The sequence below is a fragment of the Neoarius graeffei genome, chromosome 1 (assembly GCF_027579695.1).
Source record: "Neoarius graeffei isolate fNeoGra1 chromosome 1, fNeoGra1.pri, whole genome shotgun sequence".
Taxonomy (NCBI): Eukaryota; Metazoa; Chordata; class Actinopteri; order Siluriformes; family Ariidae; genus Neoarius; species Neoarius graeffei.
Genome location: NC_083569.1, coordinates 21,295,705 through 21,367,793, shown reverse-complemented (window position 1 = coordinate 21,367,793; position 72,089 = coordinate 21,295,705). Strand labels below are relative to the sequence as shown.

General features: G+C 42.0%; 1 long non-coding RNA gene and 3 other non-coding genes across 4 annotated transcripts; 3 read left to right on the top strand and 1 right to left on the bottom strand.

Moving 5' to 3' along the window:
- Positions 1-29,203: 29,203 nt before the first annotated feature.
- On the top strand, positions 29,204-29,276 carry trnat-cgu (transfer RNA threonine (anticodon CGU)). Its single transcript has one exon. It is a non-coding gene; the product is annotated as a tRNA-Thr (tRNA).
- Positions 29,277-34,444: 5,168 nt separating this feature from the next.
- Positions 34,445-34,517, bottom strand: trnaf-gaa (transfer RNA phenylalanine (anticodon GAA)). The gene has a single exon. It is a non-coding gene; the product is annotated as a tRNA-Phe (tRNA).
- A 3,203-nt stretch (positions 34,518-37,720) lies between these two features.
- Positions 37,721-37,909, top strand: LOC132898068 (U2 spliceosomal RNA). The gene has a single exon (XR_009656444.1). It is a non-coding gene; the product is annotated as a U2 spliceosomal RNA (small nuclear RNA).
- Positions 37,910-39,019: 1,110 nt separating this feature from the next.
- Positions 39,020-39,548, top strand: LOC132886909 (uncharacterized). Its single transcript, XR_009654747.1, has 3 exons — positions 39,020-39,175; positions 39,304-39,373; positions 39,472-39,548. It is a non-coding gene; the product is annotated as an uncharacterized LOC132886909 (long non-coding RNA).
- Positions 39,549-72,089: the final 32,541 nt, after the last annotated feature.

The window sequence follows — 72,089 nt, the reverse complement described above, 5'->3', positions numbered from 1 at the left end:
TGGAGGAAACTGAAGCACCCAGAGGAAACCCACACAGACATGGAGAGAACATGCAAACTCCACACAGAAAGGCCACATCGGCTGTGAGGTTTGAACCCAGAACCTTCTGGCTTGAGGTGACAGTGCTAACCCCTGCAGGTTAATATGATTCTTAAAGACACCCAGCCATTGTGAATGGTGGAAGATGTGGGCTTTAGGGAGCTCATGCACATATTGGAACCCACTTGTGTTCTCCCTACTAGGAAGGTGTGTATTTAGTAAAGTAGTTAATTAATTAGTAAAAAGTAGTGCTGTCAAGCAATTAAAATATTTAATCGCGATTAATGTCATAGTTAACTCGCGATTAATCGCAATTTAATCGCACATTTGTCACATGAAAAACCATTGTAATTCTCTTATCAGCATAAAAAAGTGAATGGGCTTGCTTTGTACCAATGTTTTTTTTTTTATTGCAGAGCATAACACGTCTTGTCACAGCCACTGACATCCATAACTTCCATATTATATGAGAAAACCAAGGGATGAAAAATAAAGTGCATATCACTGTGAAAATAAAAAAGTTTTATTTTACTCAGTTTCTTTTGAAGAGAAGTATTTGCCATAAAAGAAGAAAAAAACAGATAAAAATAAAAAATATGTAGGCACAAAAGCAGCCCCTTAAAAAGGCTGATACAAAATGAAGTGTCCTTTGAGTGGAGCAGTACAGCCCTACTGCTGCAATTTTTCAACAAAGGCTTACCAACCCAGCCTCTTGAATCTTGAACATCATGTAACAGGTATATAACAGGTGAGCCAACTAATGGCCTACTTTTTGTCTTTCAGCCAGTTACTCAAACAGACAAGCCTGTTGACATTTTCTGACAACAGGGAAGCTCGTTTTTTCTGAACAACATATCCAGACAGTGAAAACAATCATTCACATGGTACTGAAGTGGCAGGCGTTACTAAGTACTTGCGTGCAAGGGAGGCCATCTCACTGTGTGACGCTTCACGTGTGGACCACCATTCCTGGGGAGAGTCCTCAATGCCAATCATAGGTTCTGACTTGTAGCGCTCAATGCACCGGTCCACATGGTCCTCCTCTTCATCCGAGGAAGATTCTTGTGTTAACATGAGAGCTGGCTTCTTCTTCTCTGGCTCGGGTGTGGTTTTGTTATCCCGTTCTGCTTGACTCCCCTTCCCCAGCTCCTGGAGCAAGGCGCGGATGGAATCCCACATGAGATTGCTGTTGGCATGGTGACTTTGGTTGAGTTTAAGGCCAGTGCCCCTCTCAGAGGTTCAACATTCCAGTTGACACGCTTAATCATTTCAAGGGTACTATTCCATCTTGTTGCCACCTCCTGCGTGAGCGCTTCTTTTTTCTGCTTGTGTGCAATTTGTTGCTGCTCGAGCTCCAGGGCATTCGCTGTGCTGTGCTTGAAGTGTCCCACAAGTTTTCGGCATTTTGCCAATGCACTATCGAATGGGCTGTTATGCAGAGAAACCGTGATTGCACGGTGCACACTGTGTACGACGCACAGCATGTGTTCAAAGGGGAGCTCTCTGGCCGCTGCCATCATATTGCGTGCACTATCTGTGGTCAGTGAGACAACTTTTTTTTCGATGTTCCACTCTCTGGCTACTTTCATAAAGTGCTCAGCAACAGTATCAGCGAAATGCCTCTCTTCTGTCTTCATAACAGTCAAAGCATGGGACTGAAGTTCCCACTGTGGAGTGAAATAATGTGCTGTGACCCCGAGGTAGTTCTCATTACTGAGTGACGTCCAATAATCTCCTGTTAGCGCGACTATGTCTGTCTGCCCCAACACCTGTTGTAACTGGGACTTCTTCGTTTCATACAAAGTTTCTATGCGGCTCATGATAGTAGCTCTGGAAGGAGTTTCGTATGTCCAGTCGTTGGATGCGATGCGAATTATCTCGGTCAGACCCTCATCATCCACAATGTTAACGGGCCTGCATGCAGTAGCCACCCATTTAGCTATGGCTGCAGTTAGCTTGTTTTTAGTTGCAGCATCCATGTGCCTGTGTCGAAACCCATCCATTGTTGCCTGGTTGTGGCGCGGAGGAGGCGTCGAATTTGAATCACCGGTGTGTTTGGCCATCAAATGGTATTTCAAACTGGATGTGCTCCGATGGTAACTACAGTGGTGCTTGAAAGTTTGTGAACCCTTTAGAATTTTCTATTTTTCTGCATAAATATGACCTAAAACATCATCGGATTTTCACGCAAGTCCTAAAAATAGATAAAGAGAACCCAGTCAAACAAATGAGACAAAAATATTATACTTGGTCATTTATTTATTGAGGAAAATGATCCAATATTACATATCTGTGAGTGGCAAAAGTATGTGAACCTCTAGGATTAGCAGTTAATTTGAAGGTGATATTAGAGTCAGGTGTTTTCAGTCAATGGGATGACAATCAGGTGTGATTGGGCACCCTGTTTTATTTCAAGAACAGGGATCTATCAAAGTCTGATCTTCACAACACATGTTTGTGGAAGTGTATCATGGGATGAACAAAGGAGATTTCTGAGGACCTCAGAAAAAGTGTTGTTGATGCTCATCAGGCTGGAAAAGGTTACACAACCATCTCTAAAGAGTTTGGACTCCACCAATCCACAGTCAGACAGATTGTGTACAAATGGAGGAAATTCAAGACCATTGTTACCCTCCCCAGGAGTGGTCGACCAACAAAGATCACTCCAAGAGCAAGGCGTGTAATAGTCGGCGAGGTCACAAAGGACCCCAGGGTAACTTCTAAGCAACTAAAGGTCTCTCTTACATTGGCTAATATTAATGTTCATGAGTCCACCATCAGGAGAACACTGAACAACAATGGTGTGCATGGCAGGGTTGCAAGGAGAAAGCCACTGCTCTCCAAAAAGAACATTGCTGCTCATCTGAAGTTTGCTAAAAATCACGTGGACAAGCCAGAAGGCTATTGGAATGTTTTGTGGATGGATGAGACCAAAATAGAACTTTTTGGTTTAAATGAGAAGCGTTATGTTTGGAGAAAGGAAAACACTGCATTCCAGCATAAGAACCTTATCCCATCCATGAAACATGGTGGTGGTAGTATCATGGTTTGGGCCTGTTTTGCTGCATCTGGGCCAGGACGGCTTGCCCTCATTGATGGAACAATGGATTCTGAATTATACCAGCGAATTCTAAAGGAAAATGTCAGGACATCTGTCCATGAACTGAATCTGAAGAGAAGGTGGGTCATGCAGCAAGACAACGACCCTAAGCACGCAAGTCATTCTTCCAAAGAATGGTTAAAGAAGAATAAAGTTAATGTTTTGGAATGGCCAAGTCAAAATCCTGACCTTAATCCAATGGAAATGTTGTGGAAGGACCTGAAGCGAGCAGTTCATGTGAGGAAACCCACCAACATCCCAGAGTTGAAGCTGTTCTGTACGGAGGAATGGGCTAAAATTCCTCCAAGCTGGTGTGCAGGACTGATCAACAGTTACCAGAAACATTTAGTTGCAGTTATTGGTGCACAAGGGGGTCACACCAGATACTGAAAGCAAAGGTTCACATACTTTTGCCACTCACAAATATGTAATATTGGATCATTTTCCTCAAGAAATAAATGACCAAGTATAATATTTTTGTCTCATTTGTTTAACTGGGTTCTCTTTATCTACTTTTAGGACTTGTGTGAAAATCTGATGATGTTTTAGGTCATATTTATGCAGAAATATAGAAAATTCTAAAGGGTTCACAAACTTTCAAGCACCACTGTAAGTTCACATCGACAGTAAGTGCAAATTACTTTATTTTTATCTACCGAGCTGTCTTTTAATGTTTTAAATTGAAACTTTCCATCTAGAAGTGTTCGTCCTGCTTCCATTTCAACTTGTCTGCTCAGTTGGGTTCTTCTTTGTTGGCTGTTTGCAACTGTATCGCTCAGTACCACCACCCTGTGCGGGGCGTGGCATTACAGTCTAGCTGCTATCGTTTTTCTAAGCAAAGTCTCTGTTCCAAGTTCCTGGCAGTTTCAAAAGCTTATGAAAAACCTACATCATGTCACAGAGCGTTAATCTCGCAATAAAAAAATTATTGCCATTAAAATTGAGTCAAGTTAACGCGATAACGCGACATTTTTGACAGCACTAGTAAAAAGTAATTAATATAAACATTTAACAATATTTTTCGACATCATTCAGCATTAAAGGCCATGGTAGGTGGTAATGATGCAGCAAAGCAGCTGGGTTATAACCTAGTACAATGTATCGTATAAGGGAAAATCTGTCTACAATGGAGTCACCTAGTGTGATGACAATGGCCACCATGCTTGAGCCAAGGTTTAAAACCACTGGGTTCCTCAGACAAAATAAGATGCATGAAGCAGTAAAGTGACTGAAAGTAGAGTGTGCCAATATAATTATAATTGCTGAATCTGCCAGATCTAGTGAGCCCTTAGTCCAGCTGCCAGCCTCCTCTGAAACAGTTGGGGATGCAAACAGCTGTAGTAAGAATGGAATGATTCTGTTCATTTGTTTTGTCATACAAAAGATATCTAATAAAATAACTACTAAAGATATTTTTAAAATTAATGTTGTAATGTGAAGTATTTTAACCACTTTTCAAGTGTTTTATATATATTCCTTACATGACTTGCAGCATTGGGTGGCATGGTGGTGTAGTGGTTAGCGCTGTCGCCCCACAGCAAGGAGGTCCAGGTTCGAGCCCCGTGGCCGGCGAGGGCCTTTCTGTGTGGAGTTAGCATGTTCTCCCCGTGTCTGCGTGGGTCCCCTCTGGGTGCTCCGGTTTCCCCCACAGTCCAAAGACATGCAGGTTAGGTTAACTGGTGACTCTAAATTGACCGTAGGTGTGAGTGTGACTGGTTGTCTGTGTCTATGTGTCAGCCCTGTGATGACCTGGTGACTTGTCCAGGGTGTACCCCGCCTTTCGCCCGTAGTCAGCTGGGATAGGCTCCAGCTTGCTTGCGACCCTGTAGAACAGGATAAAGCGGCTAGAGATGATGAGATGAGACTTTTGGCATCTGCTGGACACCACAGTGAATCAGAGCAGAAGAAGCTCAAATTCCACTGCTGATGCCACAATAGAAGTGGAACGTTACTTGGGAGAAGCCAACCTTCCAAAAATTGAGGATCCACTTGTATATTGGAGTAAACAAAAACATGTGTATCCCCACCTCTACCAGCTGGCACTTTGGTTATGTTCACTAGCATCCTCAGTACCATGTGAGAAAGTGTTCTACAAGGCTGGGGAGGGAATTTCTAAGAAAAGGAATCACCTAAATCCAAACACAGTGAAAAAAAATCTGTTCCAAAACAAAAATCAATAAAGGTTCCTCTAAAAGTTACTACGTGCACTGCACGGCTGCAGTAGCACTCACAGTCCCATCACACAAGCACTGAACACAAACACAAATGTTACCCCTCTTTATGTTTATGTACACCTTTTTATAGTGCAGACACAATTATACTGACCATAAATCCATAGAACGAGACAAAGAGTGTGTGCGTGTGTGTGTGAGAGAGAGAGAATTTAAAAAAAAGTGTTGACACCAAATAACATTCAGGCACATAAAAAAATATTACATCACAGTTATTTTCAAATGGAACACTGAGCAAATTCCTGTCCATGCAAATAATAATGTAAAGTGGCAGAACATTGATGTGATGAAATTAAAGCATGCTGCACATTTCTGTTCGCAGTAGGCAGCGAGTGAAGTCTGCTGAATGAGACTCAGAGTAATGAACCTTTTAGTGAATCACAACTCGAAGTGGGGCTTCATCTGCCACGCCCTCTTATTCTCAATACACACTTCAGAGCCTCATTTGGCCATCACTATTGGACAAGATTGAACAAAATATCGTGATTTGTTAGTGGCGAGCAAGCAATTAATTATTTGTTGATGCCAAAAGCAGAGGCAAATAATTGTTTGCAAGACACTAATAATTCACGATATTTTGTGAAAACTGAGTTCAATAATCATTTTATCATTCATTTTTTTGAAATACTGATTATAAAGTTTGTGTGACAATTCAAACGATAACAAGTAAATTGACGCACGTTAACAAAAGTGTGATGTACCTGCGCATGAGCAGACCATTATTTGTAGGCAGTTATTTGCAGTTCGCTCAGCCAATCAAAATAGCATAAAATGATTTGAATGATAATTAACAATTATTCGAACAATTATTCAACTTTGTCTGAGTTATTATTCACCGATATTCACTGAGCTTCAGGCGGATAATTGTTTTAGGATAAATACACAGGTGATTATTTTTTTAAAAAACTCATCTAAAAAATCATTTATTTCAAACTTCAAAAGCAGCAGGCAAATGTAATGCACACAGACGTGTGTCACTTATCTATGCCGACTCACATAAAATACTTTATTTTGAAATAGATAAATAAATCACAATTCCACCTTACTTTTGAATAGTTTTAGACCAAGTTTCATTGCATCTTTAGTGTTTTAAGAACAGCAATTTTTTTCATAATCTGTAATTCTTCCTCACTTACGGTGACAAAGTGATTGGCCGCCATTTTGCCGAGTCTCTTGAGGTGATTATCGAGAAATAATCCAAGTTTTGTGACCAATCAGTGCACAATTTCTGATAATCACCTCCATATTTATACTAAAACAAAATACCCAACACACAATACATTTCTGGAGGTGCTGACTCAGTAAATATGAAATAAAAATGTCGAGAGCATATTCTAAAAAAGCATGGCTTACTGTTTTGTTCAACCATTTTTTAATGACATTGTTGTTAATTTGGGACACATTTTCACCGATTTAAGTTTTTACTTTCTCCTCAGTGACACATTTAAAAAGTCATTTATTTGTTGCATTTTTATTAATGACATAAGCAAATCAAATTTCAAGAACAGGATTTAAAAAAAAAACTCCAATTTTACCATCAACATATTCTAATATTGTATAAACATTTTAGAAATTTTATATTATATATTTTCCAAATTATTTTTTTCTAAAATAATGTATGAACAGATAAAATTAAGAACAAGAAAAAAACATGAATACAAAATAAAATTTTATGAACCTGAATTTATTGAGGAATCAGCTTTACAAACAGATAAACAAATGGTGCAACTGTGACAAGGAAAGTAAAACATTCATTTTCTGGTCATAATTCACTCAAGTCAAAATACACTCCCCCAGAATAAAATCCGCTTCTGGGCAATCGCTCACTTGAAAATAAACAAACAACCAATGGAAACTCAGGCATGGTTCCGGAAAGCAACGAGCAGGCCAAGAAGAGCAGTTTGGGGGGCTTGCGGTAGTTAGTTGGACAAACCCTAACATGTTGGAGGGGAATTAGCTCAAGTGGTAGCGTGCTTGCTTTGCATATAAGAGGTAGTGGTATCAATACTCACTTTCTCCAAGACAGCAACTACCACCTTGCTTGCATTTTAGAGAGAAAAACTTTCTTGTCATCTTGCAAACCATCTGAATCATCTGCACTTTCAGCCAAATCAAGATCAAATTTCTTTCGCCACATTCAAAACAGCAGTTAGTTGAGTTGGTCATTGTTGCAAACAGTGCCAAGGTTGTGGGTTTAATCCAGATAGTGGCTGTTTTCACAGATGTGCTGTTTTGAATGTGGCAAAAGAAATTTGATCTTGACTTGGCTGAAAGTGCAGATGATTCGCAACATGACAAGAAAGTTTTTTCTCTCTTAAACACAAGCAAGGTAGCAGTTTTGGAGAATGTGGGCCTCAATCCCACTACCTCTTACAAGCACTCTACCACTTGAGCTAAATCCCCTGCTGTGTTTCAGGGTTTGTCCAACTAACTACCGCAAGCCCCCCAAACTGCCCTTCCTGACCTGCTCATTGCTCTCTGGAACCATGCCTGAGTTTCCATTGGTTGTTTGTTTATTTTCAAGTGGGCGACTGCCCAGAAGTGGATTTTATTCTGGGGGAGTGTATTCTGACTCCCATTTGCATGAATACCAGGTGGTAAGCTTCAAGGGTTTTGCCACTAAAACAACCCAATCTCCTCACATGGAGTCCCTGGCATGCTTCTCACACTTTTGGGGCATGCCTCAGGAAGCATTTGTTGCTTCATTGTTCAATGAGAGCAGTTGGGTGGAAGGTGGTGAAAAGTGTCTTTTCAGGACAGCAGCTTGCTTTTCACCAACAGGTTTAAGAATGCAAGCAGGTAAGCACCATATTTTCAGTTTGTAAAAGCTGTCTCAGCTGACTTTGCACACGAGCGAGAGTTAGAATTTCATAGTGGATGGTGGGAATATGACAAGCCTGTTGAAAAATGTGAGTCGGAGATACTGAGGTCAGTCAGCAATTCAAGAAATAAAGCCAAGCAAACTGAAAGGAATCTGTGATAGCTCACCTTCGGAGCTCATCAGAGGAGCATATCAGCAGAAAATTATTGTGCAGTTAGTTGATTTGGTCATTGTTGCAAACAGTGCCAAGGTTGTGGGTTTAATCCAAATACTGACTGTTTTCACAGATGTGCTGTTTTGAATGTGGCGAAAGAAATTTGATTTTGACTTGGCTGAAAGTGCAGATGATTCAGATGGTTTGCAAGATGTCAAGAAAGTTTTTCTCTGTAAAATGCAAGCAAGGTGGCAGTTGCTATTTTGGAGAATGTGGACATCGATTCCACTACGTCTTACATGCAAAGCAAGCGCTCTGCCACTTGAGCTAATTCCCCTGCTGCATGTGAGGGTTATTCCAACTAACTACTAATTTTAAGCCTTTTGTTATTGTTCAGCTGATTCTGGTTTTGACTTTGTTTCGCCTTTGCCAGTTGACGTTGCCTCTGATGTTCTGTTTGTGCCTCACTTGACCTTTGCCTGTTTTTTGATACTGTCTTTTACATCCTGATTTGGATCTGATTAACAGTGTGCTCTTTATAAACACCCCATTCTGATTTTACATCTGTCTGGTGCATGCCAATCTCTCTATCTCTCTCTCTCTCTTTTTTTGTGAATTTCACTGTCATACTGGAAAAAGGCATGTAACATTTTCATAGAAGAGAAAAATAAATAAGTTTGAGCTTCTTTTACTTCCTCGATCTAGGATATTCCAGCATGCTTAAACAAGCTTTCATTATTGTGCTCCAAACTCAATAGTTGTTTAATAGGAAATGTGATGTTCTTTTAAGTTCGTTTCTTAAGACACGTATTTTTAAGTATGTTACCTCGCTTGTTGACAGTTTCGGCGAACACTTCCGCCTTCTTCAAAACAGTCACCAGATGTCGAGTGGTGATGTGCCTTATCAGCTGATGTTACTCTATGGAGGCGTGAACGTCCCGCCCAATTTGACAGGTAGTCCACGCCTCCTGCTGTCAGGTCGCTGCCCCAGGACTGCGCTCCAGGTGTGCGACAGCGCGTACGCTCCCTCATCCCGGTTCATCATCCTCTGCGCCCGCTTGCGTATCTCCACTGCCTCCAAAATCCAACGCTGGTATCTATTCTCTTCAGCGCGAATGACTCTGGCCTCTTCCCAATTCATAATATGATTTTGTCGTTTGCAGTGGTCTGAAATGGCTGATTTTAAGTTTTCTTGGCTTGCTTTTTCTTTTTCGGATCTTGTGAGTCTTTTTGTTGTTTCTTTTTCACATTCTAATTGGTGTTCTTTCCTGCGAGTGTGGAAGCATCTGCCCGTTTCACCAATATAGACTTTATTGCATGAACGGCAAGGGATTTCATAGATGATATTGCATTTATTGTCCAGTTGTATTTTATCTTTGGGGTGAACTAGCAGCTGTCGGAGGTTCTTGTATGGTTTGACCGGGGTGTTGATGTGGTATTTCCTCATGGATCGTTGGATGCGTTCTGTAACTCCTTTTATGTATGGTAATGTGACAAAGCCCCGGTTTGTTTTTTCTGTATTTTTTCTTGTTTGTTTGTTTCTTTCCTTTTTTTGTGTCTGTGATTTTCCTTTTCGAATTGCCCACGGTGGATATTGGCAGTTTTTTAATGCCTGTTGGATGTGTTGTTCCTCCTCCTGTCTGTCTTTCTCCTCCGTGATGTTCTGTGTTCGGTCGTATAGTGTTCTGATTACTGACATTTTGTGTGCGATGGGATGTTCAGATGTCCAGAGAAGATATTGGTCGGTATGTGTAGGTTTTCTGTATGTTGTAATTCTGATGTTCCCTTCTTCTGTGTGGTGTATTTTTAGGTCCAGAAATGCTATTGTCTTGTCCGTTTCCTCTTCGTGTGTGAATTTGATGTTGCCTGTCTTGTCTATGGAGTTTAGATGATCCGTGAGTTGTTGTGTGTGGCCTGTTTTGGTTATTTCAAGAATGTCATCAACATATCTTTTCCAGAAGATAGGTTTGCAGTCATCCGGTGCTGTTTCTATGGCTCGGGTTTCCAGATCCTCCATAAAAAAGTTACATAGAGTGGCAGATAGCGGGTCCCCCATTGCAAATCCCTCTTTTTGTCTGTAGATTGTACCTCTGTATTGGAAATTGGAAAGAAATCTTTGTATCACATGACGTCATATCCCTCTTTACAAAAACACCGGTCACAAACACTCTTAACATAGTAGAAAACCGGTTAAAAGCAGACAGAACCCTGAAAAAACGCACAAAACTTACAGCACAGGACATAACAAAACTATTACATTTCATTTCCACGTCCACATATTTCCAATACAGAGGTACAATCTACAGACAAAAAGAGGGATTTGCAATGGGGGACCCGCTATCTGCCACTCTATGTAACTTTTTTATGGAGGATCTGGAAACCCGAGCCATAGAAACAGCACCGGATGACTGCAAACCTATCTTCTGGAAAAGATATGTTGATGACATTCTTGAAATAACCAAAACAGGCCACACACAACAACTCACGGATCATCTAAACTCCATAGACAAGACAGGCAACATCAGATTCACACACGAAGAGGAAACGGACAAGACAATAGCTTTTCTGGACCTAAAAATACACCACACAGAAGAAGGTAATATCAGAATTACAACATACAGAAAACCTACACATACCGACCAATATCTTCTCTGGACATCTGAACATCCCATCGCACACAAAATGTCAGTAATCAGAACACTATACGACCGAACACAGAACATCACGGAGGAGAAAGACAGACAGGAGGAGGAACAACACATCCAACAGGCATTAAAAAACTGCCAATATCCACCGTGGGCAATTCGAAAAGGAAAATCACAGACACAAAAAAAGGAAAGAAATAAACAAACAAGAAAAAACACAGAAAAAACAAACCAGGGCTTTGTCACATTACCATACATAAAAGGAGTTACAGAACGCATCCAACGATCCATGAGGAAATACCACATCAACACCCCGGTCAAACCATACAAGAACCTCCGACAGCTGCTAGTTCACCCCAAAGATAAAATACAACTGGACAATAAATGCAATATCATCTATGAAATCCCTTGCCGTTCATGCAATAAAGTCTATATTGGTGAAACGGGCAGATGCTTCCACACTCGCAGGAAAGAACACCAATTAGAATGTGAAAAAGAAACAACAAAAAGACTCACAAGATCCGAAAAAGAAAAAGCAAGCCAAGAAAACTTAAAATCAGCCATTTCAGACCACTGCAAACGACAAAATCATATTATGAATTGGGAAGAGGCCAGAGTCATTCGCGCTGAAGAGAATAGATACCAGCGTTGGATTTTGGAGGCAGTGGAGATACGCAAGCGGGCGCAGAGGATGATGAACCGGGATGAGGGAGCGTACGCGCTGTCGCACACCTGGAGCGCAGTCCTGGGGCAGCGACCTGACAGCAGGAGGCGTGGACTACCTGTCAAATTGGGCGGGACGTTCACGCCTCCATAGAGTAACATCAGCTGATAAGGCACGTCACCACTCGACATCTGGTGACTGTTTTGAAGAAGGCGGAAGTGTTCGCCGAAACTGTCAACAAGCGAGGTAACATACTTAAAAATACGTGTCTTAAGAAACAAACTTAAAAGAATAGTTATAATTATCAGACATAATGAATTTTCACTACATAGGAAATGTGATGGTCTTTTTTTTTAAACAAATCTATTCTAGTAAACAACTGAAAAAAAAAACCTTCCAAATGTTATACCCATTGGTAAGAATGATGTTTAGGTCTAATTTAGAAATAAACTTCAGCAGATTAATAAACAAATGATGGTTTATCTACAAAAGCAAACTGACATCATAGACTGAGGGTTGAGCCTGCAGAGGTAAACATGTAACTAGCTCCATCTTGTGAGAAAAGCATGGCTCTGCTCCAGTCATGTGTAGTGCTTTTTGTACAGTGTAGTTGGGTTTCCTGTCACTGTGGGCCTCAGAGCGCAGTAGTACAGTGCAGAGTCTGTCACTGCGGCAGAGGAGATGAGCAGATCCACTTTCTTACTCGTTTTATCAAGTTTTATGGACACTCGTGGGTGAGTTGGTTGAGCCTTTGTGACAAGATCACTTCTTTCATCAATCAGCAGCAGAAACTCTGGTCTTGATCCAGGTTTTTGTTGGTACCAGTGGAGACTGTAAGCTGATCCAGTATATGTGCAGGACAGTCTGATGTTGCTGCCTTCAGTTCCAGATATAGTGGTTTGTTCTGGTTTAATGCTGTTGTCAGCAGCTTCTGCTATAAATACATTAACATAATATCATGACCATTTATTATTAATAAACTGTTATTAAAAACATTTCTTTTTGTTTGTTAAATACTTAAATATTTCATGTATAATGTATCTGACTTACCAATGTCAGCATGAGTGAGGAAAAGCAAGAAGAAGAGTAACATTGTTGTTATGAGTGTTTAGTTCAGACCTCTAGTTTTAGAAATAAATGCCAGTGTTGTGTATTTGAGATTGTCTCTGATGTCTCCACATGTAGCTCCACCCACTCATATGTATTCATATTCACCACGACTCTGATTCAGCTTATAATACACAAGCCTTTATTTGTATCTCTGTGACTTTAATAAATTGCAACAACTTTGCATTTTATACAAACCCACTTGATCTTATAAGCAAAATAATATGTTCAATTACTGCTTTATTCTGGTCTTGGTTATGGTGGATCTGGCATCACTCTGCATGGAGCAAGAACACATTCTGAATGGGACACCAGTCCAACACAGGATACTGTACACACACAAATTCACACTTCCAGGCAATTTAGTGTAGCCAGGCCACCTAAATGCATGTTTGAATGATACAGTAAGAAAAAGTGTCATCACTAAATTATATTTTAGATTATATACATGACCCCATTCATCAACATTGTGTCTGATCAAATATTGTCATAAAACAAGGAAAAGTGAATTCGACTGACAGTTTCCTTATTCATCCATTTTATCTTTACTGTATCTATACAACCAAACTCATATCTCTTCAGAGTTCATCAAAGCCGTTTGCCATAGCTCGCATCAACTAAAGTGACATGCATTTGTACATACATGCATCGTAAAAACATGAATGAAAATTGATTACAGCAAATCATTGGGAAAAACTGAACAGAAATTAATTAATTCCACAAGGTGTACACCAATAACACCTGACAAAATGACTGTGATATTTTCCTTAAAATATATTTTGGAGCATCAAAAATGTAAATTAGTGAATTTACTGTGATTGATATGTCGTTGTTGTGTTAATCTTTATTCTTCTTTTCTGTTTCTTTCAGCTGCAGAAGCTGCCATAATTGTTGTCTGTGTCTGACTGTTAACAGGTTGGAAACTTTAATCTTCTGTGGTTTTAGAAACTTCATATATACCATTTGTATGTTTTGTACAGCCTTTCATTGACTCTGTATTACTGTGCTGCTACTCCGAGAGCATAGTGATAGAGCGCAGAATCTGAGAGCTTTAGACCTCTGATAGTAAGTTCAGTAGAGTCTGAGGTTGTTGCTGTCTCTAATCGAGTATCAGTCAGAGTGCTCCCAGAACTATATGACCTCGCACCTTTATACAGTAAAAACTGTGGTGCGCTGTTAGGATATTGTTTGTACCAGTAAAGATCAATGTAGCTGCTGCTTGACTCATATGAACATTTCAGAGTAACGGTGTCTGTTTCTTTCCCCATAATGTTGGCATCTTCATCTGTCGGGATAATTTATAACAATAAATTTTCCACATTATGATGTGATACTGATTTTTACTTTTTTTTTTTCTGGTGTGGCATCAATATGCTTCCGTATTTTATACAGTGTCCTTCTTGTGTCAGGAATCTTCTGAACTTTTGCACATGCAAGGATAAAATAATCACAATATTTCTGCTATTTGTTTTAGTCATGAGGCACTCAAGTCTTGCCCTAAAGGATCTTAAACAATGTTTTGAAACACACACTGGCTGCCAAAGGTTGCCAGTAAAAACACTTTTGTTTTTGGTTAAACAATCTATTGTGTCATTTTACATACCCTAAAATCAAATCCTATTCAGAATTAGGAATCGTTGGTGAAATTTGGTGTGTAAAAATCCCTGTAGGGTTTAAGCTCTCCAGTGTTTGAGTTTCACTCCCCTGATGTGATGTATGCCAGGGGTTCTCAACCTTTTTTGCTTTGAGGCCCACCTATTCATACTTGTAATGAGTGAAAGCCCATTAAAAAAAATCCCCAATTATTTTGGCTCATCTATTCTATTAGAATCTAATAATCTATTGTAAAGTGTATTAATAGGATGCAACATCACTCCTTGGGGTGGCTTGGTGGTGTAGTGGTTAGGACTGTTGCCTCCCAGCAAGAAGATTCTGGGTTTGAGCCCAGCAGCTGATGGGGGCCTTTTTGTGAGGAGCTTGCATGTTCTCCCTGTGTCTGCATGGATTTCCTCCAGGTGCTCTGGTTTCCCCCCAAAACACGCAGGTTTGGCTAATTGGTGGCTCTGAATTAAGCATGAATGATTGTTTGTCTCTATCTAAATGACCTGGTGACTTGTCCAGGGTGTATCTTGCATATAGTCACCTGGGATAGACTCCAACTTGCCTGTGAACCTGCACAAGATAAGTGGTAATGGATGCATGGAACATCATTCCCTGTTACAGATGGAAGCCCAGGAATGAAATAAATGCAATGAAAAAAAAATAAATGTGGGTATTATCCCCTGCCCAAATGAAGTTTGGACTGTCTGTTTGGTCACGTTTTTTTTATTTCCAGGCCATATCTTTAAAACTACTGAAGATATCTTCATGAACCTTTGTATACATATCAAGCAACATGTGAACTGGTGCCTTTTGCAATTTTGGATTTTTGAAAAAAGTATTTTTAAAATTTTTACATATAAAATAGATTTTGACTTAGTTTCAAAGAGCAATGTTCATTTCCAGAGCATATATCCAAAGCTATTCATGATAAATATTTAAAACCTGGTAAACACATTAACAAGACGACATAGATGTGCATTTTCAAGAAGGTCCATTGAAGGCCCAGATTGAACTCACAAGCCCTGATTTACAAGGCCAGTGCTCTAACCATTGAGCTGCAGAGCCTTGAACAGGCTCATAGCAACCATGCATTCAGCCCAAAGCAGAACCTTGAGGACCCTCTGCTGATCCTCGAATACCACTTGCCCACCAAGTCACCATTTTTCCACTGAGGGCTGGTTCCAAGTTGGTGCCTAATCTTGAGCCAGTTCTTGAAGTTTCCACAGCCAAAGAACCAGCTCTCAGTCAGGAAAACTGGTCCCAGAGTGCCACCAAATCTTTGCTGGTCAAGAACCACTTATGTCAGTGGCTAGAACTTGTTTTCCTGGGAAACAATCTCGAATGTTTTTTTTTTTTGCATACAACTTTTAAGGGTTTGTCTCTGAGAAACAACCAAAAACTCCACGAGATGACAGGAGGAAGAAACCTTGAGAGCAATCAGACTCAAAAGAGAACCCATCCTCATCTGGGTCACACCAGATGGTGAGATTATAAATAAGTTCCCTTCTGTAACTTTGTGCCACATTGTCAAAATTTGCAACACACCCCTTTCACTGACGTCACACTTACATTAGCAACCGTTACTGCCCTTGTCCTGGGAGACAAGTGAACTTTGTTTACATACTGAAAGCAAGCGATATTGAAGATGTGAGATGTCTGCAGTTCGAAGAAAGCTACTGCTAAAAAAGCTTGACTACTGGATTGCTTGGATAATCTAAGTCAGAGAGAAGCAAAGGATAGATACACACAGAAGTTAGAGTTCATTTATGGTTATGATCTGTGCAAAATTGCTCGAAATGATTGGAGTGACGATGTCCATTTGTGGCCAAAGTTTACCTCCATGGATGTTGGAATGTACCTTCTCACTGCATTTTCTGTTTCAATTTAAAAAACTAATAAAAAAAATAAAAAGGGCAGCATGGTGGTGTAATGGTTAGTGCTGTTACCTCACAGTGAGAAGGTCCGGGTTCGAGCCCTGTGACTAATGAGGGCCATTCTGCACAGAGTTTGCATGTTCTGCCCACGTAGGTTTCCTCCAGGTGCTCTGGTTTCCCCCACAGTCCAAAGACATGCAGGTTAGGTTAAGTGGTGACTCTAAATTGACTGTAGGTGTGAATGGTTGTCTGTGTCTATGTGTCAGCCCTGTGATGACCTGGAGACTTGTCCAGGGTGTACCCCGCCTTTCGCCCGTAGTCAGCTGGGATAGGCTCCAGCTTGTCTGTGACCCTGTAGAACAGGATAAAGCGGCTAGAGATAATGAGATGAGATGAGTTGAAAAAATATAAATTAAAAACACTAGTCGTTTACTGAAAGAGAAGCAGGGAGGATTGAGAATCCAGCAGCTGTGGTTTGTTTACACCTGAAACTAAAACTTGTAGCGTCCTAGCAACCACTGCAAAGACGCCTACAAAAAGCAAGATTCGGAGACAGTTTGACTCACTCTTTACATGCCAGCAGCCAAATCAGTTTGCCTGACCACCACTTCATTCACCGGAAGTAAACTCACAAGCAAATGTCACGTGACCGAATACAACCTCTGTTCTATTCCAGGTTAAGCACTCGCAAAGAACGACTGAAAAACTTCTAACTCCGTGGATTGTCGGTGAATAAAATGGCAAGATTGTGGCCGCAAACTGCGACTGTATGGCAGGCCTTGGAGAGAACTTTTCTCACATGCCATCGCTGTTGTGGGCTATTGAAGCTGGAGTGAAACAAAGGGATTCACTGACAGTTACAGATAAAAGCTGTCAGTGAAAAACATCTCCTACTCCCAGTTCAGAGATATTCCACTGGGAATTTTCTTATTTTTTGATTTCATTTTTTTTTTTTTGTATCTGTATGATCAAAGTCTCATCTGTTCATACATATATACCTACATGCATCATAAACACATGAGCAAATGAATGAGTGAATGAATAAACAAATGAAAATTGATTACAGTAGGTTATGGGGAAACCCAGAAAAGAGTTCATTAGTTTTATTCATATATACGCCTTGTAGCCACTGATGGTTATTACATAGCTTGTTTCCTCTTTTCTTCTCTTTTCCTTTTATCATAAAGTTGTATCCTTTTGTCATTGTGACGGTTACACACGTTACGTATCAGCTCTCTCCATCCTTGTCTATCTTCCACAAGCGTGTCCCATTGACTTAGCACATGAGCAGTCTTCAGGGCATTTTTACAAGTCTCTTTAAACCTCAGTTTAGTTTTATTCCAGATAGTGCAAACCAGCAAAACCTGACACAATGGATCTGAAAGTGTCATTAAAATATTTTGGAGAATGAAACATGTAGGTTTGTGAATTCACTGTGATTAATGTGGAGTTGTTGTGTTAATCCCTCATTATTATTCTGTTCTATTTCCTCCAGGTGCATGTGTTACCACAAATGTTGTTTGTGTCTGTGGTTAACCGATGAGCTGGTAAAGGGAATATCTTTCATCTGTGGTTTTAGAAGCTTCATATATACCATGTGTATGTTTTTGTACAGCCTTTCATTGACTCTGTATTACTGTGCTACTCCGAGAGCACAGTGATAGAGCGCAGAATCTGAGAGCTTTAGACCTCTGATAGTAAGTTCAGTGGAGTCTCTGGTTGTTTTTGACTCTAATCGACGATCATCAGGAGTGCTCTCAAAACTATATGACCTCGCACCTTCATACAATAAATACTGTGGTGCGCTGTTCGGATATTGTTTGTACCAGTAAAGATAAATGAGCTCACTGCTTGACTCATATGAACATTTCAGAGTAACAGTGTCTGTTTCTTTCCTGACAATGTCGGCATCTTCATTTGTCGGCCCAATTTTGTCTGCAAAACTGCCTGTTGTTAAAAAAATTTTTTAAAAAGAATATGAATAAATAAATCAGTGAAGTATTTTTCAACCAAATACACTGAAGAAATTAAGAAATGACTAGATTAATACAAACATGGGTATTAATTAAAACAATGAATTGACAATTAAAATTTAATAATTAATGATTGTACTAATTAATGTAATGATGAGCTGATGAAAGTTAATTACCTGTTGCAACAGTGAGAATCAGTGGGATGTATCTCACTGTGTACAGTAAATTGTATGGTTGAGCCATTTCTGAACACAGCTCTGTGAGGACTCTGTATAATAGTGCTGTATGTGCTGAACTTTACACATGAGGGAACACATCTGTAAGAAGTGCACACCCAGGAAGTGCTGCTGTCGAACACTGTATGGACTTCAATAAATAAAGTTTAAATTAAATCTGACTTCAGCCTAATCTGACTGAGTTTGGAGAAGGCCGTCTGTTTGAGTTTTGTGTCACTGTGAGCTCCAGGGTGCAGGACGACAGTGCAGAGTCTGATACTGCAGCAGGATTACAAAGATGGAGTAACAATACATTCATTAAAGCAAATATTAAATGCGGATAATATAGTTTATGATGTATGTTAATTCTGCTAATGTGCATGTTTTGCTGAAATTTGGGTAATATTGCTGAAAAAGAGTTATAGACTAATATGAGTGACTATAATATATTAATTAATTTATTTTCTAAAACGCTTATCCATTGTGGGTCTCTGGTGAGCTGGAGCCAATATCAGCTGATATTGGTGGCTGACAGGAGACAGGGTATACCTTGGACAGGTTGCCAATCTATCATGGGGCTAACGCAGAGAGACAGACAGCTATTTCCACTCGCATTCACACCTGGGGCAAGTAAGAATAACCAGTTGACTTAATCTGCATGTCTTTGGACTGTGGGAAGAAACTGGAGCACCCAGAGGAAACCCATGCAGGCACGGGGAAAACATGCAAACTCAAACATGAAGGTTCAAACCCATAACCTGCTTGCTGTGAAGTGATAGTACTAACCACTGCACCAGCATGCCACCCCTATAATATATTTCTTTGGATAAAATAAATAAGTATTAACGATTCTGATTTAATTTATGATATTGCCTAGCCTGGCAAGCCAGACTAAATGTGAATATTTAGTCTGGTCTCGGTCGTAGACATTTCCGAAGGGTGTGGGTAGGAACAACCCATTGTCTTTCAAACTGTCTCTGTGCGTATAGGCCAACGCTCTGACCAATCAGTGCAACAGTGATTGTGACATAGTCAGAGCGACAGAAAGCAGTGGGGGAGTAGCCTGGCAAGCCAGACTAAATGTGACAGCGAAACGTCCTTCTTGAAAAGGAATGAGCGGAGAGCCTCTTCCTGCTCATGTTTCAACGAAAACTCCAAGTCTAATTCTTCTAAAACTGATTCCAAAGCGGAGTCAAACGAGCGCTGTTCAATAGCCGTAGCCATCTTTCCTGTTGTGCTTTCTCCCATAGACATATAAACATAGACGCCGCATTGAGCTGGTGGCCCAGTTGCTGGGATACGTCAGAGTGTCCGCCGTATTTGATGTGGCAAATCTTCCCCGTAAACCAATGCAAGTAAATGGACTGAACTTCATAAAGCCCCTTTCTACAATAATATTTAACTCGATGCCTTTTATTCACCTATTAAGACACACACGTACAGTATATATTTGGGAAACAAACAGGCATCAAAACAACATATATAACTTTTAATGTGATGGTTATAAATAGTGTGCGAAATACCCTGTACACTGCAAACTAGTAACAGATACGCGATAGATAGCTCAGGTAAGCTAATCAGTCAGCATACTGTAGCAAGCTACCAAAACCTGAGGCCACAATAACCAACCTACAAGACTGAATATGATAAATGATGGAAATAGTGGAAAAACTGGAAATAGTGAATGAAAATAAAAATTTACTGTTTTATTTATTGAGTCACCACACAGACCTACTCTCGTTGAATAAAGTGAGCTGAATGACCGCCAAACTGAGTTCGGCCAGGTTCTAACGTCATACCAAAACAAAATACATCACTGATTCCTTCACATTCAGAAAGGTTAAAAACATTCATCATACATTCAAAAACGTTCATCATAGTGTGGCACTGTATTATCTAATTCTCTCTGCTTATAACTATACACCTACCCGGTGGAGATGAGCTGGGAAACTGAAGACTGAAGGAACAGTATTGAAAAGTATTTTACCAGTCTCACCTGTGAAAGGTAATCCCATGTGATCTCGTTTGGACGGTAAACCTGTTGATACAGTTAAACGCAGCACATGAATGAGGCATCTTTATTCTCGGCTACTGTCTAGATGCTATACCAGAGACGGTTGAAGAATCTCCACTTTGCCACATCCAATATGGCGGCGAGGATGCCGTATGATTCTACGCAGAAGCCAGCGCCTATGTTTATATGTCTATGCTTTCTCCAGCGTCGCGCAGCCTTGTCGTCACTCCTGCAAAAGCCCGCCCAAAGAATCCAAACAAAAACCTTGCATTGTGATTGGCGGGCACGATTTGATGCCTGGGGTGTGTTGTTGATATGGTCCGAGGCTAGACCCACTTGTAGGCAAAAATATTTTTGGCCGCTAGGCGGGTGGGTCTAGTTTACTAGGCTAGATATTGCCTCTTTGTGATTTTCTTTACTTAAGAAAATCGTACAGTTTTCACCTACTGTGGTTCAAGTGATCTTAGCATGTAGTATGATAATCTTTGCTCTGTGGCAATTTAGCATTATAGACTCTAATGTTGCACATGCATTGAAAGACTAAGCAGTCAATGAATTTAAATAAACCTGTTCATTTTCACTTTATGTAACTCGTCTATTCCATTGTATTTAAATGCAATTGCATAAAATTTTCTAAGACATGACATGCATCAATTACAGGAACAAAACAGGAAATGCACAATGCTTGCTCTTGAGGCCATCACTTGGATCATTGAATTTAACTACTACAATTTAAAGGTTTAGTTTCACTTTATTTTAACAAACATTTCATTTTGTGGTATCCTGAATAATTATAGTGACATGCATTACCACCCCATGCCACCAGAGGGTATAATACCTGTTGGACCATTGAGTAAATACACTTAGAGTCAGATAAGAGAATACCGAGACGAGACAGGGAACGTGTATGTGAGTAGTTGTGTTCGTGTGCAATAAAGAGACAAACAGGCCTTGGATCCACTGAGTGATTTTATAATTTAGTACACGTTATCACAATTTTACATCAAGCTAACTGCCTCAAATTTCCTTAGGTGTTACCTGCATTAGACAACAGGTTCAGGAGAGACTGAAGGAGTATCGCAGGATGGAGTCATGAGGTATAGCATGGGATGGATGAGTGATTTAGTTGTAACTCCTCATTACTGGATTATAATGATGGCTGATACCTACATATCATAGACAGACAGCCACAAGACTTGACATGCTTTTGGACTTTCAAGCACTTAAAGCTGTTTATGATCACTAATCAAGTGGCTGTACTTGTGTGCATTATATAATTAGGGCTTGCATTGATATTGATCATGTTTAAATGCTGTATAGGCACCCTTTAATTGGCAACAGGTGATAATATCATGACTGGGTCTGAAAGGGACATCCTCCAAAGGCTCAGTTGTTCACAAGCAAGGATGGAGTGAGGTTCACAGGGTGTTAACCATGAAGAGGCCCAGACAGCAATTGTACAGACAGCCATGGGGATCTATGTTGTTAAACAGGAGAATGCAGAAACCTTTAACAAGCCTGCAGATGTTGAGGTTGTCATTGAGGGAATCAAGGTTCTAACTGATCTACGATGCATCACATTTGGACTTGTGATGTTATCTGGAATAATCTATGCACTCAACTTGAGTTATCCCCAGAGCTGAAAGGCACATTTGAGGTGTTTAAGAAGATACTGATGAACCTAGATGGGAACAAGCTGCCCCCCAACTTGCAAAAAACTGAAACCCAAGTTGTTTCAATAAAGACAAATGTTTTGGTCAAAAATTGCTGAGACAGTCACAGAATAAGCTATTTACAGCAAAATGTGCCTTATCTTAAGGATATTCATCACTGTATACTTGTCATTTGTTCCTCTTTCCCTCTGTTGTTAAAAACTGTTATTTTAAATGTTGACTGGGTTCAAAATCTCATTTGAGGGGAAAATGGCATCAAGAAGACCATTAAGCGATAAAAGATAAATCCAGTATATCAGTTTGAGCTCAAGTTTTACTTGATTACTTTAAAGCATTGTTAAAATATTTTGCATATGTTGGAGAAACAGCATTTGAGCACTCAAATTTTATGATTTATGTGTCTCCCTGTTAGCGCTGTCACCTCACAGCAAGAAGGTCCGGGTTCGAGCCCCATGGCCGGCGAGAGCCTTTCTGTGTGGAGTTTGCATGTTCTCCCCGTGTCCGCGTGGGTTTCCTCCAGGTGCTCCGGTTTCCCACACAGTCCAAAGACATGCAGGTTAGGTTAACTGGTGACTCTAAATTGACCGTAGGTGTGAATGTGAGTGTGAATGGTTGTCTGTGTCTATGTGTCAGCCTTGTGATGACCTGGCGACTTGTCCAGGGTGTACCCCGCCTTTCGCCCGTAGTCAGCTGGGATAGGCTCCAGCTTGCCTGTGACCCTGTAGAAGGATAAAGCGGCTAGAGATAATGAGATGAGATGAGACAGCAAAATGTGCCTTATCTTAAGGATATTCATCACTGTATACTTGTCATTTGTTCCTCTTTCCCTCTGTTGTTAAAAACTGTTATTTTAAATGTTGACTGGGTTCAAAATCTCATTTGAGGGTGTAGCAACCCTTGGATCCCAAAGAGAGTCTCGACTGATGCTCAAGGTGTATTTTATTTTACTTGCAGCAAAGTCAGTCCAACATCACCCATAGCACCGTGAAAACTATATCATGGTATACAAAACAGCAAATCACCATACCATTCTCACAGGTACAACATTTCTTAATTGAGACATCAATATTAAAACAAAGACATTCACATTTGGTTCCAACACTTGATACAAAGTTACAAAAACTTCAAACAAAACATACCTCACTGCGCTCACCAAGGATGCAACATATAATCATTTCTCTTCTGTTATAAAACAGGCGTCAAAATATCCTTTTCTTTTGCAGTGAAGCTTGAGTGGTGGAGCATAAACATCAAGCCTTCCTAGCTCAAACAAAGCAGCTTCTTAATTGATCACACCTGGTTGCTACCTTTACAGGTCTCCCTCTTGTGGAGCTACGGTGTCACTTAAAGGACAAACAGCACCCCAAGTCCATACAAATCCACACACATACAATACTCACTCAACCTCATAGCCCAACCATTCTAAAGCACAAACAGAAATTTGATTAAATCTTATATTCGTAAATAACATAAAATACAAATGAAAACACATTTATGTAAGTTTTACTCAAGAAAATAAAACACAAGGACTAGTGTGGTCCTTTACAGAGGGGAAAATGGCATCAAGAAGACCATTAAGCGATAAAAGATAAATCCAGTATATCAGTTTGAGTTCAAGATTTACTTGATTACTTTAAAGCATTGTTAAAATATTTTGCATATGTTGGAGAAACAGCATTTGAGCACTCAAATTTTATGATTTATGTGTCTCCCTGTTAGCGCTGTCACCTCACAGCAAGAAGGTCCGGGTTCGAGCCCCGTGGCCGGCGAGGGCCTTTCTGTGTGGAGTTTGCATGTTCTCCCCGTGTCCGCGTGGGTTTCCTCCGGGTGCTCCGGTTTCCCCCACAGTCCAAAGACATGCAGGTTAGGTTAACTGGTGACTCTAAATTGACCGTAGGTGTGAATGTGAGTGTGAATGGTTGTCTGTGTCTATGTGTCAGCCCTGTGATGACCTGGCGACTTGTCCAGGGTGTACCCCGCCTTTCACCCGTAGTCAGCTGGGATAGGCTTCAGCTTGCCTGCGACCCTGTAGAACAGGATAAAGCGGCTAGAGATAATGAGATGAGATAAGATGTGTCTCCCCATGAGCGGTCAGAGAGGGATGGATAGCAGGGAGGAGAGAAGCTGAGAGGGATGGGTGAATGAAAGCAGGATGAGCCCTAAGAGCCTCAGAGTCTGATACAGCAGCAGAGGAGATGAGCAGATCCACTTGTTTATTATCTCCATTAACTTTAGCAGACATTCTTGGGGGAAGGTTGGGACTTAGAGCTCCACTTGGAACAATATAAAGAAGGAACTCAGGTGTAGATTTTGGATGCTGTATGTACCATTGCAGGTTGTCGACTGTACCAGTGAATTTTCTGTAGCTGCAGGACAGAGTGACATCATCACCTTCATGTACAACTTCACGAGTGAAAAGTGGCTCTATTGAATCTGCCTTGGAGTCACCTGTTGTAGAGAACATAATGTTTTTAACCTTTACATAATCAAGCCAGAACTACACAAGTCAGACCCACATTCTGCTGTTTCTTAACACCACACAGACTAATTAATCATTAATTCAACACATAATATTTTTAATTAAAAAAAAATCAAAACTCACCAAGTGAAAGCCACAGACACATTAATATAACAGTGAACATGATGAATGGTCTTAGCTGAATTAAAATATTCTGAGGACTTTCTGTAAGCTAATATGGAAACATCATAAAGGTTCAAGAAGCATCATGAAGCTCCGCCCCCACAACATCACATGACAGTGTCACTTACAGTGTTGTCAGATTGTTGAGTTGCTGCAGCATCCTGGCTTTACATTCAATTCAATTTAATTTGTATAGCACTTTTAACAATAGACATTGTTGCAAAGCAACTTTACAGAACTATATAAAAGCCAGATATAAATTTATGCCTAATGAGCAAACCTGAGGTGACAGTGACAACTCCTGAGACAACAAAAGGAAGAAACCTTGAGGGAACCCATCCTCATTTGGGTGAAAACAGACAGTGGGATTATAAATACCTCACTTCTATAACTGTGTCCTATATAGTGAAATGGGGCAACTGGGTAACCAGGAAATTCATTGTAGTTTTGGCATGAAGTCTATATTGTTGAATTACTGATTGAGATTTGAATCCAAAACTGTTCATGGCAACTGCAGTCCTGAGCCATCATAGCAAAACTGTTTGTATTAATTCTCCAAAGCTATCTTCTAAGTGGATCTTTAGGCTGTCCATATGAGGTTATCCTCCACAGGAGTGAAGTGATGAGAACTCCAGCCAGAAGTAACGCATCAGGTCAGCATCACTGGTATCTCAGGAGTCGCATGTGTAGCACGAGAGAGAGAGAGAACACAGATTTTTAAGTATGTTCACTGTCATGTAATGGTTATGAACAGTGTACATTGTGTGCTGAGTGCAAGTGGGGACTCCAGCAAGACTAAATATGACGGCATAACTAAAAGGGAGAGTCAGAACATAACAGAGACTTGAGGGCACCGTGGTACATAAAGTGTACATAAGGCCACTCTACCGTCTACAAACCTGAGTAAATGTGTAAGGGGGGGCAGCATCCAAACATCCCATTTTAACATTACATTACATTACATTACAGGCATTTCACAGATCAACGTACAACATACCCAGAGCAGCCTACAGAGCAGTTGGGGGGGGTTAGGTGCCTTGCTCAAGGGCACTTCAAAACACTCTTCAAAACACTTATCAAAACACTCTCTGCCCAGGAACCCTCCAGATCTGCTACTTTATGTAATAAAACGCTGTTAACAAAAGGCTTGACTAAACAAATATATTTTCAGCCAAGACTTAAACACTGAGACTGTGTCTGAGACCTGAACACTACTTGTACGGCTGTTCCATAACTGGGGGGATTTGTGAGAGAAGGCTGTCCCTCTGCTGGAGCCTTCACTATTTGAGGTACCAACAGATAGCCTGCACCTTTTGATCTAAGTTGTTGTGGCGAGTCATAAAGGACCAGAAGTTCACTCAGGTACTGTGATGCGAGATAAAGCACATTTAGTGCTTTATACTTAAATAACAGTAGTTTGTAATCAGTGCAAAATTTGATTGGGAGCCAGTGCAGTGTGGATAAGATAGGGGTGATGTGGTCATATCTTCTCGTTCTAGTAAGGACTCTCACTGGAGCTTGTTTATGCACCTGTTAGAACATTCAGACAGTAAGGCATCACGATAATCCAACCTGGAGGTAACAAAAGAATGAACTAGGTTTAATGCATCATGAAGTGGCGTTATATTTCTTACCTGAGCAATATTTCTGAGATGAAAGAAGGCTATAATGATATTATCTACATCCAGCCTCACATGGGGAACCTGTCCTGAGCACATTTAAGCAAACACATGCTGAAAGCAGGGAATTAATGTTTTTACATAATTACAGTCATTTTAATGTATAAACTACACTCGGGTGGCACAGAGGTGCAGTGTCACTGTCGCCTCACAGCAAGCAGGTTCCTGGTTTGAACATACCAGTCAATCAGGGGTCTTTCTGTGTGGAGTTTGCATGTTCTCCTTGTGCCTGCGTGGATTTCCTCAGTTTCCTTCCACAGTCCAAAGGATGAGGTCAACTGGCTTCTCTATATTGCTCGTATGTGTGAGTGTGAATGTCTGTCTGTCTCTCTGTGTTAAGCCTGCGATAGACTGGTGACTTGTCGAGGGTGTACCTGGCTTCTCCATCATAGTCAGCTAGGATTGGCTCCAGCTCACTGACGATCCACAATGGAAATGCAGAATAGAAAATGGATGGAGTGAGAGAAAAATATACTTTAATAAGTACATAATTGAATATTTTAATTATATGTTTTAGTGGCCCCTCTGCCCTGTTTTTGGTTGTTCCGATCGTTCAAACAGAGGAAAACACAAAAAGTATTACTGTCTCCCTGGAACTGTGTCTTGAACTTCTGATTGTGGCTTATTAACTTGACTTGGGCATTTCTTCAGAAAGGAAATATCTCTGAACTGGGAGTAGGAGATATTTTTCACTGACAGTTTTTATCTGTAACTGACAGTGAATCCCTTTGTTTCACTCCAGCTTCGATAGCCCACAACAGTAATGGCATGTGAGAAAAGTTCTCTCCAAGGCCTGCTATACGGTCACAGTTTGCAACCACGATCTTGCCATTTTATTCATTGACAATCCACGGAGTTAGAAGTTTTTCAGTCGTTCTTTGCGAGTGCTTAACCTGGAATAGAACAGAGGTTGTATTCATTCACGTAACTTGCTTGCGAGTTTACTTCCGGTGAATGAAGTGGCGGTCAGGCAAACTGATTCGGCTGCTGGCATGTAACGAGTTAGTGAAACTGTCTCCGATTCTTGCTTTTTGTAGGCATCTTTGAGGTGATTGCTAGGATGCTACAAGTTTTAGTATTGGCTGTAAACAAACCACAGCTGCTGGATTCTCAATCCTTCCTGCCCTTCTCTTTCAGTAAACAATAAGTTTTGTTTTTTTTATTTTTTTATTATAACAGAGAAAATGCTGTGAGAAGGTACATTCCAACATCCATGTAGGTAAACCTTGGCCACAAATGGACATTACTCCAATCGTTTCGAGTAATTTTGCACGGATCATAACCATAAATAAACTCTAACTTCTGCATGTATCTATCCTTTGCTTCTCTCATCCAAGCAATCCAGTAGTAAAGCTTTTTGCGTGGTAGCTTTCTTTGAACTGCAGATGTCTGACATCTTCAATATCGCTTGCCTTCAGCATGTAAAGAAAGTTCACTTGTCCCCCAGGACAAGGGTTGCTAATGTAAGTGTGACATCAGTGCAAGGGGTCTGTTGCAAATTTTGGCAATGTGGCACAAAGTTTTAGAAGTGAACTTATTTATAATCTCACTATCTGGTGTGACCCAGATGAGGATGGGTTCTCTTTTGAGTTTGGTTGCTCTCAAGGTTTCTTCCTCATGTCATCTCATGGAGTTTTTGGTTGTTTCTCAGAGACGAACCCTTAAATGTTGTTAAAAAAAAAAATCAAGATTGTTTCCCAGCAAAACAAGTCCTAGCCACTGATGGCTAAGTTTTCTTGGTTCTAGACCAGCAAAGATTTAGTGGCACTCTGGGACCAGTTTTCCTGGCTGAGAGCTGGTTCTTTGGCTGTGGAAACTTCAAGAACTGGCTCAAGATTAGGCACCAGCTCGGAACCAGCCCTCAGTGGAAAAATGGTGACTTGGTGGACAAGTGGTAGTTGAGGATCAGCAGAGGGTCCTCAAGGTTCTGCTTTGGGCTGAATATACGATAGATAGGTGTTTGCTTAAGGTTCCATAGCTCATTGGTTAGAGCACTGGCCTTGTAAACCATGGGTGGTGAGTTCAACTCTTATTGGGGCTTTTGACCTACCTTCTGAAGATAGAGAGTTCTGATCTGAAATATTGGGACTGAGGAAAAGTGTTGTCTGTATCATTCATTGCTTATAAGTTCTCACTGTTTCTTCAAAACAGTTCTGCTCAATTCTCTATCAGTGAGCTAGTTGATATCAACAAAAAGACTGCAGCTAAAACTCTAAAGGATTCTTATCATGCTGCAAATATTTGTAAGTTCCTGGCTACACAATTATAAATTTGGACTATGTAGTTCAAGGAAACTTGGGACAAGAAGTCTGTGAGATATGTATGGAAAAAGCACGAGGTTGAGAAAATTCCTTTTTTTTTTTTAAAGAACCAAAAACACTGGTCAGCTTTTTTGGGTTGGAGCTCTCATCACCTGAAAACCACTGGCTGCTGCTGAGGATGGCCCCACATGAAGAGCCTGAAGATCAGTGAAGTCACTCATGGTGCTTATAACCATGTCTCTTGAGGGCTTGGCCTGTCCAGTGTTTTTGTTCGATCAGATGAGAAAGTAGCCAGACTGTACAGCCCACAGCCCACTCTATGATTGACACACTGCATTATTTAAAATGTGTGTCCATTTTTTGCGAGGCAAAGAGTAACAGAAGCTAACTGCAGCTAGGAACTAAAGTTGTGAGTGATGTTACAGCAGTTTCTGTGGGCTGTTTTGACGATTGGCACAGGGGCTTCAAGATTCTGCTGTGGCCCCAATTTTCAGCTGTTGTGAATGTCAGGGCTCCATAGCTCAGTGGTAAGAGCGCTGGTCTCGTAAACCAGAGGTCGTGAGTTCAATCCTCACTGGGGCCTATAAGGGACATTTTGAATGCAGAAAGGTGATCCAGACAAAAAAGGGGATTATAAGAACACTGACACCAGAAGGTGAGCAAGTGCTGCTCATGATTTCTCATCACCTGAAGACCACTTTCTGCTGGTGAGAAAGGCTCCATTTGGACAGTTTGAAGATCAGTGAGATTACTGAGGACCTGAAGGTGTCTTTGGTGTGCAATTTCCACAAAACACTTTGCACTCAAGTCTCCATCAATGCACAGTTGATAAAATCAACAAAAAATGACTTCAAGGGGGACCACATGATGATGGCTGATGAGAAGATGTGTTTGGATAGCATGCAGTCATCTTATCAGAGAGGTTTGCTTTTTATCCAGTTGTCTTTATATTTAAACTTTTTTTAATTTTTTTTTAGTTCTAAAAAAAAAATTACTGAGGTCCAGACCTCAGTGACCTTATAGCTGGCGACAGACATGATTTTAATGCAGCCTAATTCCCAATAAAGCTGTTCTCATTTATATTTTTTTCTGTTTCTGTTATCAGGCAATGGAATGAGTATGAAACAGTGACTAAAACGTGGCCTATTAAAACATGTTCACCAGCAGTCACATCCAAGCCATTTTCACGCTGCTGCTCTGCACTGAGAAAATTCCTATTTTGTAACCTCAGTGTCATCTGACAAAATCAGCATGCACATAATTTTAAAGAAAACAACTGTGCAGTGATAGTTACTATATTTGCATATAAAATGATTACTCAGAGGAAGTTTGAAGAGACAAGGTGTTTTCCTTATTTTTTCTCTCACACAGTGCACAGCCTCTGTCTGCCTGGGAAACCAACCACAAGAAGGATGTTTCGCTTTCAGTCAGGGATGATTCGGCCTCATCTGCCCTGTAGTGAATAAACCTTTTAATCCTCTGGAGACAAAGATATCGTCTTTCGAAAGTAGCTAAGATTTGTCCAAAAAGTCACAAGATTTGCTGCTAGTCGCTTTTTTTATTTAAAAAAGTCACTAAGTTGGCAATAACGCTTCGAGAACTGACTGTTCACTTGTTGCCTAATATTTCCCACTTCTTGACAGGCGCCATTGTAACGAGATAATCAATGTAATTCACTTCACCTGCCAGTGGTGTTAATGTTATGGCTGATCGGTGAATATAAATGTACTATGTATGTATGACTGAAGAACAGATCGAGCCTGTATAATTGTGTAAAGTATTATTTATATAATGACAGAAGTCTATATCTTGGGGGGGGGGGGGGGGGTGCAGGATCCTAGTATTTGGCCCACAGTAAGATAACGGACTATGCCATTTTGTGTAGAAAGGAGAAAGACTTTAACACACTGAAGTTATTCTCTACAGTATCTATCTATCTGTCTATCTATCTATTTATTTTCTTTCACTCATCCCTACCACTTTGCCCCATTTTGCACAGATAAAAATGGATGCTGGGAAGAAGAATGACAATAAAATACAATTAAATTAAATTTTACCTGTAAAATGCTTTTAACAGTGGACATCATCACAAAGCAGCTTTACAGAAATATATAAATTCTGTATATAAATTTTACATACAGTATATAGAATTTATCCTGAAGGATCGAGCCAGAAGGTGATGGTGGCAAGACGGGGTCACTGGTATCTCAGGAGTTGCATGTGTAGCGAGAGAGGGAGGGGGTTGGGCAGATAGAAAGAGAAACCCTCCTCTAAATACACACAATTTCAAACTGAAAGTCTGCAATGTAATTGGACAGTCAATTCAAAATATTTTTGGTTGTTTATTTTATAACAGACATTTTCTGGAGTATTTCATTAAAGTGAGAGAAAAAAACAGCTGCTGGTCTTGGTAATACTAATATATAGATTTAGGCACTGCCTAAAAGCGGAGCTCCCAGCTGTTTATGGGTTGTAGAATTTTCTTATGTCATAGCCAGCCTCTTTTGTTTTATATCGAAAATTATTTTTAAAAAATTAAAAATAAAAATTCAGGCATGACGTGTGCGCATCGTGCATGGAGATTCCTGCCATCATTGGGTTGCCTGTGATGGCAGGTACGTGAGTACACGACACACAGTGACATCGGGCGACAACAGCGACAAGTTACTCACTACTGTACTGTCCCGACTACTGCTCTACTTCACACTTCACTACTCACTCCACTAGTTGTTGGGTTTCCTGTGGTGGCAGGCACACACAGGACTGAAATCATCAGAAAACAACTCAATGGGTTTCTTTATGTATCCACACTCTATGCCTATGGGGCTCCCCTCACGCGGGCCGGAGCTCCGCTAACACATAGTCTGGTGGTTATTTCTCAATAGGGCGCTCCATAACACTTTCATGCACATCTAGGGGTAAAAGCTGCCAACTCAAAATATTCCTCATCTTTATATATTATGCATTCTTCAGCTTTGGTCTTTAAAGTCATCATTCCTGATTCACTTGCTTGACGTAAAGTTTTGTCTTTCTTGTTCCTTCCACAGTCTCGATGACATATGAAGCACTTCTGGAAGTCAATATCCCTTCCTCTTTTTCTCTTCTTGGAGCTGAATAAGGGTTCCATGACTGACTAAAAAACAAGGGGTCCACAACACAAATAGTAGTGTCTCAGTGTACAGTTTTTAAAAATGTGAGACTTAGAAATGAGTGCAAAAACTCATACTTAATGTAGCTTTGGATCCGTTAGCTCCATTCCTATAGAGACCTACTACTTTATATAAAATATATGTCTTCACCAAATTCACGTGTCCTTGTCTTTGTTCCAGCTCCAAGGTGTCTTCATCCAGACTGTGTTAAAAACTGTCAAGCAGGCAATCTGTCTAGTTTACACTGTCTTGGAAGGCTGTCTTGTACTGTCTTGTACAATATCACATCTGTACCTTGTCTCCCATTTTATAAATAATATGCATCATGTTACAAAACACATCAATGTTTAATTGGCAGAGGAAAACTACTTTCATGTTGAATAAAGCCACTGATTTTCTCTGTTTTCAGGTACACTGCCGCACCTTCTAGGATCTTCTAGATTGCTGCCTCTGGGACAAGTGACCTTATTGGCTGCTTTTTCCAGTTCTTCCAAGAAAAATCAAACCAAAATGTTTGAAGTATCATATTTTTAAGTGAATAAAAGCAGGTCTCTGATTGGACAACGTAACATATGTTGCACACTCATAAAAAACAATATATATTGCAGGTAATGGAGTGAAATTTCTTTGATACCCATAATGCTTCAATGGTCAACCTATAGGCAGTTATGAACTATGGCTTACACTTGTCTCATCTCCTACCACTTTATCCTGTTCTACAGGGTCACAGGCAAGCTGGAGCCTATCCCAGCTGACTACGGGCGAAAGGCAGGGTACACCCTGGACAAGTCACCAGGTCATCACAGGGCTGACACATAGACAACCATTCACACCTACTGTCAATTTAGAGTCACCAGTCATCCTAACCTGCATGTCTTTGGACCATGGGGGGAAACCCACACAGACAGAACATGCAAACTCCACACAGAAAAGCCCTCACCAGCCATGAGGCTCAAACCCAGACCTTCTTGCTGTGAGGCAACGGCGCTAACCACTACACCACCAGGCCATCTGCTTGCACTTGTTATTTTGGTTATTTAAAGTTGCTAAATTATTCTTTTGAAATATTTTAAAACATTCTATTTGTAGGTTTTTTTTTTCAGTATGCTTGAAATGAATGGTGGACCAAATATATATATATATATATATATATATATATATATATATATATATATATATATATATATATATATTTAATTTGGAATTTAGCATTATTTTATATTGGAAATGCTTCATTAATGATGTGTGGATGTTATTTAATATAACCGCATTATTTCTAACCATCAAAGACATATAATTTTTGACACTAAGATCATGTTTGTATCTTCCTGGAAGGTAAAATTACATGTTTTTATTACATTTCTGGCAGCCATATTGAATTCTAAGAGGGCCACCAGATAAAATCCTTGTTGGTAGATACCAGAACATCTATTGAACAAAAAACTTAGGTTTAACCACAACTTTTATGGTGTAGATTGCTCCAGGAGTCCATACATTTAGGTATTCGAGATTGTCCAATAGTCAGTTTCAAAATGGCTGCCAAGGGATAGTCAGAGGCATTTCCAAAGATGCCAACCACCATATTTCTGTCTCTTAGGAACCATTTTAACTAAAAAACATGGTTGGCAGCTTTTACCCCTAGATGTACAGGGGGCTTTCGCCCGTAGTCAGCTGGGATAGGCTCCAGCTTGCCTGCGACGCTGTAGAGCAGGATAAAGCGGCTAGAGATAATGAGATGAGATGAGATGTGCGGGGGGTTATAATACCATTTTTATCCTCCAGACTAACAGGCCACGAGGTGGTGTGCATGACTGGCAATTACTATTATAACACTGGCCATGAGGCAGTGTGTATGACTGGTAATTACTAACACTGGCCACTAGGCGGTGTGTATGACTGATAATTTCTATAACACTGGTATGGTGGCAGGCACGCACGGGACCGAAACCATCAGAAAGCAACTTGATGAGTTTCTTTATCCATCCACACTCTATGTCTATGGGGCTCCACTCACGCGGATCAAGAATGCACACCAGTGCAGATAATAGTATAGAGTCCGTGTGGACACAAAAGAAGGCATTGGTGCAAATGACATCACCTGTGCAGCACCGCTGACCTGCAAATCAAGGTCCTTCCCATACCATGCGGCGCAAAGGGCAGCACCGATCTCCATAGCCCTCTGTCTCTCACCTATTACGGTACATAGCTCAGGTTACAGTGGGGGGCTAGTCCTCTGGGAACCGCAAAAGTTTGTCTCCCAACTCGCATCTGTATTGCAACGTGCCTTGCCAGACGGCAGTAGGTACCATTTTTATGATGGTATGACCCGATCGTGAGTAGAACTCGTGATCGACCAAAAGGAGCATGCAATTGAAAAAATCTGGGCATGTTAGCTCAGATACTGCAAAGAAAGTCTTCAGAATTTCCACTGAGAGTTGACCTCACATTACTGGAGTCAAAGTTCAGAGTGCTAACCACTACACCATGGAACCAAAACGTAGCTGTAGAATTGTTTTCAGCACCAAATTACCGGCATATACTGACATTGCCCAGGCAAAAAAAACAAGCACAGCCTTTGATATACATAAACCACACTCCTCAATGCTGAAACCCGGGATTAAACCAGGGACCTTTAGATCTTCAGTCTAACGCTCTCCCTACTGAGCTATTTCAGCAAGTCCATTGTCAGTCACTCATTGTGCCGGATTCAGGCTAGGCGTGGCACATCAGGGCGGTGTAAGCAGCGGCCTTATCTGACATTTGTTGCAGTGGGTTGTCGACGGGCCTCGTGGCCCGTGCTTGCCGCAAGCAGCGAACGTGGGTGAAAACGGAGGCTTCGGCTGACGTGGCTTTGCGAAAGTAAGCACTGCAAATGTTTTTTTTTGTCGCACATAACCCTTAGCCCCTCCGTTAGTTGTGGCTGAGTGGTGAAGGCAATAGACTTGAAATCTGTTGGGGCTTCCCTGCACAAAGTTTGAATCCTACTGGTTATGTGTGGCATGATGTTTGAGGCCTGTCAAGTGCTACCGGTATTGATCTGGCTGCTGGTGGATTGTTTTCACCAGGGCCCCTGTGCTCTTGGTGTGAAACAGGGCGGTGGTCTTCTTTTGATCACCGCACATAGGTATTTGAGCAGTGACCCAAGTGCATCGCCAACTCATGTGGTCAGCACAAGACCTGCGTGTGGTCAACAATGTGTCTCGCTTTGGTGTCTGGTTGAGCGGACTACGGAGCAGTGTTCGGCTAGCGGTATCCAGTGGAGAAGCGTTCTTCTATCTTGATCCTGAGGTCTGTTAAGTCCTGCTGACTGATGTTCGGGATGGTGTACTGATACCATGCTGAAATCCAGTTTTGCATCTTAAGGTACTGAAACGGATGCCTTGATGATTCCCTTTGCAATTCAGCATGCTTATGAGTAAGTTTGAGATTCTCTTTGCCATACGATGGGTGAAAACTGGTCATTGCAGTCCATTGTAGGATTTCATTTTACAGCGCTGGCTTTATTTAGCAGCGCTGCCCTTAGACGGTTGTACATCCAGTGAATCAAGTACGCTAGGTCGTAGACTCGTTCACGTCCAACCTGAGGATTTTGCCTCCCTGAAGTGTATGCGTTTTGAAACGAAGTGCAGCAAAGCATCTCCTGACATTTGTCCATGCTGTCATGAGGCCCCATGTGCAGTGGTGGCCACCTGGTTAAAGCGATGTCCTTGATGTCCACTCAATGTCTCCCACACTGCTTTGAATGTGCTGCCGACTCCATCTGAAATTTGGTTTGCCGAAAGGCAGCCAAAGCCTTGGTTTGTGGTGGCTTTTACCCGAGCTTGTCTGGCAAAAGAGGGAGCGGTTCCAAATCCAGGTATCTGTCCTAAACAGAAAGGGCTTCTCTCCTGGACAGGTTGAGCCAAAGCACCGTCATAAAATGTTTGCAGAAAAGTCTGTCTTTTCTGCAAACTTGTAAAAGCACTGCCCAGAGTATTGCAATAGTTGGCCAAGCGCATGGCCCACACGTGAGAGCAACATGAGACCTCAGCATGTTCTATGCCGGATTCGCACTTGGAGTAGCAAGTCAGGGTGGCCGACAGGTCTGAGGTGCTGTGTTTAAGTTGTTGCCCCCTCTGGGGGTGTGGATTTGAATCCCATTTCTGACATTTACTGCAGTGGGCTGTTGACAGGCCTTGTGGCCTGTGCTTGGTGTGAAAATGGAGGCTTTGGCTTGTGTGCCTTTGTGCAAAAAAAGTGCTCAAAGTAATTTTTTTGTCGCACTTGAGTTTCAACACCTCCAGTAGTCATGGCTGAGTGGTGAAGGCAACATATTTGAAATCCCTTGGGGTTTTCCTGCGCAGATTCGAATCTTGCTAGCTACGTGTGGTGTGAAATTTGGGGCCTGTCGAGTACTGCCCGTATCGGTCCGGCTGGCAGTGGATTGGTTTCGCCAGGACCCCTGTGTTCTCGGCCTGAAACTGGGTGGCGGTCTCCTTTTCATCACTGCACATAGACATTTGAGCAGTGACCCAAGTGCATTGCCAACTCACGTGGTCAGCACAAGACCTGGGTGTGGTCAACGATGCGTCTTGCTTTGGTGTCTGGCCAAGCGGACTAGAAGCAGTGTTCGGCTAGTGGTATCCAGTGGAGAAGCGTTCTTCTATCTTGATCCTGAGGTCTGTTAAGTCCTGCTTACTAATGTTCAGGATGGTGTACTGATTCCAAGCGTGTTTTTAATTAAATGAACAAAAGTTCACATGAAAGAATGAGCAAATAATAAGGTAAATAATGAGGTAAATGTATTCTCTGTGCTCGCTCATTTCACTGTTACCCCCCAATCATGCAGTCTTGATTATTTCACTGTTATCCACAGTGTCAAGTGGGGAATGATCTCCCTTATAAGTGCACACACACACAGAGAGAGGTTTTGATAGCCAGACTTTCTAGGAGGTTCCAATCCCACTGGGGTTTTATCCCAGGGTTTCGTACCAGGCAGCGGATTCATTGTATTATATTTTGTTTTCAATATGATATTATTTTGGGGTGGCATGGTGGTATAGTGGTTAGCACTATCACCTCACGGCAAGAAGGTCTGGGTTCAAGCCCCGTGGCTGGCAAAGGCCTTTCTGTGTGGAGTTTGCATGTTGTCCATGTGGGTTTCCCCCACAGTCCAAAGACATGCAGATTAGGTTAACTGGTGACTCTAAAATTGACCATGAGTGTGAATGGTTGTCTGTGTCTATTTGTCAGCCCTGTGACTTAGTGACTTGTCCAGGGTGTACCCCACCTTTCGCCTGTAGTCAGCTGGGATAGGCTCCAGCTTGCCTATGACCCTGTAGAACAGGATAAAGTGGTTAGAGACGATGAGATGATATTATTTTTCCAATATGTTTTTTTTGTATTCTTGGCTCAGCAATGGTGAAATCGAATTTGTAAATAAAATCAGTGCCCTGACTCTACTCATCAGGCCAGAGCTATTCTCTTTCTGTGTATGTTTTGTACAACATAAGGAAACAGTATAGTAACTATAACGGTAAAGAAATAAAACGGAAGAGTCTGGCTATGATATAAGAAAATTCTACAACCCAGAAACAGATGGAGCTCCGCTTTTAGGCAGTGCCTCAATCTAGAGATTACAGATTTCCGGGGAGAGGAATGTTAATGAGTTCAGTTTATTTTTGCAGGCTTTGCTCTGGTAGAGCTGAAAATTTTTGGTGGTCAAATGTTAGAAATATCGAGCTTTTTGCATGGAAACCACACACACACACACACACACCCAAAGTGATGTCTCTCTTCAAAAGGATCCAGCTGTTGGGGGCGGAGTCTAGCTGTGTTTACCTTTCTGGATTTTAACATTTGGAAGTGGTTTATTTAAAGCCATTGACAGCAGTAAGTTGTTGTTTCTTGGCCTTTTGTTTAAGATCAAGTGTAGTGTTTGTTTTTATCACTTTAATATCTGATATATTCTTTAATTGACAATATTATTATTAAATAGATTTTTAGACCAGAGAGCTGGAGTTGGGATTTGCTCCTTTTGCTCCACCTTAACCTGGTATTATAGTATCTCCATAGTTTGAGTTAGAGGGGGTACTATACCCCCCAATGAAGACCCAGTGTCCCCCAAAGAGACAAAAATATAAGTTTTGGGGGGGTCCGATTTTTTTTTTTTGATATTGTGAAAAGGAAATATATAATTCAAACCAACTCCCATTCGGCATTCTTATTGTAGGAACATTTTAATGTAAATTGATTTCAGACAGACACCCCTATTGTGGACCGTACCATTTTTAGTCACCGCAGCGCTAGAACGCGCTAGAGCAGGGGTTCTCAAAGTGTGGGAGAGTCAGCCCCCCCGCAGAGAGCAAATAAACAACAGCGCCCCCCCTACAATTTTTGTTGTTGCTATACTTAATGTTCCATTTTCTTTTACACATTTTAAACGTGCTTTTTGAAAACATCTTTTTTTACACATTTAAAACATATGAGCTTTATTAAAACATCTTTTTTTTTACACATTTTAAACATCTCTGCTTTTTGAAAACCTCTTTTTTTACACATTTTAAACATCTGTGCTTTTTTTTAAACATCTTGTTTTACACGTTTTAAACATCTCATAGCATCATTAGCTAGCACTTCTTGGCAGACAACACACTGTGGCAGTGGAGCATCTTCAGATCCAGTCCATGAAAAGCCAAACTTTAAATAATCGTGGTCATACTTCCTTCTTTTTTTGCTTGGCCTAGACTCTGTCTCCTCACTCACTGTAGCTTTAGGTACTAAAAATCGATCCATTTTGTCTCTGGCAAAGGCTAGCTGAAGTTCGCTAAATGTCCGCAATAGTAACTTATTCTGGTTTATTTTTCCTCACGTTGCGCCCCCCTGAAGAACTCTGGCGCCCCCAGGGGAGACGCGCCCCACACTTTGAAAAGCCCTGCGCTAGAAGCAATAGCTTCTAGTCCACACCGTATTCAGTTGATTCATCAGATACAGTCCATGGGTTTGCAGCAATTTATACAGTCTGTGGTTTGCAGCAGAAGACGTGCATTGGTAATGTTAGTTGCTAACCAACTTTTAGCCTGTTGAAAATGTGTTATTTTACAACTTTCATTTATTAAAGTGATTTGTTCTTTCAGCTCATGTCACATCTTTACACTGTAAAAAATGTCCGTACTTAAAAGGTACGAACTTCCGTATTCTTAGGAGGGAATTTTCCGTAATATTATTCTACGGATGATTTACCCGTATTTTGAAGAACGCAATGCATTGTGGGAGAGACTGTCTTCAGAGGGAACGCAGCCGCCGCTTGCTCGCTCTCTGCTGTCTGAGTGAGTTGGAGTACTGCACTTCTGTGGTAAATAGTATTATTAATAATAAGTTACACAGTTAATCAAATCATCTTTGTATGTAGTTCAATTTAATCGGCTACAGCCTGGAATCATGTCGTGAGTCTAGTCTTTTTTAATATCTTCCACGACACAGCTATCAGAGCGGTCAAGATTACCAGCCAACTTGTGATGTCTTAATAGGCTAGGATCTACATCTCGTAAATGTAGGGTATCGGATTTCTATAGACTTACAACATGCGTTATAGTTTTGTCTACATTATCATGACTCTGTTGTCCTGTTTCACTTTTACTTAATTTTTAGCGTCCACAATCCGTTTGGCCGCCCAAGCTGCTAGCTAAGTTAGCTCAGCAAGGCTCATGTTGGTAACTGAACAGACGGTTAATAGCTATATTGCCGTTAATGAGAATATAGCTATTAACCGTCTATTCAGTTAAAATCAAGTTGGACTTGCCACAGTCCCATTTGCCTGCCACCATGCTGACCTGTAGCATATGTGGTTTTAAGTCTGTGTCATCCACGGAATATGTCAGTCACTGCAGAACACACAGACACCTGAACAACTGTGAAAACTCTAATGGAGGAGTGGCCCTTCCTTTTTGAAGCTGCATGCATGTTTGACCACACACACACACTTCTTGGCTTGGAAGTCCAAACAAAGCTGGCAGAGGAGGTGTCCAGAAAGGGAAAGGGCATCAAAGACTTTCTACAGTCCAGGGGGATAAAGATGGCACCCAGTAACGATCTAGTACAGCTGATCTCTGGGATCGCAAAATTCTTCAGAGAAAAGCCTGAACAACTCTTCCACCCAAGTGAGGTGGGTTTATAAATGTTTTATCACTGTGTTATTCATGATGAACTACAATGTATTTGTATGGGGCATACTGTTCTGGATGGAAAAATAGTTATTCAGCTATTCAGTATTTCTTCTTTTATTTCCTAACAACAGGAATCTGCTGCTGCCGCACTACCACTGCAAAGCACACCTTGCATCCTTACCATGGGTTTGTAATCTGTTTGATATTAAAAAAAATATGTGTTATGGATTTGATTTCACTGTCTATCTTCCTCATTCCTCACATGCTTCTTCTCTCCTGTCTTTTTCTCCTGCTTCTCGCTCCCTTCTTTGTCTCTTCCTCTTTCCCCATTCGCTTTCTCCCTTCTTGTCTGTTCTGTTTTCAGAAACTCACTCTATGTTTTGTTTGTGAAATAAGTTTTTAATGGGTGGGATTATTTCCATCAAGTCTTGTGTGCTAAAACTCTATGATCGGTGCATGAAGTAATAGAAGTTTGGAAGCCAGCACTTTCAAGGTGGCCGTGGAGTTCATAATTAAGTATCGTGTTCCACCCGTTTTCATTTGTTAATATATTCTCTTATGAATTTTACATGTTTAAGGTGATCATCATTACAAAATCGCCATGGACCAAGAAGTCGTAAACAACCACATCAGCTCCATGATTGTAGCTCTGAGCTACACTTTTGCTGCATTTTATGTTTTTAACATAAAGTACCCAAAAGACATGGCTCTCACACTGGAGTTCATTCAAAGGTAAGCAACTCTTACTGTTATGTTTTTTTTTTTTGGTTTTTTGTTTTTTTTTTGGGGGGGGGGGGGGGCACAAGCAGTTTTGCTGTGAAGGCTACTGTTCAGTACGGCAGACGAGCGACTTCGAGCGACTTTTGAGTAAAACCATGCAAATTGGTACACATATCCATCTTGGTATGCTGATTAATATTAGATATGGAGGCGTCGCGATGCTAAACATGCTAAATTTTCAAGATGGCCACCAAATCCAATATGGCCAACCCATATTGATGAAACTATCAGGTATTTTGTTGTAAATGCATGAAAATTGATACAGTTAGCTCTTGATATGCTGATTAATATTAGAAGTAGAGGCATAGCAGAAAAAAAATCTGATTTCTCAAGATAGCCGCCAAATCAAATATATCTGACCCATATTAGTATAACCACCATGCACTTTGCAGTAGGAGCATGCAAATCAGCACAAATATACTTCATATGTTGAGCAATCTAGTAGTTGGCCATATTTGATTTGGTGGCCATCTTGCAAATTCAGCTTTTTTTGTGACGTTTTTGTGACAGTTATTAATCAGCATATCAAGAACTGTGTACCAATTTCCATGCTTGTACTACAAAGTGCCGGGAGGTTTCACTAATATGGGTTAGCCATATTTGATTTAGCGGCCATCTTGAAACGTCAGCATTTTTCGCAATGCCTCCATTTCTATTATTAATCAGCACATGAAGAAGTAACTGTGTACCACTTTCCATGCTTTTACTACAAAGTGCCCAGTAGTTTCATTAATATGGGTTTGCCATATTGGATTTTGCAGCCATCTTGAAAATTCAGCATTTTTCGCAACGCCTCCACATCTTATATTAATCAGAATATCATGAAAGATATGTGTACCGATTTTTATGCTTTTACTCAAAAGGGCACGGTTTGGCCCTTTTTTGTCACTCATCCTTCGTACTATATGGTTTATTCAGCATCTTTCCTCCACATTCTTTGTCTATGACAGCCTATGGAAATGTATGGTAAATGGTTGTGACAGATCTTTTTTCCATAATGTATATGGCAGCCAATAGGACCATGTGAAAGAAAGTGGTGAAATTTGGCACACACATTCTAGACAGTCCCCTGATTCTTTTCAACAAGTTCTATTTTGACACCTCACACACAATTCAAAAGCTCAAAGTTTTTCAACTTTCAGCCTCTGCCAATTCTGATTTTGTGAGAATTGAAAATAAAGTGCAGCCCCATAATGCACACCGTTCCACTAGTGGAACGCTGTAATGGTCATTGTAAAGTTAACAAACACAGTACTACACTAGAAAAGTAGATCCACCACGCTCCTGTTCCTCACTATCTGGTGCGTCACGGGAAAGGACTGAGTTCTAATCAGTGAAGAAAATCACTGGAGCATCTCAGATGTGGAAAAATCTTTTTCTGCTTTTATTGAGCAGTGCCAAACTAACGTTCCGACGTTACCGCGTCTTCATCAGAGTCGTTCATCGGGTTTTTTTCGACTCTGATGAAGACGCGGTAACGTCGAAACGTTAGTTTGGCACTGCTCAATAAAAGCAGAAAAAGATTTTTCCACATCTGAGATGCTCCGGTGATTTTCTTCACTGGACAGTACTACACTACTAACAGAGGGCCATTAGCACCAGAAGTCCCAGCATTTTTCTGTCTACCTAGAAGACCCACATAGGGGCCATTTGGCCCGACCGCTTTTCCCCAATACACTAATCACTCATTTTGTTATGGTAATGAGGCTGTTAGTGGCAGTTTGTGGGGTGAGGAGGTCACATTTCACACACTTCACACTTCAGTGGTGAAGTCATGTTGGCTACTTCTGTGTGAATGTGAGAATGAGGAATAAAAACACATTCTATTCTAAAATGTGAACATGTGAATGTCCCATGTGACCATAACGACTCATGTGACTGCAACCAGACAATTGTTTGATGGATAAATACCTCAGTGCACATGGACTATCGCTTCAGTTCCCTCAAGAATTTTGTGGTGAAAGAAGCTCCTCTCCAAGGAACGAAGATGCAGAGATTCAACATTCAACAGGCATTGTAAGATTTCATTTCTAAGGCTACATCCACACGACAACGGCAACGAGATGTTATTACTCTGGAACCCGTTCTCAAAAAGATTGCGTTTTGGGCACCCAAAACGCCGGTGCCGTGTGGACGCCAGGCCTAAATGATAAGCAATTGTATCGGAGTCACCTGAATCCGTTGCCATGTGGACAGGGCCTAAGCTGTAAGGTAACTAACAGCCACATTTCCATAACAAAATGAATGTCTACAGGGAGGACTTGGGGCCAATTGGCCCTCTTGTGGGTTTTCTAGGTAAAAAGGCCAAATGGCCCCTGTCTGGGACTTCTACTGCACTACGACTTGGTCATTGCCATTCTGGTAACAGCAAATGTATAAGGCCATGTCTCAAAGGGTTAAATATTGTACTAACTATTTACAATTTGTTTTGCAATGAATCCATTAGGCTCATTTCATGTGCAATCAGACGCTTTGGGGCTGATTTTAATGAAACTTGATTTTAATGAATATTTACGTAAGTAATAAACCAATGTACCAAAGTATTGTATAGTATAGTATAAGTTTTGCAGCTTAAAATGTAGAATTTTTGGAAATTCAAAATGGCGGACATGAAGAAGATCCCACTTTTCATGAATGAAAAGTGCAATTTTCCGAGTCATTATGAATACTTAAAATTTCATGGTGGTGGTAAGTATTTGTGAACAAGGCGACATTTGTGAATGGGCAGAATTAATTCTGGAAATACAGTATTAAATACAGTGCGCCTTTAAGGTAGAAACAGACTAAGAAAGTTTTGATTAATAGTGTTGGACACCATACATTTATCCTTGATTATGTCTGTCAGGGTAAGTCACATAGAAATGGTTTTGATTTAGCTTGGAAGCTCTTTTCTGGCTCTACAAATTACACAACCAACATGGGATACAACAATCATCAGAATATTATGATAGATTATGAGATATTAAAATATTGTCATTTGAATTTTAAAAAGCTACATTAAAATGAGTCATTTTTCTACTTAAGTTGGGGTATTATAACATCTCCTGAAAGTTTGGTCTTTGGTCCTTGTCATATAATTTGACGTTTAGGGTGAAATAAGTTGTAATAAAGTAGTTGTAGTAGTACAGTAGTATCAGAGAAGGTTAGCCCACCTGATATACGGTACGTACCCAACCTGTCACTCCGCCCAAAATAGCATGAGCATTTTGGGTGGAGTGTCAGATGGGGAACTCCTGTCAGTTGGGGTACTCTTCTCTGACATTACTCTATTACAACTTTACTACAACTCATTTCACTCTAGAAGTCACATTATCTCTGCAATGACTCTAGAGACCAAGACCACACTTTCTGTTGATGAAATTGACATGATATCCTACCTATCCTGTCCTAGGCAAAAACTGACTAATTTTAAAATACAACTTTTTCTATATTCAATATTTAGTATATTAACATCTCATAATTCATATTCTGTTGCTCGCTGTATTCCCTGCTCTTTGAGCTATTTGTAGAGCCAGATAAGACATCATCCAAACAATCTCTGTGTGATTGATTGACATAAACAAGGATGAATGTACAGTGTACCACCCTCTTAATTAGACATTCTTAGCTTTTTCTCCCTTTTTATTGATGCCAGACTCAGGCAAACGTAGTTCTGGGATTCTACCTTCCCAGTAAAAAGGCACACCAAGTTTCAATAAAAGTTTCAAGTTTCAATAAAATCCGTGCGGGTCAGGCCCCAAAGTGTATGATTCAACTAGCTTGCATAAGCAAATTCTATGTGTTAAGTCATAACATCACTCCAACAGCATATCTAAAAATACTTTAAATATTCTTTTAGAGTTTTCCTGGGAATAAATCCAGAACGAGGGTCAAAGGCTGAGAAGAAGGGAAAGAAACACCTTCACTTGCCCCCAAGACTTCTGAAGTTCTTGTGTGAACTGAACAGTTTTGAAAACCCCTGGATGGAAATGTGAACATTTGCATGCATGTGCACGCATGCGCGCGCACGCACACACACACAAAGCTGAGTTTCTGCTGAGGTCCGGAATGCCCCTCAACTCCCACCCCTTAATTGTTTAGGTGCGTGTTTCTTTTTTTTGTTCTTTCTTAAGAGACTTTGAAACCTGTTTGTTGGGAATCATAGACCTCACCCTTCAATCCAATTTAAAAGTTACAAATATCAAATCATTTTGTGGGTTTTGTATGTTGCATGACGTTCTTAAAAATGACAGGGTGCTAGTCATAATGACTACTTGATGAAATTTGTGGTGGTGTTAAATATTCTTGAATTAATTATTTGTGAATTAACAGCATGACTTCCCATAGACCTGTCCCTTCAATCCAATTTAAAAGGTACAAATATCAAATCATTTTGTGTTTTTTGTATGTTCTTAAAAATGTCAGTGTGCTAGTCATAATGAATATTTGATGAAGATAACATCTCTGAATTCATAGCATGAATTATTGAAATAAACTACTAAAATGGCATCTCACCTTGTGTAGACGTGTGTAATGTACTGTATTAAAAGACTTAACTTTGTGTAGATGACAAAAACAATCTCTGTTTATATATATTAAACTATCACATATTGGTAATGCATATTCAGATTCATATATTTGTCCTTAAGACATTTTTTCCTAGTTTGGACAGAAATCGACTTTATATCTAAGGGGTTATCAGTTTTCCACTAAAAGAAGTGTCTGTGAAAGAACCGAATTTACTGTAAATCCACAGACTTCTCCTTTCTTATAATGAAGGGGAATACATGTGAATGAACAGAAAGTTTATTGTAAATCTACGGAATTCTCCTTTTTATGATGAACAGAAATACCTGTGAATGGACAGAGAATTTACTCTAAAAATACGGAATTCTCCGTTACAGAATAAACGGAAGGGCCGTAATGTAAACGGAGAAGTTACTGCTAATTTACTGCCAGGACTTTATCCGTTTTTTTACAGAATTTTTTTTTTACAGTGTGTTTCAGTCCTTAAATATTCTTCATTGCTTGAAGAAGTCCACACAAAAAACTTTGTCAGATTAGACTGTGCCTTCGTTTGGTTCACGCAGAGATAATTACATCACCACGCCAGACCAATAAAGATGCACTGTGATTGGTCAAAAGCTTGGAGCTTATTTGGGCATTATGTGTTGTCGATTTTTATTGGTCACAAGCATGTGCTCATTGTTTACACTCTGGCTTCCTGCCGTCTCTTCACTGGGGTTGGATTTCGGCAAATGGAGGGATTTGTAGAGAGATTTCTAGAAAAGATGAAATACGATAATGATGATGAATACATTCATCACAGTAATGACTGCTAGTAATATTCTCTTCATCATTGATGGACTATGTTCATCAATGAGGAACATGATGAGTGCCAGGGAAACCCTGGTTATGCTACATTTAAATCCACTTTGTCAAGGTTGAGGGAAAATTGCTCCAGCAGGTCCAACAGTCTTTCAAATCATCATTAAATCTAACTTGCTCACAGTGGGCAAAAGTGCCGACAAGGTGGATTTCAAGGCGGGAAAACATTGCCAGCACTGCTGTCCCAGTGAATTTAGGAGGCAAAAATATCTATTTACAAGACATATGAACATGCAAAATGTAAAATAGTAAATGTGAAACATGATACATCTGAACACTGCTACATGTTCCACGTGAAAATGCTCACAATTTGAGGCTGATCAAACCAAGCAATGTCGTCTATTTCTTTTGGATTGGCACCTCATGCAAATCAATCTACCACTAGTGTGTCTTTGTTTGAGATCTCTACTATTCCTTTGCAATTCATCATTACATATGTGTGAAGTTTATTCCAACCAAGTTTCAAGGAAATCCAATGAACCCTGAAGAAGGAGGTCAAAAAAGATTGTAAAAAATTTGAAAAATACACAAATTCCAAAATGGATGACTTCCTGTTGGGCAGAGTCACTCAACCCAATGTTAACAAGATCAACTGTGAGCTACTTACATATCCCCCCGCTCCCACTTATATCAGAATGCAAGCAATCAAAGGAATGGGACACTTATTATGAATGTTGACTTCAACAAATAATTAACCCTGAAACAAGTAAGTAAAGAGCAGTGTTCTCCCCAGGGATTTCAAATAGCATCCTGGGAAATTGTCTTTTTGAAATAGCATTTTGCTTCTTGAAATACTGTCAAAATCCACGCTATACGTTTCGTAAATACATTAAGTTGGTAAACAGGAAGTCGACGTGCGACAGACGTGAAAACGGTACACACGGTATAGAACCCCAAGCTGAAGCTCAGTACCAAATATCAAGTAGTTGTGATTTGTAGTTGCTGAGAAAAGTGTTATGAAAATTTTGTAAATCCGTGCTACATGTTTTGTAAATACATTCAATCAGTAAAAAGGAAGTTGATGTGGGACAGAGCTGAAAACAGTATAGAACCCCAAGCTGAAATTTGGTACCAAGTGGCTATGTGGTTGCTGAGAAAAAGAGTGTTTCGGAGAGACGGACAGAGGTAAATAAACCAATATCCCCCCCCCCCTTTGGAGTGGGGGGGTATAAAAATTTCCATAATTTGCTCATACCAAATTTAATGGATCTCAAAGGAACCGTGTCCTGATGATGAAGACCCTTCTGAGTTCGAATCTGATTTCATGTCACGTCTCAAGCAAATTGACTGTCTGCAATTATGTCCTCATTTGAGATATGGACCATTAAAGGAACAGTCCACCGTATTTCCATAATGAAATATGCTCTTATCTGAATTGAGACGAGCTGCTCCGTACCTATCCGAGCTTTGCGCGACCTCCCGGTCAGTCAGACGCAGTCAGACGCGCTGTCACTCCTGTTAGCAATGTAGCTAGGCTCAGCATGGCCAATGGTATTTTTTGGGGCTGTAGTTAGATGGGACCAAACTCTTCCGCGCTTTTCCTGTTTACATAGGTTTATATGACCAGTGATATGAAACAAGTTCAGTTACACAAATTGAAACGTAGCGATTTTCTATGCTATGGAAAGTCCGCACTATAATGACAGGCGTACTAACACCTTCTGCGCGCTTCGGCAGCGCATTGATACGGAGCTCAGATATCAATGCGCTGCTGAAGCGCACAGAAGGTGTTAGTACGCCTGTCATTATAGTGCGGACTTTCCATAGCATAGAAAATCGCTACGTTTCAATTTGTGTAACTGAACTTGTTTCATATCACTGGTCATATAAACCTATGTAAACAGGAAAAACGCGGAAGAGTTTGGTCGCATCTAACTACAGCCCCAAAAAATACCATTGGCCATACTGAGCCTAGCTACATTGCTAACAGGAGTGACAGCGCGTGTGACTGCGTCTGACTGACTGGGAGGTCGCGCAAAGCTCGGACAGGTACGGAGAAGCTCGTCTCAATTCAGATAAGAGCATATTTTATTATGGAAATATGGTGGACTGTTCCTTTCAAAAAACCCTTAAAAACAAAGGCTCATTTTTGTAAAAAAAAAAAAAAATGCAGTGTTTCCCCTACCATTATATCCCCCCCCCACACACATACATCCGAAGGTCCAAAAAACACAGGACTGCAGGTTCTATTGTAAAAATTGTTCTAATTATTATTCAAAAATAAATATGAAGCTTTAAAGTGCATATCATGGGTAAATTCAGGAGCAAGATCAATGTAATTCTCCTATTTTATATTAAACTTTGGTCAAATATCTGTCATATTTTGCATTTTGTGCAATTTTTTTTTATCTTGCACAATACCAGAAAAATTCAGTTGAAGTCAAGCCATTTGAGGTGAGTTCGTCCGCCTCTGAAAAAACTTGGCATTTGGATTTCCCGGCAAACATTGATTTTCGTGACGTCGTGTGTGGGACACCTCCCTCTGAATCCTACGTCAGCGCTGGTTTGTTTATGAGAAAATGACCTGGTGTTTTTCTGCAAATTTCTTCGTTATCACGTAATTATTAAAATGGTTAACAGATGTATCGTAGGAGGGTGTAACAATACCAATCTTGATGGGATTAGGACTCATCGTTTTCCAAAAGCCCGGACAATGAGAGAGAAATGGGAGTGCTTGGTCTACACAGGCTGTGCACTGAAACCGTGCAAAGCTCTCTCAGCCTGCTGGCGCTTCCGCAGGTAACGTCACGAATCTGGCTCCAGACTCCCTTGGAATTTTTCCAGATGCATTTTGTTATTTTATTTTTTCTGCTGTAGAGAGATGGCCTTGTGCAAAATTACCCTTCTAGATTAGTGTGTAAAGGGACATACTTTCATATTAAAAAAAAAAAAAACAAAATTGGTCCAGGATATGTACTTTAAAATTGATTCTTTTTTACTGTTTGTTCAGGTACAAATGCTCTGAAACAGGAGCCATGGGGAGGGGTCCTAAAGGTGACTATCCTCATCCAGCAACCTGCCCCCCTCCCCCCAAAAAAAAACAAACCTAAACCTAGAGGAAACATTGAAATGTGTTGCGCTCAAAAAACTTTGCACTGTTATCTGTTGCAGATGAAGTTAGCAGTTCTCCAGCAAGTCCTTACATCAAAGAGAATCTGTTGCAAATTTGGTGTCGCTACCTTGAAAGTGACTGAAGTTATGCTCCTTGAAAGTGTCAAAAATATCACGATTGTAATGCTTTTGCTGTGACAAAACTTTAATGCTCTTAATTCAACAGTAATTTGCTTAATTTTACAGGTACTCTGATGGCTGATCGTTGGTGTTCGATATCTAACTGGTGGGTCAATTCTTAGAGTGACAGGTGTTTTGCAGATGTTGTTGCTACACCAGCTGGCACTGAATGTGTTGACTTGGAACTAATTTGTCTTTTTTTTTTTTTACCAAGTACAGCATCATTGTTGCTTGAAAATTAGCCTAAATACTAAACCTGTGACCGTTTTCTCAATTCTATATTTTTTCTTCTCACATTTTATGTCGCTAACACAGTGGCGGTGGGCTGAAAGCTTTTTAAAGCACTTCAAAACTGCCAGGAGTATGACAGTAAAATTACTTATTGCCCTACTGTGCATGCGCTTTGCATTTTGGGGACTTGGCTATGTAGTTTACCTGAAGGACATGCAGTCTGTACCAGGATATGTTGTTGGATGTGCTTTTTCTCAGTACACAATGAGGAAGTGACACGTGTCAGAAGTGTTACACTTTCCAAGTTCCTCTATGTTTTTTAGCTTCACCCATCAAGGTCTATCCTCTTTGTAAAAGATATTTGCCTGCCTCACAGCAAAACTAGTGCTACATGAGCTAAATGGACATCCGTTTTGGAAACTGTGAACTTTGTAGCACACAGCAAACACAAAATGTAATTTCAGCGTAGTTTAATTTTTCACCCTTTTGTCACACTCAATGAGCCATTAAAAAAAAAAAAAAAACCAGGCCATATTCACTATACCTTCACAATGTATTTTCATGTATCTGGAGTTTATACTAGCTAAATTTCAAGGGAATCCAAGGAGTTTGAAAGAGTACATAAGAATTTTTTTTAATGCAAAACTTTCAAAACAGCTGACTTCTTGTTGGCCAAAGCAAATATAAGCCAGTGTGAAATATGTCTGTCATGGTGATGATAATGTCCCCACCAAAAACCATGGAGATCAAACAAACTTTGTGGCAACGACAGAAATAAACACACTCAGACATCAGCCCATTGCCTGCATTCAGGGGCAATATGGAGCTCCTCAGTCAGACCCAAACCCATGCACTATGCACGTTTTTGATTTTTCACAAGTATGAGGCCTGAGCCAAAGATGCATGTGCCACTGGAGGTGCAGACCCTCAGGCCCTCAGCCTGCACCTCCGCTTCTCGGGCCCTAAAGGAAAATGAGCCGTTGATCGGGAAATATGACCAAGCCTGATTTCAGAGTACTTATACTTGGACTCAATTTAAATTAAAATCATGTAGTTAAAACAGACAATCATGCCCATTCTGTCAATTTGTGCAAGTGGGTGTGATGTGTGTAGATGATCGACATTGTCATTTGTGTTTAGCCTGAGGGAAATGAAAATAACTACACTGAGTGCAGAATTATTAGGCAAGTGAGTATTTTGACCACAACATCCTTTTAATGCATGTTGTCCCACTCCAAGCTGTTTAGGCTTGAAAGCCTACTACCAATTAAGTATATCAGGTGCTGTGCATCTGTGTAATGAGAGGGGGTGTGGTCTAATGACATCAACACCCTATATCAGGTGTGCATAATTATTAGGCAACCTCTTTTCCTCTGGCAAAATGGGTCAGAAGAGAGATCTGACAGACTTTGAAAAGTATAAAATTGTGAGATGTCTTGCAGACGGATGCAGCACTCTTGAAATTGCGAAGATGTTGAAACGTGATCACCGAACAATCAAGCGTTTCATTGCAAATAGTCAACAGGGTCGAAAGAAGCGTGTGGGGAAAAAAAAGGCGCAAAATAACTGCACATGATCTGCGGAAAATCAAGCGTGAAGCTAACAAGCAGCCATTAGCATCCAGTTCTGCCATATTCCAGAGTTGCAACATTCCTGGAGTGTCAAAGAGTACAAGGTGTGCAATACTGAGGGACATGGCCAAGGTAAGGAAGGCTGAAAAACAACCACCACTGAGTAAGGCACACAAGATAAAACGTCAAGACTGGGCCAAGAAATATCTCAAGACTGATTTTTCTAAGGTGCTGTGGTCTGATGAGATGAGAGTGACTCTTGATGGGCCAGATGGATGGGCCTGTGGCTGGATCAGTAATGGGCACAGAGCTCCACTCCGACTCGGACGCCAGCAAGGTGGAGGTGGAGTACTGCTATGGGCTGGTATCATCAAAGACGAGCTTGTTGGACCTTTTCGAGTTGAGGATGGACTCAAACTCAACTCCCAGACCTACTGCCAGTTCCTGGAAGAAACCTTCTTCAAGCAGTGGTATAGGAAAAAGTCAGCATCTTTCAAGAAGAACATGATTTTCATGCAGGATAACGCTCCATCTCATGCGTCCAAATACTCCACTGCGTGGCTAGCCAGTAAAGGTCTGAAAGGTGAAAAAAATAATGACATGGCCCCCTTGTTCACCTGACCTAAACCCCATAGAGAACCTGTGGTCCATTATAAAACGTGAGGTCTACAAAGAGGGAAAACAGTACACCTCTCTGAACAGTGTCTGGGAGGCCGTGGTTGCTGCTGCACACAATGTTGGTCGTGAACAGATAAAGAAATTGACAGAATCTATGGATGGAAGGCTTTTGAGTGTCCTCATGAAGAAGGGTGGCTATATTGGTCACTGATTTGTTTTTGTTTTGTGTTTGAATGTCAGATATGTTTATTTGCAAATCTGGAGTTGTCATATCAGTGTACCTGGTGAAAATAAATAAGTGAAATGGCTACATATTTGGTTTTTATTAAGTTGCCTAATAATTCTGCACAGTGAAAGTTACCTGAACACATACATATTCTCCTAAAATGGCCAAAACTAAAAACGCCCCACTCTAACTTCCATACATATTCAGCTTTGATATTTATGAGTCTTTTTGTTTGATTGAGAACATAGTTGTTGTTCAATAATAAAACTAATCCTCAAAAATACAACTTGCCTAATAATTCTGCACTCCGTGTACTGACCAAACTAGAACAACAACATCTCTTTTTATTTGCATCCCTCACTGTCCTTCTTTCATTTAGGTTCCTGAGGCAAATTTACTCAGTTCATTTTCTTTTTGAATTTATCTGCAGTGTTTGTATCCGTTGTAGCTTTAATACTCACACAGTAATGTGCTAATGCTAACAGCTAATTAGCTTAGCAACTGGATCCAACTTTTCTGACTAGCCGCTAACTTTAGGCTCATTATCATGGATATAAACCGATTTGCCAAACAATAAGGAACAGGTCGCTTTGAGCAAAAACCCTCTGAACGCTGTTAACTCTATTCCTGAGAGCGTTTCCGCCTGTTTACTGCTGTTTTTGACCCTTTTTGTAATAATGAGGTGTTTAAAGCACTGAAACTGAGAAACTTCACCATTCCAAGGCTCAGTCAGTCCACTCCATCTGGGCTGAGGCGCTTCACTCCTGAAGTTCATTCCTGCCGGTGCGGGAATAAACCCAGTGGTGCTGCAGGAATAACCGCTGTGTCAGAGTCGCTGGTGGGATCCTGATCTCGCCGCTTCTACAAATGAATGTTTTTCTGGGGGGAAAAATTCTAAAGATTTAAACACAAACATTCCAAATTCTGAATGCATATTTCAATTTTCATGAGGTAGGCGGGGAAATCATGAATATTCATGAGGAAAGTGCCGCCTGATTGGCCGGTGAAGTCTTTCTGTTCCACCGCATTGCTTTATGAGGAAACGGTTTTGTTTGGTTCGAAACCCATCAGTAATTATTCTACCATCAGGAAAAGCAGCACAGAATTTACTGCGATTGGTTTCAAATGCATTTTGTTGTGGTTTGTGGATTATTATCCGTGAATAAAGTTGGACTTTTCTTCAAAAGGAGTGAAATAAAAGATTTGTACAAAACACAGGTTTATGGCCCAAACCAGCATTATGTAATAATTCATTTACAGTGTTTTGACCCAGTCCTATAATTAGCCTCTGATCAGGAAAAGGAGCAGAAAATTTACTGCGATTGGTTTCAAATGATTATAATTTCATTTTCAGTCGGACTTCAGATGAGCATTTTAGATGGATTTATTTGTGAATATGTAGTTTTCACATTTTCATAACAGGCTTATTAAATAAATATACAGCAATAATGTTCCAACAAATATTTTAATGAGTCTGAGTTTTGACTTTGACAGAGTTACTAACACACCAAAGATAATTGCATCATACAAAATAAATAAACACACACACACACACACGCACATCCATATAAATGTGGCCGAGAGGTTAAGGTGATGGATTGCTGATCTATTGCGCTCTACATGCGTGGGTTCGATTCCCACCCTTGTCGCATGCCTGTTCTTCTGGGCGGTACGGTGGTGTAGTGGTTAGCATGGTTGCCTCACAGCAAGAAGGTTCCGGGATGAACCCAGCGGCCAGTGAGGGCCTTTCTGTGTGGAGTTTGCATGTTCTCCCCATGTCTGTGTGGGTTTCCTCTGGGTGCTCCGGTTTCCCCCACAATCCAAAAACATGCAGTTAGGTTGACGTGGGGCGGCCTTGGGCTGAGGTGCCCTTGAGCAAGGTACTGAACCCCTGACTGCTCTGAGTGTGTGCATGTGTTAAATGCAGAGGATGAATTTCAATGTGCTTGAAGTGTGTATGTGACGAATAAAGGTTTTAAAAATAAATAAATATTAACAGAGAGTATATAAACCCTGTAGAACAGGATAAAGCGGCTAGAGATGATGAGATGAGTATATAAAATGAAATTTTAATAAACAAACAAAGGTTTAGGAAAAATGTAAATACCTGTAACTGAATTCATGACACCTTTTCTCATTATCTGTGCAAAGATCTGTACTATTAATTCAGATTTATTCCCTTTGCAGACTTTTTAATTCAAATCAATGTCTTTAAGTGTCAGATAGAAACACATCCTGGCTGATCGCTTCATCAGGGGGAAATGGGGGAACTGTCCTTAAACTGCTCACACACACAAAATACATTATGATTTAATGCTGTGACAAAATACAGACAGACAATAATCAGCAATTATTGGTCGATAGTGATGGCCATCTGAAGCCGAGGCTCTGAAGGGCGTGTCGAGTATAAGGGGCCGTGGCAGATGAAGCCCTGCCTCGAGACGTGGCTTGTTTGGAAGAAAACCACGTGACCGATGAAAAACGAAGCCTCGATTTGTTTGGTTCCCGTCAGAGTTTCATCCTGAGAGTCGATTCCCGGATAAAAGCGGGCAAAAGAGCCGCCACTTTGTGGGTTGGAGAGAATATCGGAGAGAATATTTCTTTTCTTTCAAACTTTTTTTGGAAAATGTTATACTGTATATCAATCCAACATTTGCAGTTTGTATTATTAAGTAGTAGTGATTGTGTTATCAAATAATATTAGTGCACTGATTGTAGTAGTGGTAATCCCCCCCCCACACACACACTTTTTAAAAAAAAAATTTCATTTCTTTTCTTGTCTTTATTCTAAAATGGAGCCTGTACACAAGAGGAAATATTCACCGATGTGGGAACATTTTGAAATGGTTCCTCCCAATTGTAATAAAAGTTAGGAATGACGAATGTCCACACTTTGGATTCCGCTGTGTCAGCAAAACTTTACTGGACCTTTCGCCATTACAGCATACCTTCAACTAACGTTACGTACACCATGGTGACGTCAGATAACATTCAGACACAACGCAGAGGATATGCACGTACCTACGTATCTTACCTATTCCCCTTTTAAAGTTATTTTACAGTATTAACGCTGGGCATCACATCTATAGAGGCTATCCCATTTACTGTGTAACATAAGCGCTAAACCAGAACATTAATTAAAGCAACAACTTCTGACATTTAAAGAAACATAACTGTTACAGCATCTAGTCCCCAGCTGTATTGTATTAAATGAAATTGAATTGGTAACCCACAATCCTATACCCCCTTACAATAACCTCAGTTACACTCATTGTCAGAGGTTTCTCCCTGGAACTCAAAATCTTGTTACTTAACCTTGACTCACGTATTCAACTACAATGTTGCTGGAACTCTTTTCACAATCAACAGTATGCAACACAATCACATTTCTCAGTGTACATTACAGTATTGCTGGAACTCTTTTTCACATTTCCACTTCTCTCTCTCTCTTTTCTTTTTTTTTCTTTTTTTTGAATCACCTTCATAAGTCCAGTCTCTGAACAGGCCTGCTCACCTTGCCCCACCTGGTCAGTGTCGGGCCATCAGCAGCTGCGCTCACATTGCCGGCTGCAGAAGAGTCCACTGGCTGTGCTGGACTCACAGGCAGACACTCTGGTGCAGGCCCCTGTGCACCCAACACCGGTGACCCTGTGATGGGTACCACCTGGAGGTGGCGACGGTTGCAGCGATGTGTTGCACCCTGGTCTGTCTCGATGAGGTATGACCTTGGTGTGATGCTCTCGCCAGTCACCAAGGCTGGGGTGGTCCAGGACTTCTGGTTGTCCAGTCTGGTGAGGACACGGTCCTCCGGTCGCAGTGGTGGGAGATTTCTCATGCTGACACTGGTTGTAGTAATATGCCTGTTTCTTTTTCTCAGCTGTGTCCTTGGCTGTAATTGCCTGCTTGCTTGGCCACTTGGGTTGCAGGTTCTGGTCGATGGTAGGCAATGTGGTTCGACTCTTACGACCCATCAAGAGTTCAGCTGGGCTTACCCCTGTGCTACTGCATGGAGTGGCTCTGTAACACATCAGTGCTAAAATGGGGTCTTTTTGTTTCAGGATGCCTTTTGCTATTTGCACTGCTCTTTCAGAGTGCCCGTTCCCTTGAGGATGATGTGGGCTTGATGTCACATGTATGAAGTCTAGTTCGCGAGCCATGTCTTTGAACTTCTCACTAGAGAACTGTGGCCCATTGTCACTGATCACTTCATCTGCTACTCCATAACGGGCGAAGGTAGCTTTCAGCTTTGTGACCACTTGGGCGCTGGTGGTGGTGGGCATGTGGAGGATCTCGATAAATCGTGAATAGTAGTCAGAAATGACAAGGTAGCTCTGTTTGTTGTGTTCACACAAGTCTATGCCTATTCTTTTCCATGGTCTGTCTGGAAGTGGCGTCGATATTAGAGGCTCCCTAGACTGGGCTCTGCGATGTTCTTGGCATTGGTGGCAGGCTAGGACTTTCTGCTTGATATGGGCTGAGATGCCTGGCCACCAGACAGCAGCGTTAGCTCTGTCACGGCATTTAGTCAATCCCTGATGGCCGTCGTGGATGCGCTCTGATATATCAGCCCTCAATTTCTCCGGGATTACTATCCTATTGCCTCTGACCACTAGGCCCTGGTAAACTGACAGTTCACTTCTCACGGGATAATACTGACTGACAGTGGGGCGTGCCTGGCTCACGTGATCAGGCCACCCGGACTGTATGTATTGGGTCATGATTTGCAGTGTGTCGTCTGCAGCGGTGGCGGCTCTGATGTTGTCCATTCTCTGCTCTGTGGCTGGCATGTTGTTGATGATGGATGCCATGTAGCATTCAACATCTGCATTCATGTCGCCCGCCTCTGGTGTGCCTCCGATGGGACTCCTGGATAAGGTGTCCGCCATGACGAGGGTTTTCCCTGGTGCGTACTCAGCAGTGGGATTGAACCTCATCAGTCGCATCAGTAGCCTTTGGCAGCAGATGGGGACATTATCCAGGTCCTTGGAGTTCATCAGTGGGACTAAAGGTTTGTGGTCTGTGATTAGTCTAAACCCTTCTAGGCCTTGTAAGTACTTTCCAACCCATTCACAGGCCCAGACGCTCACCAGGCATTCTTTTTCTATCTAGGCGTACCTGGTTTCTGCCTCACTGAGACACCGTGAGCAGTAGGCGACTGGTTTCCATCCTTCGCTGTGCTGTTGCATCAGTACGCCCCCGATGCCATAGCTCATTGGACGCCACTGCAGGGTTCTGGCAAATACCACTAGACGAGGGTAGCCAGCGACTCACCATGTTTATCACACCATTCGCCAGGTACTGTTTCAAGCGCCTCCCCTTTGGGATATCCAGTGCCCCAGAAATATTCCAAAGAAAGATGGTAGAGACCCTGGAAGGCCTACCGGGCACTGCAGTGTATATGGATGACATAATTGTTCATGGGAAAAACATGGCTGAGCACGACGACCGTCTTCAGAAAGTGTTGGAGTGCCTGGAGACTGCGGGGCTCAAGCTGAACATGGAAAAGTGTGCACTGAGGCAGCGAAGACTACACTTCCTGGGCCACGAAATAGATGCAGAGAGCACACGACCTGACCCAGCCAAGGTGTCTGCAATAAACAAGCTGGAGCCGCCGAGCAACATCACTGAGCTGAAAAGAGTGTTAGGCATGGTAAACTACTTGGGGAAATATATCCCCAACCTAGCCTCAGTGGGACAGCCCATGTACGAACTTTTGAAATCCAAGTCCTCCTGGACCTGGGGTCCAGCACAGCAGTCAGCATTCCGGCGCATCAAAGAGCTCCTTACGACCCCACCTACTCTGTCATTTTATGACGTCAGCAAACCCACAGCTGTCTCCAAGACAGCAACTGCCACCTTGCTTGTATTTTAGAGAGAAAAACTATGTCATCTTGCAAACCATCTGAATCATCTGCACTTTCAGCCAAGTCAAGATCAAATTTCTTTCACCACATTCAAAACAGCAGTTAGTTGATTTGGTCATTGTTGCAAACAGTGCCAACCTATTTTAATTATGAGTCTCCTGAACCCAAAGTCTGCTTCCTTCACAAATCTCATATAGTATCTCAATATGGGAGGACAATTTCTTTCAGACATCCACTGGCAGCATCATGTGCCTCTTCATCACTGGCTGAGGTGGTGGGATCAGGCAAAGGAGATCTTGTGGCTAATACCATAGAATATCATCCCTCATAGTTCATAAGAAATGGTTTTGGCCTGAACAGCTCATAGTTTTGGCAAAGGTCCAATCCTTTGCATTTACATCTTAAATTATTCCTGGATACACATAGCCATCATATTTTACAACACACTGACATCCTTTGAGTGATTTCAGTGACCAGAGCAAAGGTTGCTTTTGCACCCATCACAGATTTCTGCGCACCCATGTTTGCAGCTCTCTTGGATGTGTTGTGCACTTGCAGTTATCTAGAGCTGACCAGAAGCAGCTGAGTTCTTGTCAGTTGATGTACCCTGGGGTGCTGGTGAACATCTGTTTCAGTAGGAAAGACTGTATGTTCGTGTTGCTATACAGATTATCCACATTATGTCAACAGCATACCTGTAGAACTGAAATTTACCAGGTGAATCTTCATGGTTTCACAGTGTCCAGCTGTTGGGGAATTAATTAACTGGCCTCACTCTCAAAGCTACACTGCTGCCTCCCCACTGTTTCTTATCTGGGATTTGCTCTCTCACAAGGGGAAAGAATACTGTCTGAGGACAGACAGCAAATTCTCTGTGAGCTCAAACCTCCCAGCACCCAGACAGGCATGCTAAGGTTCTTCGGTCTGGTCAACTACTGCAGACAGTGGATTCCTGACTGCACCATACAGTGGTGCTTGAAAGTGTGTGAACCCTTTAGAATTTTCTCTATTTCTGCATGAATATGACCTAAAACATCATCAGATTTTCAGATTGTGTGTGTATGTGTGTGTGTGTGTGTGTGTGTGTGTGTGTCTGTTCAGTGCTTCCAACGAGTTAAATGCAGAGGAATTTCGTTGTGCTTGAGTGTACACAGAGGCGGAGCCAAACAACGTGAACATCCGGGGCTTAGCCCAGTGGGGGGTCTGGGGGGCCTCCCCCAGAAAATTTTGGATTTTTTAGATGCAATTTCCTACGTTCTAGTGCATTTTGGGGTGACCTGGTAGACATGGCAAATCGTAAATCCCTTCTGATTCATACACTCCATTCTCAGCTGCACATTCTGAACAAGACAATACGATTTAACGGAAAGAAATAATAATCACTTAACTACTGACTTCTGTAAACATCAATGGCAAAATTGAGACTTTAAATGTTTTACTAACTTTAAGTAGATTCAAATTAGGATTGCAAAGTGTTCGTTTGCTTTTTTGTTCGTTGGCTTTTTTGTATGTTAAAAGTAATATGCTCACTGTGAGCCCTCCCTTCATACAGCACCACTGCCCTATTTTACCCTCAGTGCACAAATGGACTGACCGACCCAAATTCACTGCATTTTTACACATAATTAGACCTATGCATGTGACAGTAAAACTTCTTTACTCACTGACAAAAGGCCCATAATATTGTAGCTAAGTATACTGTTGCATGTCCTTTCCACTAGATGACAATGAAAGCTCAAGAATGGAGACCATTGTTAGCTAATGTACCACACATTCAAACCTTATCCTTCACCCTCCCAACTTTATAGACACACCTTGATCCATCAACCGATCTCTTCTTGCCTGATGAAAAGTAAAATTACATTTTTCTTTTTTTTTTAAAGGAAGAGACTGAGAGGTTTTCTTCCCACAGAACTCTATTTAATGGGAAAAATAATAACAATGTATTTTAAAGGTCCCATGGCATGGTGGTTTGTTGATGCTTTAAACAGGCTCGTGGAGGCTTCCGGATGTTATATCCGCAGCCTTTCTTGAAATGAACCCTCGGCACGTAAATATAGCCTCCTGGGAGAAAGCCCCATTTCAGCGCTTTTCCCAGTGCGTCGTTTTGCTAATGAGAAGCAGGAGGCGGGGAAGGGTAGAGGGTGGGGGCAGGCCATGGGGGGAGGGGGAGGGGCTTGACCAAGCTGCGCACACACATACTCGCTGCTATCAGCGCCTGTAGCCACGCTGCTAAGACAAAACCCCATTCTCCCTCGGACTCCTTTCATAAACTCAACGTGACACAGAGAGTGAGAGTGTTCGGAGTGGTAGTTTACGAATGTATAATACCCTAGGCTTGAACACGCACTCCATAACCAAAGAGGATAGAAGCAGCAACTACAGCAACATATCGCTTATCCAACAGAAGACATGCATTGCGGAGCAATAGTCAAACATAATCTCATAAGTTACAGTCAATTTCCAGACTAAACTCAGTTTAACAGAGCATGCTGCATGCTCTTTAGTTTTGTAGCACAGATTACCTGGCTAACTGCAGGAAGCGGTTAGCTGCACAGCTAATGTAGCCATTGCTAGGCTAACGCACCGATTTTAAAACACGGCAAAACGACTTAACAGTTATACACTTACTTGTTCGGTGTTTGTGGCTGATGTGGCAGGGATGCTTGGTACGGACCCAGGCTTCAGTAACAGTTGATGTGCAAAACCTGCCCTGTACTGTCCCAAGTTGTGGAAACATTCCTCAGGAAAATGCTTCCGACAAACATACACCGTCTTAGGTAGACTCGACGGCGTATTATTGAAGTAAATAAAATTAAGCCACTGTGTCTTCAGGGGCTCTCCCGTCGGCAGTAAAAACAGACTCTTTTCTGTGTTGTCACATCCATGTACAGCGCAATTTTCATGTTTCGCTCGCTTAGGTGATGCCATGTTGTTGTGTCCTCTATGGTCTCCTCACTACAACTGGGCGGGGCAATCCATACAGTGGGTGGGAATCCAGAGGGGGGGCATGGGGATCATCTCCCTTGCTGACGTAGTAAAGGGAAGAGCTTATCAACGCGCCGTTTTGACGCGCCATTTTCAAATGTTGGGCATAGTTTGGTTTACACATTATGAAATTTCTAGCCACTGGGGTGACTTAAGAAGGTCAGAGGAACTCATTTTAACATTAAAAAACCTCAGAAAGTGAAAATTTCATGCCATGGGACCTTTAAGTGAGAACAAAAAATATGAAAAAAGTATCAGAATTGGGTCTTCTGTTTCAGCATGTTGGTATATTTTCTCATCCTTTGTGTAATGTAAAAATGTTGAACAAAAAAGTCCAGTACATGCCATTTCCTTCAGTAAAATAAGGCTTTTTTTCAAGTGTGCAACTGACTACAATAGTATTGAAGACTGTGTTTGTGAAAATGAAAACAAAATAGCATCTTTGCAAAGTCTTGGGTGTATAGTAATTAATCTGTGTATTCTACTTTTATGGTGGCAACATCAGGCTGTACCTGCGTGGTTTGAGTTAAGCAAATCTGTCAATTATGCTATCCCTGCTTATGGCAGCCACATTTTCTTTCTCGATCATCATAATGGCCAGGTCGTTGAGCCTATCTTGACCCATGGTTCTCCTAAGCCATGTGTGGAGCCGGCGCAAGGCACTGAAAGAGCGCTCACATGAGCAGCTGCTGACTGGAATAGTCAAAGCAACTTGAAACAGAGCTCTGAGAGAAGGAAACATGTCTGGATCTAGCATGTTGAAGACAGTGGCAGTGTCCGTGATTGTCTGGGGTTCCCGCTTTCTTTTCAGGAACGTTGAAGCCACAAGAACTTCCTCTGACTTCAGCTCAATCCTATAATGTTGGGCAAGGTTTTTTCAGTGAGTCTTCAGAGAGAAAGCTCTCAGATGCAGGGTTGCAGGCTTGAATGCCTGACATAATCTTCTCTCCCACACTTGAAAAATGGCAGGTGAGCTCCTCCAGCATCCTGTCCAAGCATGGATAGAAAAGGTGGTGCTTGAAATCATTTGAGCTGCTCATGCTTGAGGTTGTTCCACAGGCTGACTCCACCACAAAATCATCAAAGTGCTTTTGCTTTTGTCTTGGAACAACTGGAGGCTCAGTATTATGTTCCTCACACAAGGCCATGGTCCTTGTAAATATCTCCTCAGCACTCTCATCTGTCCAGAGGTCCTTCAACGTCTGATGGACTGCCGTTTTGTAATGGGCAGCTTTGCCCAAGTCCACACTTTCCCCCTGTAGATATCTATGTAGTCCTTCAGTTATTCCAAGCAGTTTGGAAAACATGAGCAGCATGTACATGGTCTTAGGTCTGCGGAGGTTGCATAGGATGCCCTTGTTCATAGATTTCTTCATTGTGCTGAGGCAGGACATGATGGCAGGAAGGTTTTTCAGCACAGCTTTTATAGAACTCAGCTTGCAAGCCCATCGTGTAGTGGAGAGCTGCACCAGTTCAGATGGTGTTAAGCCAAGTTCCTTCTGTACTTCTAGGAACTTGTCGTGGTTTACTAGGGAAGTACTGAAAGTGGTGTAAACATTTTCCAACAGTTCAAAGAACTCGGAAACAGCTGGAACTGCTTTGCATGTATAGCACAAAACAAGGTTTAGTTCATGTGCATAGCAGTGCACATATATTGCTTCAGGGTGTAGCTCCCTGAAGCGGGCCTGCACACCCCCCACTTCTCCGCTCTTGACAGATGCGCCATCATATGCTTGGGCAACACACAGCAGACCTCCCAATTGGTGTGAGTGCAAGAGTTCCTCAATGGCATCTGTAATGGATTTGGCATCAAAACCCTTCAGTTTCCATAGCCCAAGAAAACTTTCTGTGACTTTGCCCTCTGCATTCACAAAACGCACACACACTGCAAGCTGCTCTGTGTGGCCATCTCTGGCCTCATCTGCCATTACAGAGTACATGTTGGCTGCCTTAATCTGCTTGACTATGTGCTCTGTGACTTCTTGTGACACACTTGTTATAATCTCATTTTGGGAAAAATGGGAGAGATAGGTGGTCGTTGAACTAGGGGTGTAATTTTGCAAGAAAGGATCAAATTCTTTGAGAAGCTTGAAGCATTCCAAGAAGTTGCCTTGATTCTGACTTGATTCTTGCTCATCATGGCCTCTGAGAGGAATTCCTTGTGTACCAAGGAAGGTGATTATGGCTGCAATTCGCCGAAGGTATTCACGCCTTTCTAAAATTGCAGCTGCATTTGCTGCATGAAGCTGAGTAATAACATCTCCTCATATTTTTGTGGTTTTGAAGCTATGCCAGCAGGACATGCTTGAGACATGTAAGGCACTCTTCTCATGCTCCCGGAATGTATCCAGAGCCCTCTTCCAGTTGGAAAATCCAGAACCACTGAGTGCATCTTTATTTATGTGCATAGTCTGCTTTCAGAATACACGGCAAGAAAAGCAGAATGCAGAATTGCCCTCCACAGAATACTCAAGCCATTTGAATTGCTCAAACCAATTTTTGTTGAAAGCCCTATTCTGAGACCCAAACGGGCTGAAGGGATATTGTGAAAGATGTATCTGCTTCGGACCACTTTCTGGAGATCCTAGGTCACACTCTACCATTCCACCTGCTGTCCCTTCCTCTTTATGTTCTTCCACTTCCCTATTTTGGTCACCGTCCTGAATCAGACAACTAGAAATTCCACTTGCTGTCCATTGCTTTGACATCTTTCCTGCCTCTTCCCTGATTGCTCCTGACTCATCTGTGTAACAAAATACCCCTGATGCACATGTTACAGTGACTCGTTGTACGAAATAAGGATTACCGATGTACATGCCTGATCCTGACACATTTGCTTCTGGCTGCTCCTCTGTCTGTAGCTGATCACTACTGCTACCCTCTACAAAATCATAAAATCACATCAGTGAGTAGGACACCAAAACAAACAAATAATGCATAATCATGCAATGTCAGACTGAGATCAATGCAGGCTTTAGACATTATTACAGTACTCATTGGGCCTTCCCTAAACTTTTCAGATTGCTTTACTTTTCAGCTGAAATTACTATAGCCTAGTTTTGTTTTGTTTTTTTTGAGCCTTTATTTAACCAGGAAAAAAATGGTCCCTGTAAGAATATAATCCTGAATACTCCTAAACCTACTCTTGTAAATGCGCGGCCCAAGGGTGACTGTCGTGTAGTGTAGCAGTTTAGGGTTAACTTTAGGCCAGAGATAATACGTGCTGCTCTGTACATTTTGTACTTTTCACATGTTCTGTTCCCGTTTCATATTCTGATTTTGTCTATGTTTTTGTGTGAAACATCTTGTTGAACTGTGCATAACTCCTGTGTGACCTTGATACTGAGTGTGCAAAGCACATTCCATAACTTTCCACTGCTGATACTCCCTACGAAGTGTATATAAAGCCCTGACGCAGCTGTGTGTTAGGACACGCTGAGAATAAACCAGATTGATTTAACTCATGTGGTTCGCTCTCTTCTTGTCCTCGGAGATCTCCTGGTAACGCATCTGAACAGCACGCAGCGCAATCTTAACAATTTGGTGACCCCGACGTGATACTCTCAATCAGGTAAGACATGTTTGATTGACTACCTGGTTGGAAGTAGTTCCGTAGTGCCCTAAGGAGGGCTTTGTTTTCCCTGGTTCGAGTCCAGGAAGAGCGCGCTATAGAAATTTGTGTAGTGCCCTAAGGAGGGCTTTGTTTTCCCTGGTTCGAGTCCAGGAAGAGCGTGCTATAGAAATTTAGATAAATATCTGCTGTTTGTTTCTGTTCAGATCCGTTTGCTTTACTGTACGATGGGGGGCTCGTATCCTAAACCTGAGGTCACAGACACCCCGGCGGAATGGATGAATAAGTGTGGTTTAGGCTATTACGTTACGCCGTGGCTGGACAATTTGGCTGGGTGGACGGAGGCAAATCCTCAGATTCCATCGTATCCCGTGATGGGACGTTTAATCCAGGTTTCCTTGCTTCAGCGCACCGTATGATTTACGAAAGAAATGGTTTGACATGAAGAAGGTATGGGATAAATCAAAGGGTGTTTACACCCCGAGACCTGTTTTAAAGGCTATTCCAAAAACCAAAACTTTCTCAGTCAACCTCCCATGTAAAGCGAGGGAGGAATAGTTACGTCCCACTCATTCCTCATCTCATATACATGTCCAGTAAATTTGTTAGCACATGATTTAATGTGCAAATTAGAAGTAAATCTCACATCCACTCCAGATGGACTAACTATTGAAGTAAGTGAAATGTGCGGTGTGCAGTATGGGTTTGAAAGCCCTCTGTATGTGTATGTCTGGCAGCTCTGTTCAGATCAGCTCGCACATTTGAACACCTCATCAGTTGACACAGATTATATGATGAGGAGCGTTTGCTCGAAATAGTCGATGTGTTGCAACCTAGAAATGACGTCGCTATGAATATAAAGGAAGAAATAGCTCCGGCTCAGGAAGGTGGCCGTCCGCGTCAGCGCACCGTGTCGACATTTTTTTGGAGGGACACACCGAATGCTTTGCAGCTCCTGCGTGAGCAGTTAACTAGGTATTTACTGGCTATGAAACAAGCGAACCGTGATCTGTCGCAGGTTACTAACTGTAAACAGGAAAAGTCAGAAGTGACGTCGGCCTTTTGGAAACGTTTTGGTGAAGTTTGGCAGCACCTGGGTGGGTTAGAATTGGACATGACTCAACCCAATCCAATGTTCCTGTCCACCTTTTTATCTAACTGCCGCCCTGAGGTTCAGAACGTTTTGAAACATCACTTGAGCGATAGGACTCATTTGGTCCTTCGCCAAGCGGGTGAACGGTTGAGGACAATGGAAAGTGATGGGTTGTTAGATTGTAAGACTAATAAAGCATGTTTATCTGTGGCCCCACAGGGCCCCGGGTCGTATCGTCATAATAATGACAAAACACGCACCGGGCCTCGCACATGGTCGGGTGGGAACCGGAAGAAAACAGGCAGGTGCCACTATTGTGGAAAGGAGGGCCACTGGATGAGGGAATGCTATGCGCGGCGGAGGGATGAGCAGAGTAGGACGGGAGAATTAGGGGATGTGTTGCAAGGCCAGAATCCCGGACCTAAGGGCTATCGGCAGAATAACGGACAGGACCAGCGCTATCACGCCCCGCTATAGGGCTGCCCCCAGGGTACGGAATCCACAGCCGTTGCCATGTTAAATCTCTCTTTTAGCTCTCCTCGTAACGCGGAGCTCCCTCTTGTGCCTCTGTGTTTGGCAAGAAGGGAGTATCCGTTTATACTTGATACTGGGGCCACTATGTCCTCAGTAGGGAGGGATTATGAGGGTCCTTTATCTACACGGTTTGTTAGCTCTGTGGGGATAGAAGGGGTTCCTTTTGACTCTAGTTGTACACCACCCTTACCTGTCATCTGCACTCTGGACCCTTCATTGCGTTTTTCACACTCTTTCATTTTTATGCCAGAGTGCCCTTTTAATCTTTTAGGTCGCGACCTCATGAGTCTTCTCGGACTCTCGATCTCCTTTAGCGGCTCACACATGATTGTTGATACTCCGGACGGTGCTCCGCCTGATGTTTTTGCTCTATCCAGTTCTGTGCTGCCACATAACATTCTGAACGCTGCTTGTACGTCCCAAGCTCTTTCCCCTGTTCTCTCTGCTCTTCCTAACACCCTGTGGGCGGATCATAAGGACGATGTGGGCTCTGTGAGCTGCTCTCCGTATGAAGCTGTTATTAAACACTCTACACCTGTTTATGTTAAACAATACCCTCTGTCTCCTAGTAAGCTCGATGGTATTGACAATATTCTACAATCTCTTTTGCAGCAAGGTGTCGTGGTTCCTTGTGTCAGCCCGTATAACACCCCAGTGAACCCGGTCCCAAAACCGGATGGCACATGGCGCCTCACTCAAGATCTACGTAAAATAAATGAACTCATCGTTCCCGTGGCTCCAGTGGTCCCTGACGTTCCTTCTCTTATGTCTTCTATTCCGTGTGACCATGCTTATTTCTCTGTGATTGATTTGTGCTCTGCCTTTTTCAGTGTTCCTGTGGGCCATGAGACTCAGCCCCTGTTTGCTTTCACACACAGGGGAAGACAATACACGTGGACGCGGTTGCCACAGGGTTTCATTGACTCACCGGCGGTCTTCACTGCCGTATTGCGGGACGCGCTGGCTGATCTCTGTCTTCCCTGGGGCTCCACGGTGCTCCAGTACGCGGATGATCTTCTGGTAACGGCGGAGGATCAAGACGCTTGTGCTGCCGCCACATTGTCTCTCCTCACACTCCTGGCGCAGAAGGGTTTCAAGGTCTCCCGCACGAAGTTGCAGTTTTGCCTCACAACTGTTCGCTACTTGGGACATGACCTCTCCCAGGGTTCCAGGAGGCTTAGCCCGGAACGCGTTCAAGTCATTATGGACACTCAGGTACCTGCAACCAAGCACGCTCTCATGGCATTTCTGGGCCTCATCAATTACTGTCGTCAATGGATCCCTGACTGTTCAATCTATGACAAGTGTTTGCGTTCAGCTATAAGTCACTCAGATCCTTTGACTCAGCCCCTGGTCTGGACTGAGGACATGCTAACGGCCTTCAAGGCTCTGAAGCAAGCTTTGTGCTCCGCCCCTGCTCTCGGGCTGCCGAACTATCGTTTGCCGTTTCACCTGTATGTGTGCAATCAGAAGGGGACCGCCTCTGGGGTGCTGGCTCAGGAGCACGGGGGGGGCATGCGACCTTGCGCGTTTCTGTCTAAAACTCTTGACGCTGTGGCACAAGGGCTTCCTGGCTGTCTTAGGGCTGTTGCTGCGTGTGCTCTCATGGTCACGGACGCTGAAAAACTTGTTTTGTCGCATCCGCTCATTTTACACACTTCACATGACGTCGTGTACATTCTGCGGAATCTTAGCACTCAGCATTTGTCTGCTCAGCGTCGCTCTGGCTATGAGTTTATTCTTTTGGCCACAGAGCATCTCACTGTTAAGCCCTCCTCGTCATTTGATTCTGTCGCCCACGCTCTTCAGCGTCTTCTTAACTCACAGGATGACGATGTTGCGTTTGACTCACATGACTGTCTTTCTAATATCGTTTTTGAGACTAGCATCCGCCCAGACTTACACTCCACCCCTCTTTCCACAGGCGATTCTCTTTTTGTAGATGGTTCCTGTTCCCGCCCTGCGGATGGTGTGTTCCTGTGTGGTTACTCTGTTTGTCGCCTCCCTGATGAAATTGTTGAAGCTCATTCTTTGCCTTTTTCTTCTGCTCAGGCTGCGGAGCTCTATGCTTTGACTCGCGCATGTATTTTGGCTCAAGACACAGACGTTACTATTTACACCGACTCACGCTACGCTTTCGGCGTGGCGCACGACTTCGGCCGCATTTGGGCGTCTCGGGGGTTTACGACAGCCGACGGTAAGCCCATTTCTCATTCTTCACTTGTTACTGATTTAATCACCGCCTGTCTCCTTCCGTGCACGTTGGCCATTGTTAAGACACGCGCGCACACAAGAGGGGACTCATTTGAAGTAAAGGGCAATTCATTCGCTGATCGAGTCGCTAAAGCTGCAGCCGCATCCGGTGTCCTGCCTCCAGGCTTTAATTGCGCTTTAGTTTCTACTGATCGCATGGTTAGCGCTGTCTTACCTGACATAGATCTCATTTCTATCCAGGCCTCGGCCTCTGTGGCAGATACACAGTTCTGGGACGCCCAGGGCGCGACAGAGAAGAGTGGCGTTTTGCTTGACGCACAGGGCCGTCTTTGTTTACCTCGTCACTGTACTCCCTTTCTCGTCCGCGAGTTCCATGGTCCCACTCATCGCGGCCGAAGAGGGGTAGTGGAGGATATGAACAGAACATTTTGCATCAATAATTTGCACACAGACGCACACAACATTCTGGACAAGTGTTTAACGTGCGCCCAGAATAATCTATCTAAACCAGGCGCGGTACATCAGCACCTTCCCATACCCGACACGCCTTTCCAAGAATGGCAGATCGACTTCACTCACATGCCAAAGCAGGGCCCGTTCAAATACCTTTTGGTCATGATTGACAAATTTTCACGGTGGATTGAGGCTTTCCCGTGTAGCAAAGAGAACGCCCGAACAGCAGTGAACAAACTTACACAGGAAATTATCCCACGTTACGGTCTTCCGGTAGGAATTGACTCTGATAAGGGAACGCCGTTCACCTCTAAGGTAACGCAGGAGCTATGTAAAGACCTCAAGATCAATTGGCGTTTTCATATCCCATACCATCCACAGTCCTCTGGCATTGTGGAGCGCGCGAATAGAACAATTAAGGGTAAGTTGCGTAAGGCTATGCAAGACGCAGGCACGAAAAATTGGGTCCAAGTTTTACCGTTGGTCCTCGCTGATATGCGCATGACTGCTCAGGTCGCTCTCGACAATTTATCTCCGTACGAGCTCGTCATGGGACGCCCCTTTCCTGTCCCTTGGCGTAGAGGCATGCAGGTTATAGGAACGGGTGATCTTGAAGTACATCTCAGCGAGTACGCGGTGGGTCTCATGCGGGTGCTGGATGAGTATTGGGCGAGAGTAAATTCCAAAAAGCCTCCCATTCCAGAGGCACACACTCACCCCTTTGAGGTAGGGGACAGAGTTTTAGTAAAGAGATTCGCTAAACTAAACGCTCCCATGGAGGAGTCACCCTACAGTGGGCCCACCGATATACTCGCTGTAACTCGCACGGCTGTGCTAACGGACCTTTTTCCACAGTGGATCCATGCCAGCAGAATAAAGAAGGCTCCAATGTAATAGAAATCTATATTGTTGATGCTTAACAGACTTTTGTGTTTCAGAAAGTTGCTGTGACAATAGCTGACGGCCTTTTCAGGGATCCCCTTCCAGCATCTGGAGCAATCCAGTTTCGGCTGATCTACAAAGAGGGGATGGTTGGTGAGTCTTGCAAAGTTCTGGGCTGAAGAGTCTGAAAAGCACGGGAGCCTGTGATATTTTTCGCCGTCTGCACCCTGTGAGCATTAGAGAACAAAGTCAGTGACCAGTATGACTTTCTTCATCATCGTGCTGATCTCAACGCTTGGGGCAGGGTTACCCGCACAAGCAATACACCGGGACCCAAGGGATAACGAGTTTTGGAAATATATAAACTTCACTGTAAAAACATCAATGAATATGAGTATACCTTGTTATGTGTGTTCTTTGTTACCCCATGACAGCAGCGATCCTTTTCCGGTCCGAATAGCCCCATCTAACTACTCTAAGGTTAATATGACATGGCTCAGCCTGTGGCCCTCGTATACTCAAACTAAGGTTTTCCTGACAGACAATACAGACCCAGAGGTAAGGTTGTCGGCCAAGACTGGGGTGTGAATAATACTCTGGGCTTGCGTCAGAGTATTAAAGAGGGGATTGTAAGAATATAATCCTGAATACTCCTAAACCTACTCTTGTAAATGCGCGGCCCAAGGGTGACTGTCGTGTAGTGTAGCAGTTTAGGGTTAACTTTAGGCCAGAGATAATACGTGCTGCTCTGTACATTTTGTACTTTTCACATGTTCTGTTCCCGTTTCATATTCTGATTTTGTCTATGTTTTTGTGTGAAACATCTTGTTGAACTGTGCATAACTCCTGTGTGACCTTGATACTGAGTGTGCAAAGCACATTCCATAACTTTCCACTGCTGATACTCCCTACGAAGTGTATATAAAGCCCTGACGCAGCTGTGTGTTAGGACACGCTGAGAATAAACCAGATTGATTTAACTCATGTGGTTCGCTCTCTTCTTGTCCTCGGAGATCTCCTGGTAACGCATCTGAACAGCACGCAGCGCAATCTTAACAGTCCCACTGAGTTACAGTAACTCTTCCACCGTGGAGTCCTGGCCAAGACGGACGGCAAAATAGTTACACATACACAAAAGACAGGACAAACCACAACTACACTACAGATAACATACTACACTACTACATAACATGCTACACACACTTCATAACATATTACACACACCAGCTCACTAGTAATGAAAGACTATGATTAAACAAAGTAACACAGACAGCTAAAAGCAAACAAGAAACCATAGGTTTAAAAACAGTTGCATAGCTCAGTTAAAGCTGATTTCAACCGGTTTTTAAAAATATTAATAGAGGGAAGAGTTTCAAGATTTAGGATGGCCTGAGATTCATTCCAGACATTTGGTGCAAATGATGAAAAAGCTGTTTTACCCAGTTCTGTTCTTGTAAAAGGTGTAAGCAGTAATATTTTTTCTGATGACCTAGTCCTGTGTAAGATTGTGTGTGTTCTCGTGCATAGCTGTCCTGAGCTTTATGACCCTTTCACACCCTGGTAAACGTGCATAATCGCGAGAACATACTCTTTTGTTTTCTCTGTACCTTCTAGTTTCGCTGAAACCACATTCCTGGTTCCTCCTGTTCTAGGGGGTGTATGGTCTGCTCTTTCATGTATAATAAAAACGACTCCTTATCTGGCGAGTTGACCTTGTGCCCCCGAGCCCCTTACTTATCTTGTCACGCAAGCTTCTGATGTATATAAACCCTGCTCTTTCTGTGTATCGTTGAGCAGTGCCTGAATAAACCAGATTGATTTAACTCGTGTGGTTTGTTTTAACCCTGCTCCAGAGCGCTCTTACGTCAACGCATCTGAACTGAGACAGACACAGGTTCTAACAATTTGGTGACCCCGACGTGATACTCTCAATCAGGTAAGACATGTTTGATTGACTACCTGGTTGGCAGTAGTTTCGTAGTGTCCTACGGAGGACAGTTTTCCCTGGTTCGAGTCCAGGAAGAGCGCGCTATACAAATTTGTACTATATTTGTTGTCTGTTCCTCTTCAGATCCGTTTGTTGTCATTGTACGATGGGAAGCTCGTTCCCTAAGCCTGCGCCAGGGGAAACCCCGGCCGAATGGATGACTAGGTGCGGTTTCGCTTATTATGTTTCTCCTTGGCTCGATAATTTGGCAGGTTGGACCGAGGCCAACCCTCAAATTCCTTCATATCCTCGCCGAGGTACTTTCGATCCTGGTTATCTTGCATCGGCCCATCGCATGATTTATGAGGGATTAGGGGACCCCGGCTGGGATCGCCCGTATATGCGGGAAGGATATGCCAAATGGTATGATATGAAGAAGATTTGGGATAATTTTAAACAGGCTTATACTCCCCGTTCAGTCCTGAAATCCATCCCGAAGCCTCGGGCTGCACCCGTCACCAAGGAAACGGAGGAGGCGGCGCTAGGAAAATCC